Here is a 72,089-nt window from a genome sequence, read left to right as displayed (position 1 = left end):
AGTGAACACACCCAACAATTCCCATCTAGAGGGAGGCAAGGTGTAAGGAGCAAAGGCAGGAACGAAGAACACAACGAAGTGCAAAATCAGATAGCTGCCATGCAGAAGACATTAAATATGCTTGTACACTCCATGACTACTCAGAACATCTCGCCCATGCAGCCAGCCACCCAACTCCAGGTACGTGCCATATGTTCTCATTTAGATCACACTATTGAGACTTGCCCTTTGTATTCATCTGCAGATCAGGAGCAAGCAAATTATGTAGGACAACACAATTATCCTCCCAAGAATAATCCATACTCCAACACCTATAATTTAGGGTGGCACAACCACCCCAATTCATCATGGAGTAACAGTCAGAATATTTTGAACCCTCAAGGACAGCAAGGCACTCCACAACAAGCAGTCCAACCAGCTCAGGAGCCACAGAAGGATGGCCTAGCAAGTTTTGTAAGACAATTTGTGATTGCGCAACAACAAACCAATGCCAAGAATGATCAGTCCACTCAAAGGACGGAGCAACCTATTCAAAGACTGGAAGTGCAAATGGGGCAAATGGCTAAGGAACTGAGTGCAATAAAGCAGGGTGAATTTCAATTCCAAACAATACCCAATTCAGGGGGTCACCAGCAGTTGAAAGCAGTCATAGTTCTCAGGAATAGCAAGGTCATAGGAACTGAAGAGCCACCTCAAGCATCTCCAGATGAAGGATCAACTTCTAAGGTAATCAAAATGGAGAAGATGAATGCACCACCCTTCCCTCAAAGGTTAGTCAAACCAAAGAAAGAAAAGCAACTTATGGATATCTTTGAGACATTGAGGAAAGTAGAAATCAACATTCATTTATTAGATGCAATTAAACAGATTCCTTCATATGCTAAATTTTTAAAGGATTGTTGCACTAACAAAAGGAAGTTTCAGGAGCATGAGACAGTGCCTCTAACAGAAGAGGTAAGTGCAGTTTTGTTGAGACAATTACCACCAAAGCTAACAGATCTGGGTAGTTTTACCATTCATTGCAGGATAGGAGACCATCTTTTTGAGCATGCATTGCTGGATTTGGGAGCAGGGGTCAATTTGCTATCTTACATGGTATATGAAAAGCTGGGTTTGGGGGAGCTTCAACCAACCTCTATCACCTTACAATTGACAGACAGAAGCATCAAAAGACCAAGAGGTATACTTGAGGATGTGTTGGTAAAGGTAGGTACATTTATTTTACCTACTGATTTTATTGTATTGGATGTGGAAGAATCCCCTATGCCATCACCTTTGCCTATTATCTTAGGAAGACCATTTATGAGAACTGCTGATACCACAATAGGTGTGAAAAAGGGTATTGTGAGTATGAAGGTAAATGGTGAGACAATAGAGTTCAAAATATTTGATGCACTGAAATTACCTCATGATGATTTAGACTGTTCTGGTGTTTGTATGATCCAAGGTGTTAGTGAGCCAGTTTTGCAGGACCAACATAAAGATCCATTGGAGGCCACCGTCACCCATAGTTTCACAAGGCAGGACATTGAGCCAGAACCTAAAGATGTTACTGATGACATCATTGGAACCGTGCACTTCCTTGAGGCCTCTTCAAAATATTCAAGTAAGTACACTCCTCCCTTTGAGATTCTTGAGCCTACTAATACCTCTCTTGTCCCTTCTATTGTCTAGGCACCAAAGTTGGAATTGAAGCAATTGCTAGAACACCTAACATATGCCTACCTAGGAGAGAACAAGACACTACCGGTCATAATTGCTGCAAATCTGAGTTGTGAAGAAGAAGAAAAGTTGTTGAGAGTTCTTAGAGAGCATAAAACTGCTTTGGGGTGGACCATCGCCGACATCAAGGGAATAAGTCCAGCCAAGTGCATGCATCAAATCTTCCTTGAAGACGAGGCAAAGCCAACCAGGGATGCACAGAGAAGACTCAACCCACACATGAAGGAGGTAGTGAAGGCAGAGGTATTAAAACTACTGGATGTGGGCATTATTTATCCCATCTCAGACAGTAAATGGGTTAGTCTAGTCCAAGTAGTTTCAAAAAAAAAGTGGGATCACAGTGGTGAAGAATGAAGATGATGAGCTGATACCTACAAGAATAACCATTGGTTGGAGGGTATGCATTGATTACAGAAAGCTGAACAAGGTAACAAGAAAAGACCATTTTCCATTACCCTTCAGTGATCAAATGCTAGAGAGGTTAGCTGGCCATAGCTACTATTGTTTCTTGGATCGGTATAGTGGCTATAATCAGATTGCAATAGCACCAGGGAATCAGGAGAAGACCACCTTCACATGTCCTTTTGGCACATTCGCCTACAAAAGGATGCCATTTGGATTATGCAATGCTCTAGCTACATTCCAAAGATGCATGATGAGCATTTTTTCAGATATGGTGGAGAAATCCATTGAGGTATTTATGGATGACTTTAGTGTTTTTGGATCTAGTTTCGATGAATGCCTCAACCATTTGAATAATGTTCTCAAGAGATGTGAAGAATGCAACCTAGTGCTCAATTGGGAAAATGCCACTTCATGGTTCAACAAGGCATTGTATTGGGTCATGCTATTTCAAGAAAGAGCATTGAGGTGGATAAAGCTAAGATTGACATCACCTCCAAACTTCCCCCACCTCTGACAGTGAAAGGGTAAGGAGTTTTCTTGGACATGCTGGGTTCTATAGAAGGTTCATCAAAGATTTCTCCAAGATCTCTAGACCCCTCTGTGCATTGCTAGGGAAGGAGGCCAAGTTTGAATGGACTGAAGAATGCATGGCTGCCTTCAACACACTGAAAAACTACTCACATCTGCACCAATAATGCGGGTACCTGATTGGAGTCTACCCTTTGAGCTCACGTGTGATGCCAATGACTTTGCTTTGGGAGCGATCTTGGGTCAAAGAATCAATAAGGTACCTCATGCCATATATTATGCTTCAAGAACATTGAATGATGCTCAGCTAAATTATTCTACCACTGAGAAAGAATTATTAGCTATCATATTTGCTTTGGAGAAGTTTAGATCATACCTAATTGGTTCAAAAGTCATTGTATTCACTGATCATGCTACTTTGAGATATTTGTTTGCCAAGAAAGATACAAAACCTAGATTGATCAGATGGGTATTACTACTGCAAGAGTTTGACCTTGAGATTGGAGATAAGAAGGGCAGTGAGAATGTGGTGGCAGATCACTTATCCAGACTACTCCATGAGGAGGAAGGAGACGAGCTTCCATTGAATGAAAACTTCTCAGATGAGTAGTTGTTTGCAGTTCACATCCAACTCTCATGGTATGCAGATATAGTGAATATTATAACTGCCAAAGTGTTTCCTCCAGGTATGTCTAGTTAAAGAAGGAAGAGGTTAATGTCTATATCGAGATCATACCATTGGGATGACCCATATTTGTTCAAATTCTACCTTGATCAAATCATTAGAAGGTGTGTCCCAGAAGAAGAGCACTGGAGTATTTTGCAGCACTATCATCAGTTTGCTTGTGGTGGACACTTTGGGGCCAAAAGAATAGCTCTTAAGGTATTACAATCTGGTTTCTATTGGCCTAATGTGTTTAAAGACGCTTTCTTGTTTTACAGCTCTTGTGATAGATGCCAAAGGTCAGGTGATGAGTGTCAAATATTGCATATTTGGACCCCTTAATTTGTATTTGCTAAGCCTTTAGCTTTATTATTTTCTGATGTTTTGGTTAGTTTTGATATTTTAGTGATTTACAGGCTGTTAAGAGAAAAATGCGGCTTTAAGGTGAAATTTGCAACTCATTCCATTAATTCTAGGGCCTAAGACACTTCATGGAGCATTGGCAGCAAATTGGGATCGAGCGATGATTCGCACTCGACGAGTCCCACTAAAAATACCATATCTAGAGTTGTATAGCTCGGATTGAGGTGATCTTGGTGTCATTGGAAAGCTAACTCAAAGATCTACAAATTAATATTTCACAAGAGTAGGCTAATTCTGGATGGAAGTGCGCTCGTGCGCACTCGCGCCCTGCACAGCAGAAAACATGTTGCCCGAGTGCGATCGAGCGCACCTAGAGTGGGATCGAGCGCACTCGGCCGACCTGACAGTGCTGAAACCCTAAAATTAGCTTATAAATATCATTCTTTTCCATTGTAAATGGACGGAGACGCGCCAGGGGCGCCGTTCTTGGTCGTTTTTCGTGTTTTCTGGGTTTTTCTAGCTTAGAACTCGAATTCTTTTGTAAGTTTTTATTTTTAATGAAGTAATTTAGTTTCTTTATGATTTATTTTGTCATGAGAGGCTAAATCTTCTACTAAGGTTGAAGATGAAGCCTCACCATGGATTAGTTTTATATTTTTATGTTTTGTTCCCACAAATCCGTCATTTAATGTAATGTATGTTCGTTTCAATTCAATTGTGTGACAAAATTATGATTGATTGTTGTTTATAAATCATGAAACCGTTGGATATCCGTTGTGTTTCATCCAGCGGATACATCGAATGATTTGATTGAGACTTATATCCATTGTGATTTACGGATATAGTGGATGATTTGATCTCAATTGGATATTCGTTGTGATTTGTAATAGAGATGGATTCATCGAATGATTCAATTGGTTTATAAAAAACAATAGAACATATATAAGGTTTAATTGTTTGTCGGATGCATGAATGAAAACATGAGAATGTATGCTTTGATTTGGTGAGGTGAATTCTAAAACCTTAGTTGTTTATCTTTTGATTATTTTTATTTTATTTAATTTATGTTTGTTTATTTTCAAAATCAAAATCATTCGGAACTAGGTTAAGATATAATTGATTTAGATAGAAATTAAATTTCACAAACACAATTCCCTGTGGATCGACCTCACACTTGCACACACGCTATATTGCACATGACTCGTACGCTTGCGAGTGCAATTAAATTTGTACAACAAATTTTGGAGCCGTTGCTGGGGAGTTGTTTGTTTTTGTGAAAATTGATTTTATTTTTCTGATAGTTTAGGTAGACTTTTGTTTCACTTTCGTTTTGGAATTGTTGTTTATTTTTATTTGTTTCTGTTTTCTTTCATCTAACCATAAAAAAAAAAAAAAAAAAGAGTTTGGTTTCTGTTTTCATTTTTTTTCTGCAGTTCAACGGAATCTACTCCCTGCCAGTGCGCTCGATCGCACCCCACTCGCGCTCCAGCGCACTCAAGCACAAGGCAGCAGACGAAGCACGCCTGCGCTCGATCCTCCCCAGCTGCGCTCAAGCGTACAACAAACATATGCTCGAGCACACATGCGCATCAGCAGCACACCTGCCGGCCAGCTCACACTTGCGCTCAATCGCTCCTCACCTACGCTCGAGCGCACCTCCGCAGACTGCACAAAAACAAGCTAGCACCTTGAATTTTGCCAAACTTTTGTTTCGTCCGTTTTGTGAGTTTTTGTTTTTAATTTTTGGTATTTTTGTTTATTTTATTTTCAGAAAAAAAAAAAAAAAAAAAAAAAAAAAAAACACAAAAACACAAAAACACAAAAAAAAAAAAACCAACAAAAAAAAAACAAAAAAATTTTGGTTAATGTTTCATGTGGAAGTGTGTTTTGTTTAAAGAGTGAGGATAAGCATAAATTTTCCTTTAGTTAATTTTAATGCTATCCCTAGTTGTAGGATACCCACTCCTACCAACTATCCTCACCATGTTCACCCACATGGACCATGTTCATACTGCTCTAACCCTTATCATAGTTCAGGTAATTGTCCATCATGGGGACAATTTTTCAATTTTTCACATGAGCAGATGAACACCAACTTCTCCAGTCCGGCGTATGGATCAAATTTCAATTGCTACACCCCAGACTGGAGCAACCATTCTAATTTCTCGTGGCATGCTAATGCTACGGGAAATTATGCTCCCCAATTTGATGAATTGCACCATCCTGTATATCCGCAATTCGACAACCAATCCTCTACCTCTTCACCCTGCAATTACCCCCCCCCCCCCCCCCCCCAAGATTTATCATTGGAAAACACCCTCAAATTGTTCATACAGTCTAATGGCCAAACCTTGCAAGAGCTTAAAAATGCCACCATGGTCAACTCCCAAGCCATAAATGAAGTGAAGAATGCAGCCATGGCCAACACTCAAGCAATTGAAAAGTTGGAAGGACAGCTTAGTCATTTAGTTGCTGTACTCACTAGAATAGAGGAAGAAGAGCTTCAAAGTCAGTTGATGGATGAAAGGCACTACATGATTGATGAGGATGATTTCAGCAATCCTTATCATGAGCATGTCCAAGCCACCACTCCAATTGGGAGAGAGAAAATTGTTGAGGAGACTATTGATGAGCCAAGTTTGGAGGATGATGTACAAATTTAATTGTACTCGCAAGCGCACGAGTCGTGTGCAATATAGCGTGTGTGCAAGTGCGAGGTCGATCCACAGGGATTTGTGTTGTGTAAACCAATTTCTATTTAAACCAACTCTATTTTAACCTAGTTCCGAATTTCGTGATTTTTGTCGTGCACAAATAAAACATAAACTAAAGAAAATGACGAAATAAAATGGTAAAGAACACTAAGGTTTTAGAATTTACTTCGCCAAATCTTAACTCTATATTCTCGTATTTGTTCCTACAATCGAAAAACTATTATGCTCAAACTGTTGTTCGATGTTTTACAAATATCAAGTTTAAATCATTCAATAAATCCATCCATTTTTACAAATCACAACAAATATCCGATTCGAAATTAAATCATCCTATGTATCCGTTTGGTTAACGAATCACAACAGATATCCGATTTCAATCGAATGATTTGATGTATCCGAAGGATGAAACACATCAAATATCCAACTCCAACACATAACAGTTCATCACATTCAATTAAAATATATAAATCAAGCAATTGAATGAAAATCTACAACATCCTTATTCGAAGTCAAAATTGTATAAACAAAATACGAGAATACATGAGTTTGTCAATGACAAAGCTTCATCTTCAACCTTAATTGAAAGATTTAGCCTCTCATGATAACAAAAATAATCACCAATTCAATTGACATCATGAGAAAGATAAAACTTACAATGGAAAACGAAACAAACGCCCCAAAAACCTAGAAAACATGAATTTTGACAACGTACGGCGCCCCCGCCTCATCTCCCTCCGTTTACAATGAAAAAGAATGATATTTATAAGCTAATTTTAGGGTTTTAGCACTGCCAGGTATGCCGAGTGCGCTCGATCTCACTCTAGGTGCGCTCGATCGCACTCATGCAACATGTGTTTTGCTGCGCGGGCGCGAGTGCACTCGATCGCACTAAATTTGTAGATTTTCCAGTCAGAATTTGCCAACTCTTGTGAACTATGAATTTGTATATCTTTGAGTTAGCTTTCCAATGACACCAAGATCACCTCAATCCGAGCCATACAACTCAAGATATGGCCTTTTTAGTGGGACTCGTCGAGTACGAATCATCGCTTGATCCCAATTTGCTACCAATGCTCCATGAAGTGTCTTAAGCCCCAGAATGAGTTGCAAATATCACCTTAAAGCCGCATTTTCCTCTTAACGACTTGCAAATCACTAAAACACCAAAACTAACCAAAACATCATAAAATACTAAAGCTAAAGGCTTAGCAAATGCAAATTAAGGGGTCCAAATATGCAATATTTGGCACTCATCAAATACCCCCAAACTTACATTTCGCTAGTCCCTTAGCAAAACAAAATGAAAAGCAAATTGAAAGCAAGAAACATAAGTCCGCTGTCGTGGGAGAGACGATTGGATTTAGCATATGCAACAAGCCTTTTAAACCCCTAGGCGTCCCTAGAGGACGAGTGAAGTCTCGTGAGGGTTTAACAGGAATGATACCCACAAACATTTATGCACTATGTTACTTGACAAACAAGGATTTCCACACAAACACATGGTTTTTAATATCATGAGCAAGTTTATCACAATGAACACCACAATCACATCATCAAGACAACCACAAATCATTCAACTCAAAGATGAAAATTTGAGACAACACATGTTCCAATAAGTGCAATGTGAGACTAACATATAATCATGAGGCTACAATTTATTCTCAAACTTGGGTGTACCTTAGAAGTGATAGGAATTCGCTCAGATGAAACAACCAAGGCTTGATTTTTTTATTTTTTTTTGTAGGCTGTTTAATGCTTAGCTTCCTTAAGCTTTCTAATTGACCTATGTAACGAGTGTTGGGCCAGAGACTCTCAAACCAAATGGTTTTAGGGCACTAGATGTAGAAACATCCCTAAGGGCTTAGTTACTCAAGTCAACTAGGCTACGAAGCCAAACTAGCCATACAACCAACCATGTTAGGTTTCTCATCTCTTTACACGAACACTCAATGCTTTGTGAGGCATGAGGTCCGGTTACTCAATGAGAAGCTCAAACTGATTTTTTTTTTTAATATATATTTTTTTTTTTCTTTTTTTTTTCAAGCCAAGGTTTCATCACACTTCATCCTACCAATCTCGAAATACACCCTAATCAAGTCAAATCTTATACCTCACTGATTCTATGCTAGTGTGCTCGTGGTGATAAATTCAAACATGTGAAATCTCTCTAATCCAACAATGAGTCAAAAGACTCAGATTCCTAATGATATGCTGTGTTCAAAATGCTAAACAGACCAATGACATGCAAACCACAGAATAGGTGTTACCCTTGCTTAATCAATAACATAGCAATTTTTTAAAAAAAAATAAAAAAATAAAAAAAATAAAAAAACAAAACAACACGAATAATCAAGGAAAAAGATAGAGAAATGTCTACCCCACCCCCAAACTAAAATGACACATTGTCCTCAATGGGTCCAGAGATACAATACCATGTGAGCGGCGCAAGTCGGGTGTAACGTAGGAGAATGCTTCCCCAAACTTGAATGGCAGACACTTGCCCTGAAAAACACAACAGAAACAAACAAACAAGATAAAATGGTAAGGGAAAAAATGAGGGTTGTCTCCCACAAGCGCTAAGTTTTAAGTCTTCAGCCAGACTCTCCACAAAAGACAACAATCACTCAGAATAACTCGAATCCTCCAACAATGTCATCTCAATCTCCTTACTCCTCAACTCTAAGAATGGTTTTAATCTCTGTCCATTCACCTTGAAGGTGTTACCATTCTGAGGATTCTCAATCTCAATGGCCCCATGAGGAAAAACTGTCCGAATGATAAATGGGCCTGTCCACCGAGATTTCAACTTGCTTGGGAAAATATGCAGCCGGGAATTGTAAAGAAGGACTTTCTCACCAGGCTCAAAAGATCGTCTCAAAATGCTCTGGTCATGAGCCTTCTTCTTCTGTGCCTTGTACAACTGCGCAGAATCATAAGCATCATTCCTCAGCTCCTCTAATTCATTGAGTTGGAGCTTCCTTTGTGAGCCAGCCTTCAAAAGATTGAAGTTCAGCTGCTTGATGGCCCAATATGCTCTATGCTCCAACTCCGCGGGAAGATGACATGCCTTCCAATACACAAGCCGATAGGGTGACATCCCAATCGGGGTCTTGAAAGTTGTCCTATATGCCCACAGTGCGTCACTCAATTGCATAGACCAATCTTTTCTATTGGGGTTTACCGTCTTTTCCAAAATATGCTTGATCTCGCGATTGGAAACTTCAACCTGTCCACTCGTCTGTGGGTGATACGGGGTGGCAACCTTATGTGTGATGAAATACTTCTTCATCAACTGCTCAAAAATCCGATTGCAAAAATGCTTACCTCCATCACTTATAATTGCTCGAGGCGTACCAAAACGAGCAAAGATAGTGTCTCTCAAAAACTGGACCACAACTCTGTGGTCATTGGTCTTGCATGCAACCGCCTCCACCCATTTGGACACATAGTCCACAGCAACCAAGATGTACAGATAGCCAAAGGAGTTTGGGAAAGGTCTCATGAAATCGATGCCCCATACGTCAAAAATCTCAACAATCAAAATGGGACTGAGAGGCATCATATTCCTCCTAGAGATACTCCCTAGCTTCTGACAACGCTCACAAGATATACAATAAGCGTGGGCATCTCTGAAAAGGGTAGGCCAATAGAATCCACACTGCAAAATCTTAGCAGCGGTCTTCTTAGCACTGAAATGGCCTCCTCAAGCATGATCATGACAAAAGGAGATGACATTGGATTGGTCATGCTCAGGTATACACCTCCTAATGATCTGATCGGGACAATATTTGAACAGGTAAGGATCATCCCAGAAAAAATGTTTCACCATGGACAAAAATCTGGACCTATCTTGTCGCCCCCACTGCTGAGGCAGTTGGTTGGTGACGAGATAGTTCACTATGTCAGCAAACCATGGTGCAGGCTCATGAGCAATGTGCATCAATTGCTCATCAGGGAAAGTCTTTGAAATGGGGCTGGCGTCCTCAATGTAATCCACAGTCAATCTAGACAAATGATCTGCCACCACATTTTTGGAACCCTACTTGTCCCGAATTTCTATGTCGAACTCCTGAAGTAGCAAAATCCATCGGATCAGACGAGATTTAGCATCTTTTTTGGAAAAAAGATACTTCAATGCTGTGTGATCTGAAAAGATGATGACTTTAGATCCTAGTAAATAGGGTCTAAACTTATCTAGCGCAAAAATGACTGCCAACAACTCCTTCTCCGTGGTGGAGTAATTGAGTTGTGCGTCGTTTCCAATCCTGCTTGCATAGTAAATGACGTGGGGGAGTCTATCAACACGCTGCCCCAAAACAGCTCCGACTGCATAATCCGATGCGTCACACATGATCTCAAAAGGTACACCTCAGTTGGGTGGCTGAATAATAGGTGTGGACGTCAGAATTCTCTTTTGATCCCCAAATGCTATCTTGCAGTCCTCATCAAATATAAATGGGGAATCCTTCACCAACAATTTGCACAAGGGCTTGGCGATCTTGCTAAAGTCCTGGATGAATCGCCTATAAAATCCTGCATGGCCCAGAAAAGAGCGAACCTCCTTCACTATACGTGGGGGTGGAAGGTTAGAGATCAGATCCACCTTCGCTTTATCAACCTCAATCCCCCTCTGAGATATGACGTGCCCCAATACAATACCTTGCTTGACCATAAAATGGCACTTCTCCTAATTGAGCACCAGGTTCTTCTCCTTGCATTGTACCAATACCAAAGTCAATCGATGCAAACACTCATCAAAGGATGAACCAAAGATAGAGAAGTCATCCATGAAAATCTCTAAGAAACGCTCTACCATGTCAGAAAAAATACTGATCATGCGCCGCTGAAAAGTAGCTGGTGCGTTGCATAACCCAAAAGGCATGCGACGGTAGGCAAAAGTCCCAAAAGGACAGGTAAACGTCGTCTTCTCCTGATCTTTGGGGTCCACACGGACGTGGTTATATCCAGAATAACCATCCAAGAAACAATAGTACTCATGCCCAGCCAAGCACTCCACCATTTGATCAATAAATGGAAGCGGGAAATGATCCTTTCTGGTGGCAGCATTCAACTTCCGGTAGTCTATGCATACTCTCCATCCTGATTGAATACGAGTTGGGACCAACTCATCATCCTTGTTCTTCACTACCGTCAATCTAGCCCACTTTGGCACAACATGAATTGGGCTTACCCACTTGCTATCCGAGATTGGATAAATGATCCCTGCATCCAACAACTTAATCACTTCAGCCCTCACAACCTCTTGCATAGCTGGGTTTAACCTTCTTTGTGGCTCCCTCGATGGCTTGGCATTCTCCTCTAAATGTATCTTATGCATCACCATCGAGGGACTGATCCCCTTGATATCCTCAATGGTCCAACCGATAGCTTCCTTGTGCTCTCTTAACACCTCTAGCAATTTTTCCTCTTGAGCATCAACCAAATCCGAAGCTATAATCACAGGCAAAGAATCTGCTGGACCTAGGAACTTATACTTAAGGTTATCCGGAAGAGGCTTAAGTTCCTTCTTGGGGGGATCAATTGTTGTTGTCTCCTCCTTCTTACTGCTCACCAGAGGAGCAGTCTCCAAAATTGCATCTGCTTGCTCAAGTAACTTGTCCAAATCCAAATCCTCTCTGAACTGAGCAAAGCATGCCTCCAAGGGGTCTTCTATGCTTGATTCATTCATTGTCTCCTCCATAATCTCCTCAATCAAGCATACATTTCTCACTTCATCATACTCCAATGGTTGTTTGCTGATATCAAAGATATTCAGCTCCACTGTCATATTTCCGAAGGAAATCTTCATCACCCCTATCCTACAATTAATCAGGGCGTTAGCTGTAGCTAAGAATGGTCGCCCTAGAATCACCGGTATTTGAAGTCCAACATTCTTGACCGGTTCTATGTCTAGCACAATGAAGTCCACGGGAAAGTAAAACTTATCCACCTTGATCAAAACATCCTCAATAACTCCCTGTGGTATCTTAACTAACCTGTCAGCTAATTGAAGTGTCATGGACGTGGGCTTCAGTTCTCCTAACCCTAATTGTAGGTAAACTGAATAGGGTAGGAGATTCACACTCGCCCCAAGATCTAAAAGAGCCTTCTCAATTCGACTAACTCCTATCGTGCAAGAGATGGTAGGACACCTAGGGTCCTTATACTTAATGGGCAACTTGCACTGAAGGATAGAGCTAACTTGCTCGGTCAGAAATGCTTTCTTCGGGACATTTGTTCTTCTCTTAACCATGATCAAATCCTTCAAGAACTTCGCATAAGAAGGCACTTGTTGGATGGCGTCCAAAAATGGAATATTGATTTGGACCTGCTTGAACACTTCCAAAATGTCCTCAAACTTCCCTCCTTTCTTGGGTGCTTGCAACCTTTCAGGGTAAGGTGCTTTCGGCACAAATGACCTAGGGGGGTCCTCAATAATGGGCGTGGCTGTAGATGGCTTGGCATCTCTCTTCTCTTTGTTGCCAATCTTTTCCTTTTCTTGCTCCGCAGGATTTTCTTCTTGCTCAACCACCTGATTGTCCACTTGTCTCCCTGACCTCAGTGTGACAATCGCTTGCACATGTTCTTGCCCGTGTGCATGATTTGAGGAATTCCCAACCATATATTGACCTTTTGGGTTGGGCACGGGCTAACTGGGTAACTTCCCCTTTTCTCTCTCACCCAAGTGATTGGCTATCTGTCCAATCTGACTCTCCATCTTTGCAATTGCTTGGGTGTTAACCATGGTGGCATTCTTCACTTCATCTATCGCTTGGGTGTTTGCCATGGTAGAATTCTTGAGCTCTTGTATGGTCTGGCTATTTGATTGTATGAATGCCTTCATTGTCTCTTCCAGCGATGATTGTGATGAAGATGCAGAAGGTTGCGCTGGTTGAGCCGAACGACCATGATTCTGAGCATGTGGGGGAAATCCTTGGTTCATTGGTTGGCTCTGCTTCCAAGAGAAATTAGGGTGGTTTCGCCACCCTGGATTGTATGTCTCCGAGTATGGTCCGCTTACTTGCTTCCTGAAGTCGTTGAAAGCGTTCACTTGTTCCATGGAGCACTCGGCAAAAGCCGGGGAAAATGGACAATTCTGTGCTAAATGCAAAGGATTAGCACAGATTGAACAACCATCAACATTAAATGTGTTGGCAGCATTTATGGATTGACCCACTGCAAGAGCTTCAACCTTCTTGGTCAGGGCATCTATCTTTATCCTCAAGTCAGTGTCCTCCTTAACTTCATAGATGCCACCTTTCTTGGGGATACGGGCAGATTTATCCCAACAACTTGAAAAATCCCAGTGCTGTGAGCTGTCGGACAACTTGTCTAATGCCTTATATGCTGCATCCCCTGTCAAACTTAAGAATGCTCCCTCATTCATTGACTCGATCATACTACGGTTGGATTGGGTCAATCCTTGGTAGAAAAATTGAACGAGTCTCCACTTCTCATATCCATGTGGGGGGCATCTTATCAACAACTCCTTAAACCATTCCCAACACTCTGAAAATTTCTCATCCTCCTCTTGAGTGAAGGAGCTTATTTCCTTTCTGCATTCATTGACCTTTGACATTGGGAAATACTTGTTATAGAACTTGCTTAACAAGCTTTCCCAAGATGTAATGGATCCGGGCGTGTTAGAGTCCAACCATGCCCTGGCTTTGTCTTGCAGAGAGAAAGGAAATAGTCTGAGATGGACAGACTCTTCGGAGAAATTTTGAAATTTGAAAGTGGCGCATATGTCCTTGAATTTCTTTACATGACTGTAAGGATTTTCAAGTTCTAGGCCATGGAACGACAGTAGGAGTTGGATGACATGAGGTTTCAAATCAAAATGAGTAGCATTGGTTGGTGGCAACACTATACACGAATGGGATGTAGTGAAGGCCACAGGTGCAAACAACTCCCTAAGTGATGTAGTGAAGTCCACATTCCAAGCTCTAGCTTGCTTGGGATTTCCAGCTCTAGCATCCTCATGCTCAACCCTAGGTTCCTCTATGTTATCTTGTTGGTCTCCCATTTCACCTCTATCCTCACTCTCAACAGGTGCTCTCCGAGTTCTAAGAGTTCTATCAATGTCGGGATCTAAAGGTGTCAAATCTAAGTTTAGGGATCTCCGACCAAGCATACACCAATCTCGAGTGTTCAAATAAACTGATTAAACAACAATGAATAATCACAGAAAGAACACAAACAACCAAACAAAAAAATAGAACTAACTATTCAACAACAATATACAAAAGAAATTTCAAAACAACAACAAAACAAAATTGTGCTTAGCTGCTTCTGGTGCTGCGCTCGAGCGCAGAAACAATGCGCTTGATCGTAGATGTGCGTTCGCTATGCGCTCGTGCGTACTTGTAGAATGGATCAGGCGCAGGCACGCAAGCTGCTCGCTGAAAAGGCTCGAGTGCGCTCGATCGCAGATGGAGTGCGATCGAGCGTACTGACAGAAACTAAAATTCTCTAAAACTGCAGCAAGAAAAACAGAAACAACAAACCTCCTTTTTTTTTTTCTTTTTCTTTTTTTAAATCAGAATGGCAGAAACAACAACAAATACAAATACAATAAAGTAAAATTTCAAAAATAAAACAACTAGTAGAAAAATAAAACCAATTCAAATAAAAATCAATTTCACAAACAAACAAATCCCCGGCAACGGCGCCAAAATTTGATGTACAAATTTAATTGTACTCGCAAGCGCACGAGTCGTGTGCAATATAGCGTGTGTGCAAGTGCGAGGTCGATCCACAGGGATTTGTGTTGTGTAAACCAATTTCTATTTAAACCAACTCTATTTTAACTTAGTTCCGAATTTCGTGATTTTTGTCGTGCACAAATAAAACATAAACTAATGAAAATGATGAAATAAAATGGTAAAGAACACTAAGGTTTTAGAATTCACTTCGCCAAATCTTAACTCTATATTCTCGTATTTGTTCCTACAATCGAAAAATTATTATGCTCAAACTGTTGTTCGATGTTTTACAAATATCAAGTTTAAATCATTCAATGAATCCACCCATTTTCACAAATCACAACAAATATCCGATTCGAAATTAAATCATCCTATGTATCCGTTTGGTTAACGAATCACAACGGATATCCGATTTCAATCGAATGATTTGATGTATCCAAAGGATGAAACACATCAAATATCCAACTCCAACACATAACAGTTCATCACATTCATTAAAAGATATAAATCAAGCAATTGAATGAAAATCTACAACATCCTTATTCGAAGTCAAAATTGTATAAACAAAATACGAGAATACATGAGTTTGTCAATGACGAAGCTTCATCTTCAACCTTAGTTGAAAGATTTAGCCTCTCATGATAACAAAAATAATCACCAATTCAATTGACATCATGAGAAAGATAAAACTTACAATGGAAAACGAAACAAACGCCCCAAAAACCTAGAAAACATGAATTTTGACAACGTACGGCGCCCCCGGCTCGTCTCCCTCCGTTTACAATGAAAAAGAATGATATTCATAAGCTAATTTTAGGGTTTTAGCGCTGCTAGGTTGGCCGAGTGCGCTCAATCGCACTCTAGGTGCGCTCGATCGCACTCGTGCATCATGTGTTTTGCTGCGCGGGCGCGAGTGCGCTTGATCGCACTAAATGTGCGCTCGAGCGCACTTCCAGTCAGAATTTGCCTACTCTTGTCAAAGATGAATTTGTAGATCTTTGAGTTAGCTTTCCAATGACACCAAGATCACCTCAATCCGAGCTATACAACTCAAGATATGGCTTTTTTAGTGGGACTCATCGAGTTCGAATCATCGCTTGATCCCAATTTGCCAACAATGCTCCATGAAGTGTCTTAAGCCCCAGAATGAGTTGCAAATATCACCTTAAATCCACATTTTCCTCTTAATGACTTGCAAATCACTAAAACACCAAAACTAACCAAAACATCAGAAAATACTAAAGCTAAAGGCTTAGCAAATGCAAATTAAGGGGTCCAAATATGCAATATGTGGCACTCATCAGAGGATCCATTGGGAATGTGCTTTGCTCAATTTGGATGTGACCTAGACCTTGACAAGTTACTTGAGCAAGCTGATGCTTTATTGGGCTCCACTCCCAAGATGCGAACTGAGAATAGGGAAACCACTGAGATATCATTCCCTAACTCACCCTCATTAGCAGTTGAGCCTTTCATTGTGGGTAACCATGAGGAGAAAGAAAAAGAGGAGCAAGTTGAGCAAATTGATCCCCTGCCAACTCCAAGTCTGTCCAATGACAAGGAAGTGAGTACTGAAGCTCATTCCTTCGTCACAATCCCTCTTGAGACACTCCATGAACCCCAAGCTCCACTTATTCAATGTCTCAAAGAGCCATTTTATGCCAAGACTCTCAAGGATCCTTGCAAACAAGCGAGCAAACCTAGGAACTATCGTCCCATGAAGATCCTTTGGAGCAAGCAAGTTGGCTACATAAGATGGGAAAACATCATTCCAGAGGGATATCAAATTCTTAAGAAGAAAGGGTGGAAGGGATTGGTCGGACATCCAAATGATCGGGGAAAGCACTGTAAAATTTCTTCCCCATTTTAATTTCTGCACATTTTCTTTCTTTCTTATTTTTATTTTATTTTGTGTCATTTTCTTTTTGTTTCTATCAGCAATTAATCTTTTGATATTTGTTTCTATGAGGAAATATTGCTGTTAGATTTTGACAGGTGTTTTGGTGTTCAAGTTTGGGGGACGCCCTGGCTTTTGCACACTCGAGTTTCCTCATCCCACAGTATTGTATCTCTTGCCACATTGGGGACAATGTGTCATTTAAGTTTGGGGGTGTGGAAAAACACATGGTCTTTTTTGTTTGTTTGTGTCTTTTTGTTTGTTTTTATAAGTTTTTTTTGTTAAAAAAAAATTTTTTGCTATGTTGTTGATTGGGCATGAGTTACATCATAACTGTGGTTTGCATGTCATTAGTGTGTTTAACTTTTTGAACACCGCATGTCATTAGAAATCTGAGTCATTTGACTCATTTGGTGGATTAAAGAGACTTCACATGTCTGAGTTGAATCACAATCGATTTGTAGGATGAAGTGTTGATGAAACCTTGGCTTGAGGATAGATTAAAAAAAAAAATTTTTAAAAAAAAAAAAAGTGTCACCATCAGTTTGAGCTTTTCATTGAGTAACCGGAACTCATGCCTCACTAAGCATTGAGTGTTCGCGTAAAAAGATGAGAAATTCAATTTGGTTGATTGTATGGCTAGTTTGGCTTCGTAGCCTTTTTGACTTGAGTAATTAAGCCTTAGGGATGTTTTACATCTAGTGCCCTAAAACCATCTGGTTTGGCCGTCATTGGCCCAACACTCGTTACATAGGTCAATTAGAAAGCTTAAGGGAGCCGAACATTGCACAGCCTACACAAAAAAATAAAATATAAATAAAAATAAAATAAAATATATATAAAAAAAAAATGCATTTCTTGATCTAAGCCTTTGGTGTTTTCATCTATGTGAATTCCTATGAATTTTGAAATACACCAAACTTTGAGAAAAATTGAAGTCTCTTAACTTTGTGTTAGTCTCACTTTGCACCTATTGGAGTTTGTGTTGCCTCAAATTTCTACCTTTGAGATGAATGATTTGTGGTTGGCTTGATGATTTGATTGTGGTGTTTACTTTGTTAAACCTGCTCATGATGTGAGAACCATGTGTTTGTGTGGAAATTGTGTTTGTCAATGACATAGTGCTAAAAATGTTTGTCGGTATCATTTCTGTTAAACCCTCACGAGATTTCACTTGTCAACTAGGGATGCCCAGGGGTTTAAAAGGCTTGTTGCATATGCCAAATGCAATCGTCTCTCTCACGATAACAGACTTATGTTTCTTGCTTTCATTTTGTTTTGCTAAGGGACTAGCAAAATGTAAGTTTGGGGGTTTTTCATGAGTGCCAAATATTGCGTATTTGGACCCCTTAATTTGCATTTGCTAAGCCTTTAGCTTTATTATTTTCTGATGTTTTGGTTAGTTTTGGTGTTTTAGCGATTTACAGGCTGTTAAGAGAAAAATGCGGCTTTAAAGTGAAATTTGCAACTCATTCCATTAATTATGGGGCCTAAGACACTTCATGGAGCATTGGTAGCAAATTGGGATAGAGCGATGATTCGCACTCGACGAGTCCCACTAAAAAGGCCATATCTAGAGTTGTATAGCTCGGATTAAGGTGATCTTGGTGTCATTGGAAAGCTAACTCAAAAAAGCTAATTCTGGATAGAAGTGAGCTCGAGTGCACTCGCGCCATGCTCAGCAAAAAGCATGTTGCCCGAGTGCGATCGAGCGCACTCGGCCTACCTGGCAGCGCTGAAACCCTAAAATTAGCTTATAAATATCATTCTTTTCCATTTTAAATGGATGAAGACGCGCTGAGGGCGCCGTTCTTGGTCATTTTTCGTGTTTTCTGGGTTTTTCTAGCTTGGAACTCGAATTCTTTTGTAAGTTTTTAATTTTAATGAAGTAATTTAGTTTCATTTTGATTTATTTTGTCATGAGAGGCTAAATCTTCTACTAAGGTTGAAGATGAAGCCTCACCATTGATTAGTTTTATATTTTTATGTTTTGTTCAAACAAATCCGTTATTTAATGTATTGTATGTTCGTTTCAATTCAATTTTGTGACAAAATTGTTATTGATTGTCATTTATAAATCGTGAAAGTGTTGGATATTCGTTGTGTTTCATCCAGCGGATACATTGAATGATTTGATTGAGACTTATATCCATTGTGATTTACGGATACAGTGGATGATTTGATCTCAATTGGATATTCGTTGTGATTTGTAATAGAGATGGATTCATCGAATGATTCAATTAGTTTATAAAAAACAATAGAACATATATAGGATTTAATTGTTTGTTGGATGCATGAATGAAAACATGAGAATGTATGCTTTGATTTGGTGAGGTGAATTCTAAAACCTTAATCATTTATCTTTTGATTATTTTTATTTTATTTAGTTTATGTTTGTTTATTTTCAAAATCAAAATCGTTTGGAACTAGGTTAAGATATAATTGATTTAGATAGAAATTAAATTTCACAAACACAATTTCCTGTGGATCGACCTCGCACTTGCACACACACTATATTGCACATGATTGTGCGCTTGCGAGTACAATTAAATTTGTACATCATCACGTAACATCTCATCCAGAAATCAAATGCTACTGCAAAATATTCAAGTGGTAGAGCTCTTTGATGTCTGGGGTTTTGACTTCATGGGACCATTTCCTAACTCATTCGATTATTTATATATTCTTGTGGGTGTGGATTATGTGTCTAAATGGGTCGAGGTTGTCCCCTCAAAGACTAATGATCATAAAGTGGTTGTGAAGTTTTTGCAGGAAAACATCTTTGCTAAATTTGGGACACCAAGGGCAATCATTAGTGATGGGGGGAGCCACTTCAACAACTATGCCTTTGCTTCTGTGATAAAGAAGTATGGCATCACTCATAAGGTTAGCACTCCATACCATCCCCAAACCAGTGGTCAAGTGAAGATCAGCAACAGAGAGGTATCCTTGAAAGGACAGTGAATCCCAGTAGGAAGGATTGGTCACTACGCTTGAATGATGCACTATGGGCTTATAGGACTGCTTACAAGACACCTATCGGTATGTCTCCATATCGTTTGGTTTTTGGAAAAGCATGTCATCTACCAGTGGAATTGGAACACAAAGCATACTTGGCCATCAAGAAATTTAATTTTGATATGAAGCAAGCTGGTGACAAAAGGAAGCTCCAACTAAATGAATTGGAGGCATTGAGGTGTGATGCATATGAGAATGCCAAGCTCTACAAGGACAGAACCAAAGCAAACCATGACAAGCAACTGGTCAGGAAGGAGTTTCAAGTAGGACAGAAGGTATTGGTCTATAATTCAAGATTGAAACTCTTCCTTGGGAAGCTTAAGTCAAGATGGTCTGGACCTTGCATTGTTACACAAGTATTCCCTCATAGAGCTTTGGAGGTTCACAACCCACAGACAAATCAGTCATTCAATGTCAATGGACACAGAGTCAAGCCATATCTTGAAGTAAAATTAATACCAAGAGATGAAGATTTGGCACTCCAGTTCGTCCAATATGCAGCACTGCCATCTGGCTCATCTTCTTCAGGACAACATTGAGCAGGGACCACCGTCTGGCTGAAGACGTTAAACTTAGCACTCATGGGAGGCACCCCATAGTTTATCTTTTTATTTTGTTTAAGTTGTTTTCTGTTAATCTTTTTAGTTATCTTTGTTCTTTTTACTTGTCTTTATTTTTCTTATTATGCAGGGACAAGTGTGCTTCAATTCAAGTTTGGGGGTGTGCTATGAGCCATGCTTTCCAAGACGATGTCGTCCATCTCCCGAGTACATTCTTTCCTTAATTTAGACACAATGGGGACAATGTGTCATTTAAGTTTGGGGGTATGGGCACACATGCTGTTTACACACTTTGTCCCAGTTTCATGTTATTTGTTTTGTTTGTTTGTTTGTTTATTTGAAAAAAAAAAAAAAAATTATGCATGTTCATGTTTGCCCAAAAATTTTTAAGTTAATCTAAAAGAATTGTAGCTTGAATTCATTAGTGAGCTTAAAATTTTGATCACATGATCTGATGAGAGGAATTTGTTAGTTTGATTACTTGCTTGGACAGTTGAAAAATCACATGTTTGATCTGATCACACAAGCACATTAGCACATAATTTGTGAAGGTATGACATGAGGTCTGATGTGTGTGTTTCTGTATCTTGGGTGAATTGGATGACTTATTAGATTGACACTTTGGCATATATATATATATATATATGATCATCGATAAGCTTTTCACTGAGTAATTGAACCTCTTGCCTCAAAGCATTGAGTGTTCACGTCAAAAGGTGAAAAACTTTGATTTGATTTATGTTTTGGTTAGTTTGGTTTTGTAGCCTTTTTTACTTGAGTTAGTAAGTCCTTAGGGGTGCCTCTACACCTAATGCCCTAAAACCATCTAGTTTGGGAGTCATTGACTTAACACTTGTTACATGAGTCAATTAGAAAGCTTAAGGGAACCAAACATTGCACAACCTGACTAAAAAAAAAAAAGGAAGAGAGGAAAGAAGAAAAGAAATATGCCAATGTTGTTCATTCTAATAGGGATTTCAGTGAATTTTGAGATATGGAGACATTGCACATTGGAAAGATTTGGAAGCCTCATAATTTTGTGCTAGTTCACCTTACACTGTTTTCAAATTAGTGATGTTTTAGCATGTCCTTTGTAAGTAATTGAACTTTGAGATTCCAATTCATTGTGAAGATGGAGTTCATCTTTTTAAGCTTGCTAATGAATGAAAATCATGATCTTGAAGTGATGCTTTAATTTTTGGAATAACATGAACTATGCATGATGTTTGTGGGTAACTGATAAGTGCCAAATATTGCATATTTGGACCCCTTTATTTACATTAGTTAATCATTTAGCTGTGTCGTTATTTAATATTTTGTGTTAGTTTTGTGTTTTTAGTGTTTTGTAGGTCATTGAAGAAAAACTGCAGCTTTAAAGGGAAAAATGCGAAGTTTGGAAGAAAGCATACTTTGAGAAGACCTAGATGATGTGGTTAAGTCTAACCAAATCCAAGAAAAGGTTAAATCAGATTAAAGTTCAGATTAGATAAGATTTCGGATCGGATTCAATTTCAGATTCTGCACACATCTTAGTATTTTGACCATAACTCTCCGGTAAAATATCGGATTGAAGTGATTCAAACGGCATTAGAAAGCCAGCTCAAAATACTACAATTTGTTGTGAAATAGGATTTTCATAATTCGGACGGTTTCTATGTCAAAATCGCCCCGCAATTAAGAGACACAAATTTCGACGAATCCTATTCCGATTTCAGACTTCTATTTTAACTGGGAGACAGACCTCCGAATTATCTAGGTTTACTTGGGCTTCTAGGACTTTCCTAAGCTTATAAATAGACTTCTTTTCATTCAAGAAAATATACACAATCCCAGAGAGCAAAATTATTTTGTTTAGCTTTTCTTTAGGTTTAGGTTTAGGTTTAGATTTTATTTTTATGTGGAGCTAAATTCCCAACTAAGGTTGGGGATGAAGCCTCACCGATGAAGAACATCAATACTTTTATGTAAGTTTTTATTATTCTGATTTTATTGGGTTTTATATTTCAATTGTTTTACTTCTAATCAATTGTATGGAGTGATTCTTGGATATCTCTTGTTATTCAAGAATACATGTGATGATTTGAGATAGTTTCATATGATTGATTGCTTGGCTTTTAACTCATAAAAATTGGATATCCCTTGTGATTTGGTCAATGAATGGATACATGAGATGGTTTTGATTAATTCTTTGAAGCATAGTAAAACATATCTATGATTTAATTTGTGAGAACTTCGGATTAATATTGATGAACATAAAGTATGTTGTTATGATTTGGTGAGTGTGAATTCCCAAACCTTAGTACCTTTATCCTTAGATTTACTTATTTTATTTAGTTTATGTTTATCCTTTAATTTTCAAAACTCAAAAATCAAAACCCTTTTGGAACTAGATTAGGATTTAATTAGTTTAGATATAAATTGCTCTTTCAAAAATACAATTCTCTGTGGGATCGACCTCGCACTTGCAATCCATTAAACTACAATCGATTCGTGCACTTGCGAGTTAAATAAATTTGCACAACAGTAACATTTCTGGAAAACCCTCACGAGACTTCACTCGTCCTCTAGGTAATTCCTAGAGGTTTAAAAGGCTTGTTGCATACGTTGAATGCAATCGTACATCCCACGAAAGATGGATTTATCTTTTTGTTTTCTGTTTTTCAATTTTGTTTCTAGTTTTGTATTGCTAAGGGACTAGCAATATGTAAGTTTGGGGATGTGTTAAGTGCTAAAATATTCATATTTTTATCCCTTAACTTACATGTTTTAATCCTTTAGTTTTAGTTAATTTATGTCATTTTAGCTGTTTTATGTGTTTCCCTTGCTTTTGTAGGTCATTGGAAGAAAAAGAAGCAATCTCAGAAGTTTTGGACTAAAAAAGAGCTATTTTGGAAATTGGAAGGCTCTGGTAGTGCGATCAATCGCAGGGGAGCTGCAATCGAGCGCACTACAGGCGAGGACCACAATGCACAAGGCATCCGCAATCGAGCGCCAACACAAGAGGATCGATCGCAGATCTGTGATCGATGGCACACGGGCTGCGATCGAGCGCACCAGTGCGTGATGGCCAAGCCAGCCTTAATAAGGAAATTGCAACTTTTAGGGTTTTGTAACTTAGTGCGAACTAGGGCTCAAACCCTACGAGTTTTAGGGTTTCTAGAGTATTCCTAAGGCCTAAAAATAGACCCTTAAGCCTCTAGAATAAAAAATTCCAAGGAGAAGAATTGGATCTCTTCAAGTTCAAGTTTCGGGTTTATTCTTTTCCTTTATTTTCTTGTATTTTATGAAGATGTTTAGCATCAACTTTATGTGTAACTAATTTGTTTAGTAGGGCTAGATTGAAGCCCTAGTTATGTTTAGTTAATATTCAATATTGGCGCCCTTATGATGATCATGTTGTGATATTTAACTTGATTAATGCCTGCTTTTATGAATTCCTCATATGTGTGTGCCTGATCAACATATGCATGTGGTATGGACTAGTTAGTTAAACCAATTTGGATGACCGAGTCCTGGGTTTAATATAAGTAACAAAAGAAATCCACACCAAGTTCTTGGGTTAATCAACATGGGGAACCGAGAGTATACATCCATGCCCTAGGCCTCATGTGTTTGTCGATTTCCACAGATTATATGCTTTCTTAAATAACAACTTAGTATACACCCATGTTAAATCCTTTAAGAAAGAAAAGAGTTAGAATATACACCCATGCCTAACTCGTTGCTTAGGAAAATCTATAACTTAAGGAGTATACACTCATGCCCTTAGGTTTACAAACATTAGATATACATAAGATGATCAAAACATTGGCATATTGATATATTATCTAAATATAATTAATGGTCGATATCAAAGACCTACCTTTTTATTATTATCAAATCAAAACCAATCTTTGTTTTATTTTACTTTTGGAATTTATTTTAGACAAAATTCAGCAATCCTCGTGGGAATGACCGCATACTTGCACTCTATACTACTATGTTGACCTTGTGCACTTGCAAGTAAAACATGCAATTATTTGCCTATTAATTTAGGTAGATATTTGTAAACAACAGATACATGTCCGAAGGGGTTAATTTGGGAGGTCCTTAGACGCTGTCCCCAATTCCCCTCGGGAAACCTCTTCGGTTGTTTTTCGTGAGTTATAGCCTCTTCGACTGTTTTTCTCGAATGAGAATGAGTTATAGTCTCTTCGACTATGTTTCTCAAAAGAGAATGAGTTATAGTCTCTTCGACTATGTTTCTCGAAAAAGAATGATTTATAGTCTTTTCGACTGTGTTTCTCGAAAGAGAATGAGTTATAATCTCTTCGACTTTGTTTGTCGAAGGAGAATGAGTTATTGTCTCTTCGACTATGTTAAGACTTTGAATATCATTGTAACTTCAGAAGATTTTTTATTTAATGAAATGAAACTTATAAAAAAAAAAAAAACAAAAAACAAAAGTAAATCTCCTTTGCGAAACTACAACAACTTAGACAAAATATTTTTTAGGATGCTCGGCATTCCATGGCCTGGGGAGTGGCTTTCCTTCGAGGTCCTCGAGGTAGAATGCTCCCGCTCTTCGGCACTCGATCACCTTGTAAGGTCCTTCCCAATTGGGAGCTAGCTTGCCCTCAGCTGGATCTTTGGTAGCGATGGTAACTTTTCGCAAGACCAGATCTCCAACTTTGAAGCTTCGATGCTTGACCCTCTTGTTGACGTACCGAGCTACTCTTTCTTGGTATACTGACATGGTTTCTTGGGCTTGGTCTTGTTTTTCCTGTAGCGAATCCAGATGTAGCTGGAGGCCTTCATCATTAGTTTCGAGCCGAAAGGTCTCTACTCGGAAACTCCCTAAGCCCACTTCGGCAAGGATGACCGCCTCAATCCCGAAAGCCAAGGTTTAAGGAGTCTCCTTGGTCGGAGTTCTTCTAGTAGTTTGATATGCCCACAAAACTTCTGGAAGATCTTCAGCCCAATCTCCCTTTCGATCACTAAGTTTCTTCTTCAAAAGTTTGAAGATTGTCTTGTTGGTGATTTCGACTTGCTCGTTAGCCTGGGGGTGCTCAGGAGACGAGAAGAACTTTATTATATGGAGTTTAGCGGACCATTCTCTGAATGAATCGCAGTCAAATTGTTTCCATTGTCTGTGATGAATGCATGTTGAATGCCATAGAGGCATATGACATTCTTCCATAGAAACCTCTCTATGCTTTTAGTTGTTATATTCACTAGGGCCTCCACTTCAACCCACTTCATGAAATAATCCACAGCTACAACTGCAAACCGAACATCCCCTTTTCCATGAGGTAATGGTCCCACTAGATCTACCCACCATTGTGAGAAGGGCCATGGTGAGGAGACCGAGCGTAACTCCTTTGGGGTTTCTTGGGTTAACGAAACGTTGGCACTTGCCGCAATTTCTGACCATCTCCATCGAGTCTCGAGTCATGTTAGGCCAATAAAAACTTGCTCGGACTGCCTTATGTGCCAACATTCTTGCGCCTAAATGACTCCCATAGATACCTTCGTGAATCTTACGAAGGATGTAATTACCTTCTTCTTTGGAGACGCACTTCAAAAGGTGTAACATGAAACCTCGTTTGTATAAGGTTTCATTTACCATGGTAAATCTAGCAGCTTTTTTCCTTAGCTGGACAGCCGACTTCTTTTTTGAAGGGAGAGTTCCTATTTCCACATATTCCACCACTTCCTTTTGCCAATCAGGCACTACCTCTACTGCCGAGACCGAGATCACCTCGGTTATGGCAGGTTCGGATAGAATTTGAACTAGTTCTTCAAATTCCCCCATGAGTTCCACTGTCGATGCTATGCAAGCGAGATGGTCCGCCCTTTTATTTTCTTCCCTTGGGATTTTTACAATGCAGAATTTTTTGAAAGAATCCTGCAAATCCTGTACTTTTAATAAGTACAGCTTCATCTTGTCTCCCTTGGCTTTGAACTCCCCTCGGATATGTCCGACAATCACTTGAGAGTCGCTTCGTAGCTGAATAAACTCAGCTCCCATCTCTCGGGCCAAGCCGAGTCCAGTTATTGCTGCCCCGTATTCGGCTTCATTGTTGGTAGTTTTAAATTCCAGCTTCAAGGAACTACGCAACTCTTCACCTTCTGGGGTAATTAGGACCACCCAAGCCCCACCATGCTTTCTTGTTGATGACCCATCCACGTAAACTACCCATGTCTCATCCCTTGGCCATTGCTCTGTGTCTGGCAGATAAGTGAAAGTCTGCCAACGCTTGACCTTTGATAGCATTCCGAGGGAGGAATTCGATGTTAAATTCTCCAAGTTCGATTGCCCAGTTGGCCAATCTGCCGGACAAATCAAGTTTGCGAAGCACCTCCTTTAGTGGGTATTCGGTAAGAACCCTTATTGTGTGAGCTTGGAAGTACAGCTGAAGTTTCCTTGACGCTATAATGAGAGCAAAGGCGAGTTTTTCCAACTGGGGATATCTCTCCTCGGCTCCTCTCAAAGCTCGGTTGATGAAGTATACCGGCTTTTGCACGCCCTCCTCTTCTTGGATAAGAGCTGCACTTATTACCATTGGAGAGATGGCTAAGTACAGATACAATGCTTCTCCCCGGACTGTCCGACTCAGCAGAGGTAGGCTGACCAAATACTTTTTTAGCTCCTCAAAAGCTTCTTCACACTCCTCGGACCATTCAAATGCTTTCCTCAAGATTTTAAAGAATGGGAGGCATTTGTCAATTGACCGAGAAATAAACTAGTTGAGCGCAGCAATCCTACCTGCCAGTTGTTGAAGTTGCTTCATATTCTTCGGGGACTGCATATCCAAGATTGCTCGAATCTTTTCTTGGTTGGCCTCAATCCCTCGGTTTGACACCATATAACTGAGGAACTTCCCAGAGGAAACTCCGAATGCACACTTTGTAGGATTCAGCTTCATCCCATACTTCTTTAACGTTTCGAATGTTTCCTGCAGGTCGGTTGTATGGTTTGGTGGTTACACGCTTTCGACTAACATGTCATCCACGTAAACTTTCATGTTCCGCCCAATCTGCTCTCGGAACATCTTGTTAACCAGTCTCTGATATGTTGCCCCTGCATTTTTCAGACTGAAGGGCATGACCTTATAACAATACAGGCCTCGGTCCATAATAATCATAGTCTTCTCTCTATACTCTAGATGCATGTAGATCTAGTTGTATCCAGAGAAAGCATCTATGAAGCTGAGCAAGCCATACCCAGACGTTGAGTCTACCAACGCATCAATGCGTGGCAAGGGAAAGATGTCTTTTGGACAAGCCTTGTTGAGGTCGATGAAGTCTACACACATCCTCCATTTTCCATTGGAATTCGTGACCAGTACGACATTGGCCAACCAATCGGGATAGTGTACTTCTTCAATGAACCGAGCTCTAAGCAGCTTCTCCACCTCCTTTGCTATAGCCATATTTTGCTTTGGAGCAAATTTCCTTCTCTTTTGCCTCACCGGTTTCATACTCGGATCTACATTGAGTTGGTGGAGTATGTCTTCAGGGCTAATGCTCAACATGTCCTCATGTCTCCATGCAAACACTTCTAGATTCTTCTATAAGAAAGTGACGAAGCTTTCTCAGACCTCCGAAGCGAGTTGAAATCCGATCTTCACTACTTTGCCGTCCACTACAACCACGTCTTCTAGCGGTTCGGCAGGCTCGCCTTTCTGTTCACCCTGCTTTCTGCTACCCACGGTGCTAACCGTTAAAGGTACAGTTTCCGAAGGATTCTTCAAGGAAATGATATAACACCTCCTTGCTACATTCTGATCAACTTTGACTTCTCCAACTCCCTCTTCTGTCGAGAACTTCATCTTTAGGTGGTAGGTTGACATGGCAGCTTTCAATTTATTCAGGGCTAGCCCGCCAATTATTGCGTTGTAGGCAGATGGTCGGTCGACCACCAAGAAATCTACTATAACAGTTGACTACTGATAAGCGCCGAATGTTGCACATTCAAGCCCCTTAATTTGCATATGTTAATTCCTTAGCGTTGTTATTTATTTGATTTTGTTTTGTTTTTGTGTTTTCAGGTTATAAATAAAGATGCAATTAATTCCATTGATTTTGGGCTTAAAAGCACACTTTGAGAAGACCTAGAAGATATGGTTAAACTTAACCAATCATGGTTAAGTTTAAATCAAATAAAGAAAAGGATTAATTCGGAATTTCTCAAATTGGAGTCAAAATCGGATTGGATTCAATTTTGGATTCTGCATACGTCTCGGTATTTTGGCCATAACTTTCAGCTCAAATATCCGATTGAGGTGATTCAAGCGGCACTGGAAAGCTAACTCAAATTTCTACAAATCATTGTGAAATATCATTTTCCTAATTCGGAGTGCCGCATTGCCAAAATTGCCCTGCAAGATAGGAACGCAATTCTGGGCGAATCCTATTCCGATTTGGACTTAGATTTTCTTTATCATAATTGGACTTGGACTTAAATCTCCGAAATTTATAGGATTCCTAGGGCTTCTAGGACTCTCCTAAGCCCTATAAATAGGCCTCTAAGCATTGAGAAAAAAGACACCGCTTCTAGAGCAAAATTCAGTAAAATTGTCTTTGGAGCTTAGGAGATCATGAGCGGCTAAACCCCTTCGTGGGGTATTGATGTAGCCCTTTCCAAGCACAATGGTTTGATTGTATTTAATTTCTAGATTTTCAATTTATGCATGTTGATTGTATAATTATGTGGATTGCTACAATTGATTTATGTTCTTAATTATTAAATGCAATTGCTCTTAAATTCCAAAATCAATATTTGTGAAATTCTTCTCTTGTCTTAGAAAGTATTTTACTTTTATTGATCTCAAATCATTCTTGTTTTCTGTGATTATGAGGATGATGGTTATACAATGGGTTTAATTGACATATGATCAATAGGATTTGATAGGCCATGCCTAGGGAAGACGGATTGTACTACACCCTAGTTTAGTGTAATTTAGGTAGACAGTCCGTGCCAACCGAAGATGGGTTACACTTATTCATTGATTGTATGTATCCTGTTATAGAATTTGATAATTTATACCTAGGGAAGACGGGTCGTACCGCGTCTTAGTGGTTAGGTGGACGATCCGTGCCAACCGAAGATAGATTATGCTTATTCTTTAATAAGGTAGTTTCTTGTTTATTTATAACATGCATAGAATGAATTTATGGGATTAATTATGATTAACCATTGTTGTGCGGATAGAGGTGAAGTCAATACCCTACTCTCTCTGTCTTATTTTAAATCTCTTTTATTTTCATGCACTTTAGTTTTTAAGCAAATCAAATCAAAACCCCTTTTAATTAAGTTAACTTTGATCTTTCAAATTTTGATAATAAAACCCCTGCAGTCCTTGAGGTTCGACACCCTCTCTATAGCCGTATCCTACAAAGATTCGTCCTATTGCGAGTGGTTATTTTTATAATTGATATTTTTGGTCACAAAAACACAACATCAATTTTTGGCGCCGTTGCCGGGGACTGCTTAACGGTTTTATTGTCAAATTTTAGAGATTAACTTTAGCTTAATAAATTATTTTTCTGTTTTAAGTTGCTAAATTTTAATTCTGTTTTGCGTTGATTTTATTCTTTTTCAGAAACTGCAAACAGGTCCGTAAGCTGCCTTCTCTGTGACTGCGATCGAACGCACCCTACCGTGTGATTGAGCGCACTTGCGGCATCCTGCATCCAGACCCTAAGTGCACACTAAGGCCGTTTGTGAGCTTGTTTGCTTTCTGATTTAGCTTAATTTTTTTTATTTTTTTTTCTGTTTTCTTTTAAATTTCTGTTTAGTTTATGCTAGGTCGTCGTTCTTTATCTTTTCCATTAATTTCTTGCGACCTTGAAATTGAACGCACTTTTAGACAAATTAGATCCCAAAAGAACTCTAATTTGCTAGAAGAGCGTTCCACTGAGACCATGGGGGACGGTAACCACGTAGCATTGCAAGATCACTATCTTCCTACCACTTACACTACTCCCACATGTCTCCGGTTGCCGGAAATTACGGCAACCCATTATGAAATTAAGCCTAGCACTATACGCAGTTTACCCTCCTTTTTAGGGCTTAGCACTGAAAATCCTTATGAATTCCTCGGTGATTTCGAATCAATCTGCGAGACCACTAAAATGAATGGATTCACTGAGGATGCCCTAAGGATGCGTCTTTTTCCTTTCTCCCTCAAGGAAAAAGCCAAACATTGGTTCCAGTCCTTAACACCCAATTCTATCACTTCTTGGGCGCAATTGCAACAAGAATTTCTTAAGAAGTACTTTCCCATAGGCATGACCAATGATACTAGGAGAGCCATCACTACATTCTCCCAGTACGAGGGAGAGGATTTCCATGAGACTTGGGATAGGTTGCAGACCTTGCTTAGATCATGTCCACTCCACGCTGTCCCAAAATGGCAGCTAGTGCAGTGTTTTTATGATGGCCTGACCGAGTCCAATAGAAAAATGGTAGATGCATCATGTGGGGGGACATTCATGTTGAAAAGTGAAAATGAAGCATGGTCTATGTTTGAAAACTTAAGTAACAATTCTCTTCAGCAGGTTTCCGCCAGACGAAGGGCACCAGCACCTAAAGCACCCAAGACGGAGAGTTTGTATGAAGCAGGCCATTCCCCAAACATAGCCAACCAAGTAGTTGAGGCTATCACCAAGAAGCTAGATCAAGTTTTGATGACTGCTGGTTTTACTCCTAATACTGCTCACATGCACACACCACATAAATCTTGCTCATTTTGTTCAAGTCCTATGCATCATGAAAATAATTGCCCTCTTGCTGGAAATTATATTGATGTTGCTAATGAGCAGGTTAATGCAGCTTTCTTCAAACCAGGTAATGATCCGTACTCCAATTCCTACAACCCCGGGTGGAGAAATCATCCCAATTTCTCATGGAAGAACTCAAATTCGGGCAACTCAGCCCCAGGGCCATACAATCAAGCTCAATCCAACAGGCAGCCTTACCAACCTCAGTCCACTTACCGGCCTCCACAGCAGCACTACCAGTCTCCATCAGAGTCTAATTTTGAGGATCAGATTCTAAAAGCAGTGAATGAGCTAACCAGCGAGATAAAGCAGTCAATCAAATCTCAAGAGGAAAGAGTAAACTCACATACCCACTCCATTGCCAAACTAGAAGCTCAAGTTGGACAACTTGCCAATACCCTCAACAGGAGGGAAGAAGGAAAGCTTCCAAGTCAGCCAGTGACCAACCCTAGGGGACTATAAGTGGTAGAAGGAAGCACATCTCAGCTGGAGCAAGTTCAAGCCGTCACCACATTGCGAAGCGGAAGACTGGTTGACAATCATGTGGAAGAAAAGAAGGATGAGCAAATCGAGGCCCCACAGAATCTGCATCAGGACAAGGGTAAACAAGTAAGCATCGAGGCATCTTCATCATCTACCCCCACTCCTGAGGTACCATATGAGCCTAAGGCCCCTTTCCCAGAACGTCTCAAGGCACCTTCCCACTTCGGGAAACAAGGAGAGAAGATACAAGACATGATGGAAACCTTCAAGCAGGTTCAAATCAACATCCCACTCCTTGAGGCCATCAAGCAAATTCCAGCCTATGCAAAGTTTCTCAAAGACCTATGCACTCAAAAGAGGAAGAATCAGAAGCACATTCCCAAGAAGGTCATTCTCACCGAGCAAGTAAGCTCTCTGATTCAGCATAACACTCCTCCAAAGTTCAAAGACCCTGGAGCGCCTACAATTTCATGCGTCATCGGAAACACCGAGATTGAGAGAGCTCTCCTCGACTTAGGAGCTGGTGTTCATTTGCTTCCATACTCGGAATATCAAAAACTGGGCCTAGGGGAATTGAAACCGACAAGTACTGTCTTGCAATTGGCTGACCGCTCGATCAAGAAACCCCGCGGGATTGTGGAGGATGTCATTATCAAGGTGGACAAGTTCTACTATCCAGTTGACTTTATAGTTTTGGACACAGAACCGGTCCCAAATCCAGAGAAGCAAATTCCTGTCATCCTTGGGCGACCTTTCCTTGCCACAGCCAATGCATGCATAAATTGCCGAACCGGAGTAATGAAGATCTCCTTTGGAAATATGAAGATCAGATTGAACATCTTCAATGCCTTCCAGAATGTGCCTGATCAAAATGCATGTTACCTCTTGGATGACATTGGAGAAACTGTTGAAGACCCACTTCCTGATCCTCCATCTAGAGCCCCATCAACCCACCGGAGCCAATGCCTCTCACTTCAAGTACTCCACCACCTGATGACAACCCCACAGGGGACATATTTCATTCAAAAGTTGTTGAAGTTGATTTCATTGGGGTGGAAAAATTTTTGGCAAATTCCCTGGCTACCCCAGTTTTTGAGAACTCCCATAGGGACAAGAGGTTGATCATGAAACCAGTTCAGGACAAACACCCTGAACATTGTCATGGGGAGCATCAAGACCTATTCGCTGGGAGAGGCAGTTTCGGGATGTTAAGAAGAATCCTCTTCCTTGTGGAGTGCTACATGATCATAAAGAAGAAGGGATGGAAGAGCTTGATTGGACTTCTGAAGGATCGAGGTAAGATCCTTCGGGACTCGGACTTACATTGAGAAATACCTCATAGGATCAAGTGCAGGCCCTGTGCGCTTGACCCTCCACTCTACCAGGGCATATGATCTCCATCCAGGTTTATTTTCTCCATTGTTGTTTCACTCTTTGTTTATCTTTTTACAACAATGTGTGCACTTGATTGGTATTTGGTTGGAGTATCACTTTATTTTTAGGACATGTGTTTTTGCATTCAAGTTTGGGGGTATGATATGCCCACATCTGCTCATTCAGGTATTTCTGTACTCTTGATCTTATTCTTTAGTTCTATACATACATTGGGGGCAATGTATGATTCAAGTTGGGGGGTATGGAAAAACAAAACACAATCCATTATTATTGTTATGTCATTCTTAAGCATATGGTTGAGCTTTGATTTTGGTTTGAAATTCATTGATAGGCTTAAAGTTATGAACACATGATCATATGACTTAGGGATTTTAAGTCTTGTTACTTACTTTTGGCAACAGGAGATGCTTCTTATTTCAATTTAAATCTATATTGAGCACACTAGCACATGTCTGTGAGGTATGAATTTTGAGACCAATTATGTTTGTTTTCAATATCTTGAATTCTGTTGGGTGACATATTGGGTGAATAACTTTGGCATGCTATAAAAAATAATAATAATAATAATTAAATAAATAAATAAATATAAAAAAAAAAAAAAAAAATCAAGTTTAAATTTTTCGCTGAGTAACCGGACCTCTTGCCTCATTAAGCAGTGAGTGTTTGCGTCAAAAAGTGAAATTTTTGGGTTGATTAATAAAATGGCTAGCTTAGCTTCGTAGCCTTTTTGACTCGAGTTAGTAAGTCCTTAGGGGTGTCTTTACACCTAATGCCCTAAAGCTATTTGGTTTGGGAGATATTGGCCTAACACTCGATACATGAGTCAACTAGAAAGCTTAAGGGAGCTAAGTATTACAAAGCCTTAATAAAAAAAAAAGAAAATAAAATATAAAAAAAAATATGCCTTGGTTGTTTCATTTGATATGAAGTCCAATAAATTCTGAGATGTTGATTCATTCATAGTGGAATTATTTTGAAGCCTCATGATTATGTGTTAGTTCACTTTGCACTAATTGAAACTTGTTGTGTCTCAATCTGCCATTGGTAAGTGATTTGACTTGTGAATTCCTTGAAATTTTGAAGATGAAGTTTATAATTTTAAGCTTGCTAATGAATGAGAACCATTATTTTTGTGATACTTTATCCTTTTGAATGACATAATGATGACAATGTTTGTGGGTATCATTCTTGGAAAACCTTCACGAGACTTCACTCGTCCTCTAGGGAATGCCTAGGGGTTTAAAAGGCTTGTTGCATACGCTAAATGCAACCGTACATCCCACGAAAGATGGACTTATCTTTTTGTTTTTCAGTTTATTTTCCGTTTTGTATTGTTAAGGGACTAGCAATATGTAAGTTTGGGGGTGTGATAAGCGCCGAATGTTGCACATTCAAGCCCCTTAATTTGCATATGTTAATTCCTTAGCGTTGTTATTTGTTTGATTTTGTTTTGTTTTTGTGTTTTCAGGTTATAAATAAAGATGCAATTAATTCCATTGATTTTGGGCTTAAAAGCACACTTTGAGAAGACCTAGAAGATATGGTTAAACTTAACCAATCATGGTTAAGTTTAAATCAAATAAAGAAAAGGATTAATTCGGAATTTCTCAAATTGGAGTCAAAATCGGATTGGATTCAATTTTGGATTCTGCATACGTCTCGGTATTTTGGCCATAACTTTCAGTTCAAATATCCGATTGAGGTGATTCAAGCGGCACTGGAAAGCTAACTCAAATTTCTACAAATCATTGTGAAATAGAATTTTCCTAATTCGGAGCGCCGCATTGCCAAAATTTCCCTGCAAGATAGGAACGCAATTCTGGGCGAATCCTATTCTGATTTGGACTTAGATTTTCTTTATCATAATTGGACTTGGACTTAAATCTCCGAAATTTATAGGATTCCTAGGGCTTCTAGGACTCTCCTAAGCCCTATAAATAGGCCTCTAAGCATTGAGAAAAAAGACACCGCTTCTAGAGCAAAATTCAGTAAAATTGTCTTTGGAGCTTAGGAGATCATGAGCGGCTAAACCCCTTCGTGGGGTATTGATGTAGCCCTTTCCAAGCACAATGGTTTGATTGTATTTAATTTCTAGATTTTCAATTTATGCATGTTGATTGTATAATTATGAGGATTGCTACAATTGATTTATGTTCTTAATTATTAAATGCAATTGCTCTTAAATTCCAAAATCAATATTTGTGAAATTCTTCTATTGTCTTAGAAAGTATTTTACTTTTGTTGATCTCAAATCATTCTTGTTTTCTGTGATTATGAGGATGATGGTTATACAATGGGTTTAATTGACATATGATCAATAGGATTTGATAGGCCATGCCTTGGGAAGACGGATTGTACTACACCCTAGTTTAGTGTAATTTAGGTAGACAGTCCGTGCCAACCGAAGATGGGTTACACTTATTCATTGATTGTATGTATCCTGTTATAGAATTTGATAATTTATACCTAGGGAAGACGGGTCGTACCGCGTCTTAGTGGTTAGGTGGACGATCCGTGCCAACCGAAGATAGATTATGCTTATTCTTTAATAAGGTAGTTTCTTGTTTATTTATAACATGCATAGAATGAATTTATGGGATTAATTATGATTAACCATTGTTGTGCGGATAGAGGTGAAGTCAATACCCTACTCTCTCTGTCTTATTTTAAATCTCTTTTATTTTCATGCACTTTAGTTTTTAAGCAAATCAAATCAAAACCCCTTTTAATTAAGTTAACTTTGATCTTTCAAATTTTGATAATAAAACCCCTGCAGTCCTTGAGGTTCGACACCCTCTCTATAGCCGTATCCTACAAAGATTCGTCCTATTGCGAGTGGTTATTTTTATAATTGATATTTTTGGTCACAAAAACACAACATCAACTGCCTAGGGGCTATTCCTGCTGTCACTGGGAGAGAGATGAGCCCGATGGGTTGGACTTGCTCTCCTGCAAATCCAACTAAAGGGGAACTAAATGGCTTGATCCTAACACGATCAATGCCCATTTGTTTGAAAACTGGCCATTAGAGGATATCAGCCGAGCTTCCATTATCCACCAAATTTTGATGGAGCGCATGGTTAGCCACCATCACTGTCACTACTAGTGCATCATCATGGGGCATCATTACCCCTTTTGTATCTTCTTCAAAGAATGACAGAACCATGGAATCTCGCTTTGGGGCCTTGGAAGGCCTTTCAAGGAAAAGAACCTCTTCCTTCTACACTCTTCTTGCATGAGCCTTCCTAGCAAAGCTAGGCTCTCCTCCACCAACCATCCCGCCAGCGATGGTAAGAATTTCTCCCACCACATCTTGATTCCAAGGTGGGGGATGCGCGTCCCGATCATTCCTCAGTTCGGCTTGTCGATTGTGCATTGGTTCAGCATACCGATCATCTCTCGGACTGTTATCATGCCTTTGCCTTTGGTCTCGGCCTCCGGGAGCTTCTTGGTTTCCCTCAAGTAATATGGGCCACTAAGGATTTCTTCCTCTATTCCTCTCTCTTGCCAGGAATCTCACCAATCTTCCATTCTGGATGAAAGCTTCTATTTCCTGGCGCAGAGATACACATTCCTCCGTCAGGTGGCCTCGGTCGTTGTGGTACTCGCAGAACTTAGTCTAGTCACGTTTCGGCAAGTGACCCTTCAACTTTGTTGGCCATCTAAAGGCAAGATCTCTTCTGATCTCCATTAACACCTCGGTCATACTAGTGTTCAATGGAGTAAACTTGCTGAGTTTTCGCTGAGGGTCGGTCCTCAGTTTAGGAGTCTTCTTGGCTTGCTGCTTTGGGTTTTTCTCCTCCTTTTTTCTAAAGCTTACTGGTACAACCTTTGTGCTACCCCTAGCTTCTTGGGTAACCTTTTCTTGGGACTTCATCAAGGCCCCAACATTTCTTCCTGATTGATATACTCTTCCGCTTTGTTTAGAAACTGACGGAGAGTTACCAATGTAGACTTCTTTGCTAATTCGGCCATCAATGGCCCCTCGGCTCTTAGCCCATGCATTAAAGCATCAAGTATCATTTGCTCACTCGGGCTTTCCACTTTCAACTTCTCCTTGTTGAACCTGAGCATGAAGTTCTTCAAAGACTCATCCTTTCCTTGAACAATAGAAAGCAGGTAAGCTGGGTTTTTCTTCCTCTTTTAGGTGGCTAAGAATTGACTTAGAAAGAGGCACCCCAAGGATTTGAAGTTGTCCACAGATTTGACAGGAAGTCTCGCAAACCATTCTTTGGCTACTCCTGCCAAGGTTAATGGAAACGCCCGGCATGAGATCTCATCTGGGGTTCTATGGAGGATGAAATGCTCCCGAAGACTCTCCATATGCTCCGTAGGGTCTCCATTGCCGTCATATTTATCTATATGAGGCATCTTGAACTTGTCAGGTAAGGGGAAGCTCATAACCCAATCTGTGAAGGGCAAGTTTGTGTTCTCCATGAGCTCTTCGGCCATCAATATGTTATCTCCGTTAGCCATCTTATCAGCTATCTCTACATACTTCCTCTTCAAGTCTCTCAGCTCGGCATTCACATCGGTCTCATTATGCCGTGCATGATGAGATCTATCACGATAAGACCTCTCACGATGAGATCTGTCATTGTGCGATCTTTCACGATGAGACCTCTCGCGGTGAGGCCTTTCATTCTAAACAGTGGTATGACGGCTGCCATGAACTGGACTGGCACTATCCCCCTGATTGTGGTTCCGGTTTTGGTTGGGGTCCTGGACCTGTTTGCCTTGGCGGATAAGCTCACGCCTCTCCCTTTCACGCCTTTCTTCATGTTCCTTCTCGCGCCTCTCTTCACGCTCACGAACCCTTCGGCCATTATGGCCTTCAGCAACCGTGAGCCTAGTGGCAAGGTCTTCGTTCGGCTTCTTTAGTGCATCCATGGAGGCAGTCATTTGCTTCATGAACTCGGCAAGCTTTGGAGGCGTTGCAGTCGCGTCGGGCATCCCGACTTGACCTTCCGGCAAAGGATGTGTTGCACGTGTCTGGACCATATCGGATTATGGATTGTGTATGATAAGAACTGATGGAAATCGTTTCCCACAGACGGCACCAAACTCTTGAAGCCCAGTTTTCCGAGGGGTGACGTGGCACACTTTCCGGGTGTTGTCGCGGTGTCTTAGGATGCGTTGGGCCTTCGCACAAGAGCAAACAATAAGATTAGAGTCTCCGGTGGTGTTCCGGCGGGGATACTACAATGCCTAAGTCAATAATCTGATAGTGTGCAAGCAACAAGAAAGCTAGGGAGCAAGAGTTGCAATTACCTTGGCATTGAAAGTGACTTGCATTTTATAGGCATGAAATGGAGTTTGATTCCCCGTACGTCTTGGATCCCTTATCCCTCAATATCTGTCATGCAGTTATTTGAGAAGGATAGGGTTTGTTAGCCACTTCGTGATCTTAGTAGCCTAAGATCGTGGAATAAGGGATATGGCTTCCGATTGACGTTGGATGAGGATGACCGAGTAGTCCTCGGTCTGACATGTACAGCTTAGGCACCGACAACTAACACGCATCCTGATGAGGGTAGATAACCTTTTGAATTTGAATGATAGCCCATCCCGTTTGTATAGGGATAGTTGATATGTTGATAAGTGGTCTTGGTTGTAGATAGCTTTTTCAAATGTGGGATGGGATCACCTTATTTAAATTGAATATAGATATATCCTTATTCCGAAATGACCGACCTACCCCTTGACTCCTAACTATTTCAGCCCATAAGTTGAGTCTCGAACTGGGCGTCTGAGACCTCATCGGGCTAAGCTGTCCAAGGCCTTCTCGGGTTGGTGAACTTGCTGACATCAGGTTCGGGATCCGTTGGGCCTTATGAAGCTGATCCATGACCCAATAGAATTCATTCTGTTTTTTTTTCATCTTTTAACCATCTCTATAGTGAATATAGATGAATCCACATTGAATTTGTGTATAGTCTACACGAGTCTACAAATCTATTGATTGATCTATTGAATTTAAAAATAAAAAATAAAAAATGATTGAAAGATGGTTGTATATATACATCTATAATAGGAGCCAAATCAATCGACCAGTAATTCTGAAGGAGTTGAAGCTAAATAAGATATTATGAGACAGCTAGAAGTCCACCCTTACAACTCACAGGTCATGGGTTTATAATATATGTTCGTCAGCTCTTTTTCTCTTTTTCCTAATCGTATCTTTTTTTGTCACAGCTAGCTAGTGTTGGTGCTTATATTTAATACCGATCGAATATGCAGCTTTCTAACTATACAATTATCAAGCTACCATTTTCAGCCCCAAGTTTGTATTGGAACAAGTTTATATATTATTGGTGGAGCCGCATGGATCAAATCTATTGAGAAACGCATTCTCTATGCTTCGACAAGATTAGTATGACAATTTATATATATATGGAACAAATTGCAGAAACAAGAGGCTGCTGGTCATGTCTTTTCGTGCATTGCTTGAGTACATATACATATATTCATCATCGGTACGTTCTAAATAAGCAAAATCCGAGTCTACACAATTAAAAACTTGTATATTTTGAAAGAAAAATGCTTCAATCTAATAAAAACTCCACATTTTGCCCATAAAAGTCTACATGGCAAGATGCTACATCATTTTTTTTGTGGAGGAAAAAAGACTAAACAAAAATAAAATAATGTGGCATCTTGCCACATGAACTTTTATGAGCAAAATATAAAATTTTTATTAAATTCTATCATATCTCATTTTGAAAAGGCCATTTGTTCGACATGATTAATGTATTTTCGTGCATTGCTTCACGACTATTATTTAATTACAAAGTGTCGGGGATAACCAGGTTGTTTTCCCATTCGTTGTCTACGTTGAAGCGATCGAGCCTAACGTAGTAGATATATTATATGCTTTATTGGGACCCAAATGCATCATAATTTATACTTTAATACTTCTCTTCAAGTGGGGTTATGATTCTCTCCATATTATTTAAAATTTTTAAAGACCTGCTAACATTGATTTTATATACTCCATTATTATATGCACAAACATTAAATCTTGACATTCAAAATGAAGAGAATCTTTGTATTGTCTCCTCACGTGTACATGTAAAATATTTAATTGAAATTAAATGTGATTGACGAAGACAAGGTTTGAACTCAGACCTTTACTTCGATATACTTAGCGGTGAAAATGTTGGCAGTTAATAACCGCTTGCTAACCGCTAACAGCTTTTGAAGGCATTACCATAGAAACCACATCGTTTCGTTTTTTTTTTTTTAGTTTTTTCTTTTAAAAAGCGGTTAACCGTTATTAGAGTTACTAACCGCTAACCGCCGGTTAACCGTCTAAGCGGTTAGTGGAGGCGGTTAGTGAATTTTACTAACCGCCTAGGCGGTTACGGTTAGTTGTTTTAGTCAATAACCGCTAACCGTAACCACGTTTTAACCCAATACTATGTTAAACTACTACATATCTTAAAAGTTTAAGCCGATAGAAATGAATGAATTTAATCATTTAATTTATATTTTAACGTACAAAAATAATGAAATATACTCAAATTTTGAAAATTTTACTCCAAAGGATGTTGTCATTATCCAACATTTTTTTTTCTAATTAAAAATGCAAGAGGAGGCAACCAAAGTCGCTACTCTACGTACCTTGGTGTTACCATAGTAGCACTTACTCGTTAGGCAGCACTTAAAAAGGGCATAGATGGTGAGAACTGCAAGCATTCCTTCAAAATCGATCTAGCCATAACACTAGCCCTCCCAAAGACGCTAGTGGCACCCAAGCCAATAGACAAGCCAATAACTATAAACGCTTTCTATTGCGGTATTCAAACTTAGAATCTAACCCCACTAAGATAACCCAAGTGCCACTGGACCACACCCTTGGTGGTTCATTTTCATTTTCCAACATCTTGTCTAAACTATCAAACACCTTTTTGGTTGGAAAAAGAAGAAATAAAATAATAATAATAATAATAAAAACAAGCAAGTACATGCCATGGGTTGTAACTGTTCATAAAATATATAGTTCTAAGTGGTTTACTTTTCTTTTTTCTTTTTTTTTGTGAGTTCTAAGTGGTTCCCATAAGAATGTAATTCAAAAAGTAATTTGTGCTGAAAGTAAGGATCCTTCATTCGGCTGCTCCATATAGAGAGATTTTATCGCAGATGATTGAGTCAATCAAACACCTTTCTGGCTGAAACATGTCATATTGTCATGGGTTGTATATATATATAGTAAATAAAAGTGGAAGTCTCATAGCATAAATAATTTTTGGTAGTGGGTTTGAACAGGCTTCATGGGCTGAAAAGTAGAAGCCTCTACCCATTATATATATATATAAGTTGGGCTCTGCCTGGTTCGCACACTGATTGCAACCGATACATTCAGCCTCTATAATAGCATGCCTGAAGCAGGTATCAGGGACTTTTGCTCCCATCACAAGTGAAAACTCTTTTCATTCTCTTTTTTCTGAATTGATAATTGACTTAGGAGCTATTTCCCGCCGGCTTGCTCTGACAAGCTTTTTCACTTAACTTACTCATATCCAAATATTTTAAGAATCATTACATCCCTGCAGTTTCACATCCACTACTTGCCTCAAAATACCAGTTCTTCTAAGGTGGTCACCTTATAACTTATGAGTAATGCTATACATACTCCTACTTCACGACACCCATTTCTCCACACTCAATAAGTAGCTTTCACAAATTCAATAGTAAATTTAAAAGCCACTTATGAGTAATGCTATAGATACTCCTACTTCCCGACACCCATTTCTCCACACCCAATAAAGATCCATCACAAATTCAATAGTAAATTTAAAAACCACTTAAGTGAGAAGAAATTGGTATAAAAAAGTGAGTATGTGTGTAGCGTTAATCAAAACTTCATCTTGCTAATTGTGAAGTCAATGTGGCAGCAAGGGATTGCAAGAAAAACAAACAAACAAACAAACCCAGAAAGAAAAGCCTGACTCTAAAAGCTTCAATATCCATTACATATTTCCATGTAGATTATGAGTTACTTTTTTCTTATATATATATATATATATATATATATATATATATATATATATATTTTAAGTATCGAAGATCTTCAACACGTACAACAAGGAAGGCTACTAACCCACCCAGATTACAGGGCGTGGGGCATACCGTGTCCTCAGGAAAAAACACACCATTTCATTAAATGAGAAGACGATATCCACAATCATTTACTGCCAGAAATATAAACCATCTAAACACATGCATGTACAGAGTACTGAATCCGGACACACAAATTTCGGCAATGAAAACGTTTAATTTCTACAGTGCATCACAGCGCCAAGACGACAGACAGAGCTGGGCAACTAGCAAAAGTACCAAAGATCTCCTTAAGAGCAGCACGATGCACTTGCTACCCTTTCTGCAGGTCTATCCATAAGAACCATTCCTGATGGATTCTGCGCTGGCTGGACTCGTGGTAGTCTTTTTGCTGCACAGCAAAAAAAGCAAACTAATCAGTTCTAATTTCACAAACACAGAAACTACACATGTGCAACCACTCAGGAGAGCAATTAATCCTTCTAGAGAAAGGGGAATTTTGTGTCGTCCGTCCTTATATAAGTTTTCAACAGGTCAGAAATATTTGGACAAACTTTCTTTTAAATAACTTACGGGCCCACATCATCCCGTAAAGTCCTAATACAGAAACAGAAATCACAAAAAAACTAGATATAAAATACAAGACTCATTGATGCCTGAATACAATATAAACTACTTTCTCCGGAACACGGAGCTGACACCCCAACCTAAATGACCAACTTAATAGTTTTACATCATATTTCAGTTTCATACTTGGGTTTTGACACGCAAGGCACCTTTTAAGTAATCCCCCCTAGAAACATACCGATCTCATAGAAGACATCATTGACATTGGCTGCAGTTTTTGCAGAGGTTTCCATGAAGAAAAGGCCATTCTCCTGAGCATATGCTTGTGCTTCCTGGAAGAAAAGTAGCAACCACATAAGCAACACAAAATGCTGAACATAAAACATGTGGACTAAAATTAAAACTAAATTGATATGTTAATCAGAAACAGGTTCCAGGCCGAGATATAGTCTAGAATTACTAAACATAATTCCTTCATTAATGCATAATATCAATCTCCAAGGAGACAAACTATATCATCAATCAGCCCTTAAAAAATGTATGAAATAAGCATAGCACACTCATTTACTTTCATATGTTTACTTCTTCTCTGGGACAAACTACATTACCAAAGCCTTTAAAAATGTATGAAATAGACATAGCATACTCATTTTTCATTCCTTTATAATTTCTTCCTTTTTTGCCCTCACGGAACACGTATAGATCAGCCACTTAACAGGCTTTACCAAGATGTGGGGATAATGTTGGGTCAACACCTATTTTAGTCCTTGAAAATACATGAACTTTCAATTTGATCTTTAAATTTTTTTAAAAAATTTGCAATCACGTCTCTAAATAATATAAAAAGCCACAATTACATCCTTCCATAGTCCAATTGACAGAAATAGATGATCTGTCATGATAATCTTTCATATTGCAGTTGATGTGGCTAACAGAAGCCCACTCAAACATTTGCACACTTATCTAACCTAAGAAAATTGATAATATGTCATATGTCAACAAAGACTTCTACAAATTTTTGTTTTACTTAATTACAAAACAAAATTTTAAATTCAATAAATTTTTTGTAGACCACATGGATAACTGTTCTTGTAGCATATCTCATGTCTGTTAAAATTGCTCCCTCCAGATTCACAGTCACCTCTGACTAATGAAAATACCTAATCCCAAACTTTTAAATTATTTGATGACTTGATTGCAATCTAAACTTTAGATATCAAATTAGAACTTCCCGTATTTTTCTATGACTAAATAAGTGTCTGTCCAGCAAGGTTTACACATAACCATTCAACAAAAGATGACATTTTAATTGCATTAACTGCAATCTTACTGGAATTAAAATGTATATTCAGATTTGAAAATTGTCCCCATGTGAGGAAGAAGACAGATAACAGACAGTTTTGGCATGTGATACTGTCAAACGAGGCTGATTCAACATTAAAATTTGGAAACCAAACCCTAAATAAGGCGCCCCCCGCACCCCCCCCCCAAAAAAAAAAAAAAGGCACACACAAGGCAAAAAAGAAACTAAAACCTATATGTGTTATCAGCATTATAATATTACAAGATAGTGGAACATCAACAACCCTGTTCTTTGGTTATAAGCTCCATCTTGACCGCTTTTTCTTATGCTAGAGTCGCATCTCTTACTTTTGTATTTTCCATCTGATCCATTTTTTTTTCTTGTTTCCATTACATTTTTTATTTTTCTAACGAGAGAAAAAACTAGAAAAGAATTTGTTCAACAAGCATGTCAATTGCCAAAACCCACTGCCCCCGCCACCTCACAGAATCATGAAGCAAATGATGAGTCATATATTCTAAAAAAATAACTCTCAAAATCACCAAATACTCTAACCTCTAGGCATACATTTTAAACTTTATAAAAGTGATTCACTCTTAAATAACTGAAGTTTATGATCTTCACAAGCTGCTATAGCTTTCACACATTGACTGATTTACCACAAGGGAAATAAAGACTAATTAACAATTAAGAAGCACATTAATCAAAGAACAAATAATGTACTTGCCTCTGCTGCCACCTTCCTCGTGTCTGGTAAATCTGCTTTGTTGCCAGCCAGTGCCATGACCATATTTGGATTGCCTTTTGGCAACAAGAAGGAAAATAAAATTACTAAAGAAATTTTGGAAGAAATAAAGTAGCAATAAACCAGTTAGCAATAATGCGAGTTTTCTTCAACTGCAGTCAATACAAAGTATGTTCAATTAATGGTGTAACAAAATCACAAGTGGGACCATGAAATGTCAACTGTAGACAATTTTGCAATAGCTAATAATGAGAGAGGTATATTCACATAAAAGCATGTTTGTCTACAGACAACATAGAATGTAAAATGCTACCTTGTGCTTGAAGTTCTTGGACCCATTTTTTTGCCCGCTCAAATGAGGCCTAAAAGAAAAGAAAAGAAAAGAAACTGAAACATTGCTTGAATTGAATTATAATAATGAAACTTTCATAGTAGGCATTATTAACGTAATTCTCCACTTTCAATAACCATCGAAGCATCTCAAAATTTCAGCTGTAAATACAAGAAATCAATACCTTCATATAGTATACAAGGAGAGATACACATTAAGGTCTCCAACTAGGCAAGCCTAGACCATTTCCTTTAGCCAAATAATCTAATGTTAATGCTTTAAACTTAACTTTCAAATTCTATTAGAATAAAAGAAGTGTCCTGCTCTTTACAAAGTAGCACCTCCCCCCCCCCGGGGTTCTCGTTCTGTGCATGTGTGTAACCATATGTAAACGCCAGCATATCTAAAGTATGCCGTCATTTCGTTTGTTGCCCTTTTCAGTTCAGGGCTGGGGCAATCTTCCTGCAAACATATATTCTGATCCAAAGCAATGCATGTATCTAACACGTTCTTTACTGTCTTCTATGCCAAGCACTTTTTAAAAAAAAAAAAAAAAAATTCCCAAGTGAAATATATCCATAAATATCAGTGTCATAAGCTCAAACTTCATTCTGACGCTGCAGCTTCCCAAAATTCCATCCAACAGAGAGAAAAAGAAAATCTCCTTCAATCCATATGTAATAATATGAGAGAACATCAAGAACATACTTGAAACAATCTTTTGAAAACATTTCAGGAATAACCCTTGAGGTCTAAATTAAAGCATCTATTGAAGAATTGGAGGACTGGAAGGGACTGTTCTGAAAAAGCAAGATTATGTCCAAGTTTTCTAAGAAGTTGTTGGGCTTATGGTTTTGAGAGTGGATGGATTTGATTGCCCAACAAACATATGATTAAACACGATGTAGTATAATAGAATGCTGATAAAATTGAAAATGATGATGTGGTGGACGTCAATATGTTTGCAACTATAAATGAGTTGCCTAAGCTGATGATGAAAAGCCCATTGACAACCCTTGTGTTGAAGGTTGCAAATGCTATTGTATTAAAAGACTAAGTAGATAAATACAAATACAAACCCATTTTCCACCAACTCATCTAGCAATGTGCTAACAAGGGAAACCATTTCTTATTTCATTCTTTTCTCTTTATTAAAATATTGTCAAGGGACAAGTTATGGCTCATACAACATGAAATAATAGGTAATAATGCATGTGAATGGATGACTTCCCAAGAGGATAACCTTCATTAATGACAACATTCATCTGCATAATGATTTTCAACATTTGAATGGGATTATATATGTTGGCATCTATATAAATACATATTTCAGTGTACATTCAAAAAACAGTACTTCATATATTTGCAATAAAGAGAGTATAAATTAAGTAACCATATCACCATTTTGAAATGAAGACATTGCTTGCCCCCAGGTTTCCACTCTCAGGCTATGTACCTTAAGGCCTAGTAGCAATCTCAGATGGAAAGGTACAAAATAAAATAGAGACTCTCACACACACAAGGGAAAGAAAAAAAATTAGGAAAAAGGAATATAGCTTCAGACCAGGGACAGGGTATTTGTTTTTTTTTGGGGGGTACCATGAATAAAATGACGACAAAATCCCTAAAATTTTAATTCTTTTTGCAAATTTTTGGGGACAATAAAAAAATAAAACCTAAAGTTTTTGTTTTATTCCAATTTTTAGTGGCCTCTGGCCCCCTCCATGTTCGTCCATGCTTCAGACATCAAAACCTTCTAGGAGTCTAAATTGTGAACTTATACACGAGTCAACTCCTATTTATTCACATTTCAAGGTTTATAATGTCAAGATTTTTTGTAGACTTTAAAGGGATTCTAGGCTTTTTAGAAACATACATTCTAATTTTTCTTTTCAGGTACTCTCTCTGCTCATAATAGATGTATACTTTGCAAAAATGTATAACTATTACGAGTAGGAATTAATTCTATAAACGCTTTTTGTCATTTCATAGGCTTTGTTATCATTTTATTAATGGTAGGCTTTAAAAAAATCCCAGTCCAGCCCAACACCCCTAGACCAAACTCCTGCCATCATCCCTGATTATGGGAAATCTAAAAGGGAGAAACTATTTATTATGTACATTTCACAGTTTATAAATACAATCCAAAGCTATAAAAAATTGATCATTATTATCCAATTTTAAGCTTCATGATCGTTGCATAACATATAGAACTGTATTGAATCAAAAATAGGTCTACTAAATTTCTTGTCTTTCTATACCTACCCACTTCCCATATTAAAGTTGAATTTTTAACATAAACTTGAACACATAACACAACTGCTCTGTCATTATTAGTCCATTACTGATGTAGGTCAAGGGACCTAAAGGAAGGTTTCTGAAAGTCATGTCTGGACATGGGTCCAGCCTGTCCGGACACACCATCGATGAAGCAGTTTCTGGAAATTGGCATCCGGACAGGGCCTCTAGCTGTCCGGACAGGGGTGCGATCTTGGGGTTTCTGGAAACCCCGTCCGGACAGGCTATCTAGCCGTCCAGACACCCTTATGTTATTTTGCTTTCCGTTCGTTTTTATTTACCTGTCCGGATAGGGTGTATGTCCCATCCGGACACACTTCATAGGTTTTTAATAAGGACTCTACTTTGTAGTTTTATTAGGTCTAGGAGTCTTGGAGCTATAAATACATGCTTATAGCCTCCAGAAATGGAGATTTGGATTATTATTGAGTTTGTTTAATAAAAATTACTCAGAGTTGAGTTTTTTCTTTGTTTTCCTTCAAAACCTAGAGAGTATCTAGCTTTTCAAAAAGATTTCTTAGATCATTTGTTAGTCTCATGATCTAAAAGTATTTATCTGCTGCTTAATGTTGTTATTCGCTGCAATCCACTAAGTCACGCTACATCAATTACAAAGCCATAACATTAATTGCAACAATGTACAATCAGAGGTAGTACAATATTTTACATCCAATTGCAGATAGCTAGATTTCATTTTCTCATAATTCACTTACTTGGTTTGTAATATCATACACGATTATTGCAGCAGCAGCTCCTCTGTAGTACATAGGTGCCAAGCTATGGTATCTCTCTTGACCTGCTGTATCCCAAATCTCAAATTTTACAGTTGCATCATTTACAGCCAATGTTTGTGAGAAAAAGGCAGCACCTATAGTTGATTCCTACAATCATTATAAATAAAATAAAAAAAGGTCAACCTCCAGTATCAAAGAGGCAAAGCCACAGTTGAAAATGTAATAGATCCAAAAATCTTTATAGCCTCCAACCTGAAATTCAATAAATTGCCCTTTAACAAAGCGCAACACTAAACTAGACTTCCCAGCTCCAACATCACCAAGAAGCACCTGAAGCAAAACATCAAACATTACCATTACGCAACTCAGGATCAACCCAGAGCAATTGCAAAAGAAAAAAGGAAATTAGAAAGGAAAAATAAAAACAGATAACACGAACAACTATATTTATTGCTTAAATCCTCACTTCACGGTATGATTAACCTATTCATAAATGAAAAATTAAACAAACCAGCTCTACACCAGAACAAGCTTCTTCAACTTAAAGATTCTAAATATTCTTATGTTCTAGTGTACTGATTCACCTAAATACCCTATGATAGTTGCCCCAATCATAATATTCCATACTTAATCAGAAATCACCCACCAATTGATAAAAACATCAAAGCAAACATCAGCATTGGCATGGAGAAAGAGACAAGCATCACAAGATCATCCGGACCGAAATCAAAATTTGTTTGAAGACAGAAATGCTACACGCGCATCTGGCTTTGCATAAAAGCACCAGTCCTAGGGAAAAATAACAATACCAAATACTAAGTATAATAGTTACCCATAACAGAGCGGGGATAAAAAAAATATACAAATACAAATGCACAATCGAAAAAAAGAAAAATAAGGATTGAGCTTTATCTACGCCAGAAATTGCATCAAAATCATACACAACACAAAAAATAAAAATTCCTTGAGAACTTAGTTAGAACAACATCAGAATTTGAGTCAAGTTATCAGAATTAAGCCCCACCGACATCAGAATTTGAATAAAAGCATGCACAACCCGAAGAAAATTTGAAAATCGAAGCAAACCAAAATCAGAAATCGCATCAAAATTATGAGCTATCCACACAAAATTCTTGAGTATTACGCCAAACCCGTATTAGAATTTACTTCAAAATTATCCAAAACCAAACAAAATTCTTGATAATTAAGCTAAACCCACATCATAAATTGCATCAAAATTATCCACAGAAGAACTAAAATTCTTCAGAATCAAAGCAAGCCGACATCGAATTCGCATGAAAACACGCACATACTAACAAAAAAAAATTTAAGAAAAAATAAATAAATAAAGAGGCATTAAGTGCTAAAGTTCCTACCAATTTAGCATTGATGTTCTTGTTCCCAGTTGTAGCCATGACAGTAATCGATCAAGGATCAGAATAATTGATAAGAATTAAAAGCGAAATTCAGATAGGCGTTGACGAGAAGGAGGAGTTGATGCAAGCAAAGGCAAAGGCACAAGGAAGGATCCTCAGCCAACCCCCCTCTCTTTTCTCTCTTTCTACGAAAGACTCAAAGGTACGTGAAAGCGATGTTTTTCTCACCTTTGGCTGTTTGGCATTTCTTTACTTTCTTTGTTTGATTTTTCGTCATTTGTATATTCCGACATGTTGCACGTGGCATTTACAGGCCAATGGGCTTCCGTCCGTTTGTTTATTATATAATTTCTCAAAGAAATTAATATTGTGTTTGTTAATATCATCTTATTTTTAGTTTTTTTTTTTTTTTTAAATGTTTTGAGGTGTTGTAGAAATGAATATTTTTTTAAAAAATTTTATGTTGAAATATTTTCAATATATATATTAGGGTTAAATACTTCAAATCCCTCTAGGATTTCACAACTTTATTTTTTCTCCCATCGGGTTTCATTTTTATCACAGGAGGTCCCTATGGTTTTGATAATAGACCAAGTTAGTCCTCCGTCAGTTGACCGTTAGTTGACTTAACAGAATTCCACGTGGACCAATCAAATGTTAACACGTGGCACCTACTTATATATATTTTTTTTAAAATTAAAAAAAAAAAAGTATTTTCAAAAAAAAAAAAAAAAAACAAACAAAAACAATTGGGGGTGGCTCTTGGCTCCAAGGAGGTGACCGAGCCACCCATAGTGGGTACTGGGGGTGGCCGAAACCACCCCCAATGGTGGTTGGGGGTGGTTTCGGCCACCCCCTTGGCTCCAAGGGGGTGGCTCCCTTGGTACCAAGGGGGTGGCCGAAACCACCGCCAGTGGGTACTGGTCGGCCACCCGGCCCACCCCCATAGAGCCTAGGGGGTGGCCGAAACCACCCCCAATAAAGAAAAAAACAAAAAAAAAAATTGGAGGTGGCCGAGCCACCCCCTTGGTCATTTGAGGGTAGCCAATTTTTTTTGTTCTTTTTTTTTCGAAAATACTTTTTTTTTAATTTAAAAAAAAATTAAGTAGGTGCCACATGTCAACATTTGATTGGTCCATGTAAAATTTCGTTAAGTCAACTAACGGTCAACTGACGGAGGACTAACTTGGTCTATTATCAAAACCACAGGGACTTCCTATGATAAAAATGAAACCCCAAGAAAAAAAATAAAGTTGTAAAACCTCATGGAGGTTTGAAGTATTTAACCCTATAGATTATTTTGTGTCCTATGAATGTTTTAAATAGAAGGCTTTAAAGAGCATTAAATGAAGATTTTGTTAGCATTTATAAGGCCTAACAAACTCAAGCTATTAAATGAGCTATGATATGGTACACCCTAGTACATGTTATAGTACCGCGCGTGGCGTGGGCTGTAGGGCGCTAGTGATGCCTTGATGGCGCACTTAGCACTTAGCATCGGAGCGATCTGATCATGATCATCTATTTTTAGATGATCAAGATCATTCAATCTAGTGGTTTGATCTAAATGATAGGATGCTTCTTAGGTAAATCCAGTGGTTAGGTCTACTAGACTGTGGATCTAACAATTGACATTAAATAATTATCTATTATTTAGTCTGATGGTCAGATTAAATGTAGTTGAATTCAAAAACAGCAGTTTAATTTCAAAATTTGAAATTATCTAATTTGTTTTAAGAGATAATTGATTAATCTCTAATAATACAATTCTCTTTATATCCTTATTTGATTTTTGAAATTTGAATATATAATTTCTTTTTGTCTCTGATTGGAATAGAAAATATGAGGGTATTTTCGAGTTTTAATTTCGTTTGTGCAAAACCCAGTTAAAACACAGAAGTTTCTGGGCTTTATTGTATCCTGGAGAAAAATTTGTTGTAATCCTGTTACATACCAATTTTGGTGGGGACAAATATTTTCTTAAGGAAAGCGACTTTATAACACACCTTAGGAGCATTTTCGTCTTCTGTATTTTCCCCTATTTATATAATGTTTTACTTGCTCTCAAACTATCACCAAATTGATAATATTCTCTTCAAACTTTCAATTACAACAACTAATAATTGATAAGGTCCCCTCATAGCAACAAATAGATAAAAATAACCATAAATTTTTTTAATAAGACAAAAATACTTTAATAAATTTGGAAAAACTAAAAAAAAAAAAAATTCTTAAGAAAAACGAAATTTTTCTAAATTTTCACACCCTGGTTTTTTTTTTTTTTTAAATTGTTTTCATTTTTTTATTATTTTATTAAGGGTATTTTCATCATTGGGGCAATTGAATATTTGGAGGGAATATTTTTAATTGGGTAGTAGTTTGAACTAGACTTTCCCCTTATTTTTATGTTTTTATGATTTTTTATGTTTTGAGTTGTTTGTTAATGTATTTGTCTTTAAAAAAAAATATATACAAAATACTTTAACAAACATAACTAAGTGACTTAGAAAAAAGATGTGTTTGGTGTAAATTTTCTTCACTTTTTTTACATCTTTTAAAAAAAAAAATTATTATTGAATCTGGATGACTCGTATATAGATCTCACAAATTCAATAGTGAATTTGCCAATCTCTTATACGGATTCAATTCAATAAATTTAAAAGAAGATATTGTTAAATAAATTTATTCAAAAGTGAATTTAAGGGTTCACATGAGTTTGCGATTTAAAAATAAAATTTTTAAAATGTGATTTTTAAAATGCAATTAAGTGTTTGACAACCTCGTGGCCTTTAAAACTTAAACAACAGTTTATCCATTAAAATTGCGAGATTAAAAAAAAAAAAAAATTCTTATCTGCAATTTTCTGCGTTCTCAAATCACAATTTTAAACACGAGTATTGATTTAAAATTACAAAATCGCAACAACAAAACCACACTAAATGCACTTTTAAGAAATAAAGCTTTTGTTCCTAATGGGTAGTTTAGTCGGTTGGAGACAACGCCTTATGAAGTAGAGGTCACTAGTTTGAATCCCCCTCCCTCCTCTTGTACGGACAAGTCAAAAAAAATAAAAAAAATAAATAGAGCTTTTAAGTCAAAAAGTACTTTTTGGATTTAAGCTTTTGCCAAAATTGTGTGGCCATTTTTATGTTTTTTAGGTCCTTAAAAGTGCTTTTAATTTTTTTTTTTTTTTACTAAAATGGTTTTTTTTTTATTATTCAAACAGACTTTTTGAGTATTAAACACACTTTTAAACCTGTCAAACGCATTCCCAAACATACCCTAAAACTGTTACATTTTCAAACACCAAAGCATTACTCTTTTAAAAGCATGTTTTATAGCAAACCTGCTGAGATGCTTTAACAACGGTTCATGCCTTGATGGCCTTGATGGGAATTTTGTAACACACTTGTTATTGATTTGGGAATTTCTGTATGGATTAAGGATGGATGATTGAATGATTTGTAAAACAATGGATTGAAAATGGAATTGAACGAAACGAATTACAGATAAGGATCAATTCGAGTTTGATCGGACTCCTATTACAAGACTAAGGCTAAACTATCAAGAACTACAACTACAGGTTCCACAATACAAGATATTCCATAATAGACTTCTACTGACTTTTGGTTTATATACCATTTGTCAAGCCCAAGTTGTTAAGCCCACTTGATTCCAGCTGGCAAGCCCAACTGACTAACAACTGTCCAGCCCAACTTATAATCTAGCTCACCATACCTGTTACAGTACTCACCCCTTTAAGAGCACCTTGCCCACAAGGTGCAGCTGAAAAAGATAGAGATGCAAAAAAAAACATATCTCATTAATGATGCCTACACAATCAACTCCTTCATCTTTTTTCTTTAATGTTGATTGCTCTGCAATTGCCAAAAATGCCTATTGTTAATGGCTTTAAACAACACGATGCCCAAGTTTGGAAAAAACAAACTGCCCTTCCACTTTCGGAATTGATGAATTCAAGAGAAATTTCAAAGGAAAACAAATCAACCCACAATGTCAATAAAGTTGTAACTTAGGCTTGCCATCAACTCTCCCCTCAAGGTGAAAATTTGAACAAGCCTACAGCTTTTCAATTGCAACTCATGTGCATCTGCCACGCACATAGGCCACTGCCAAATGCACAGCTTTTCAATTTCTCAGTCTTTTTTTTTTTAAAAAAAAAAAAAAAATTAAATTTTTTTTATTATTCTTTTGAACCCTTTCTCTCCCATGCATCATCTACATTTTTCCAATGTACCATGTTTTCTAAGTCTAACCACAATTTTAGCCATATTTCCACACACACAGACTTGCACCATTCTTCCTTCTTTCTTTTCTTCCAGTGCCATCTATGTTTGAAGAGAACAAAAAATTTTAGACCACAAAGCTACTTCTCCACATCATTACAGTCGCAAAAAATGAGCCAACCCACCACTTCCTCTATTTTCCGCCTTGTCTTAAAGACCCACCAATCATATTTCCAAAATATGTCCTTCCTTAGCCCCAATTTTTGGTCCCACATTTTATCATTACGTTCTCTTCATTTTGATAAAGCTCAACACTATCATGAAAATTCTTCAAAGATTTGGTGTTAAAGACGCAGAATTCCTTCTAGAAACAATTTGAATTTGGAGTTAACAAGCGAATTACCTTTACTACCACAGATTTTGAGATGCTCAACTTCATTTGGCTTGGTTGAGGAATTTCATCGAACGAATGGTGGGTATCTTCAACCAGATCTGTTTCTTGAATCATCTTGTTTTCTTCTTCTTCTTCTTCTTGCTCCAAGTTGTATGTGTTCTCGATTTCTTGACACTCCTCTTGTAATACCCCACCTCAATGACACACAATATTGTCCGCTTTTGGCTCCACCAAATCAGATTTCTCAGGAGGTCACCCATCCTGGTATTACTCTAGCAAAAGCATGTTTAACTGCGAAGTTCTGATGGGATCATGATCATCATGGCTTTAAAACGCGTTGTTGTCATTAAGGGTGTAGTATATATTTAAGCACATCCTCATCTCCATACCTAGGCGATGTGGGAAGCCACACCTCTGCTCCATTCTTGAATTCTTCTTGGGTATCCACCTTCTCAACAACTGGAAGTATCTTCTCAAACTCCATGGATTTGATCTTCATAGGGACTAACTCGGACTCTTCAACCCTTTCTTTCTCATTTAAAGGCAAATTTATTACTTCGGGACTTTTCTGAGAAATTTTCTCCAACCTCTCTCGATTTTCTTGACAAATCTCTCGACTTTCTTGACAAATTTTCTAGATTTTTGCTATGGTTTTAGTTATCTGCAATAGCCTGACATTTTCTTGTTGTTGCCACTCTTGAGAGAATCTTGCCTGAAGAGCGTTCAAGAATTCTTCCCAACCACCACTAGATTGACCCACATTCTTGAACTAGAGTAATGCCTCCCCTTTCATATGAAATAAGGCTAGGTACACTCTTGCATACGTTGGTGATCGGTGATAGTTGAAGACCTAGTTTGCTTTGCGTATCCAGGCGGAAACCATGTATCCATCAAAATCAAGAAGCTCTTGATGCAACCTATGATCTGCTTCATGTAACCTTTGATCCGCTTCTTGTTCTTCTTGCAATTCCTTTCGAAACCGGTACATCAACTCTCTAACAAACGACTCCCAATCATAAAATAATCCACTATGAACTGTATTGTAAAACCAATATTGTGCTTCCCCCTTCATATGAAATTCAGCAACGTGGATTCGGTCTTGAATTGGAATTTGGTGATATTCGAAGAACTTGTGTCCCATAAAAAGCTAGGTATTAGGATTTTTACCTGTAAAGCTTGGAAATCTCATTCTGCTAATACTCATTGCTTTCTTTTCTTGCTGTCTTGCTTCTTGTTTTCTGTTTCTGATATGCAATGTTGTCAAGAAATTGTTGTTCCTTCTGCCATGGCAACTTCAGGAAGCTCTCCAAGAGAGTGCTTTGATACCACTTTGTAACACACCTGTTATTGATTTGGGAATTTCTGTATGAATTAAGGATGGATGATTGAATGATTTGTAGAATAATGGATTGGAAATGGAATTGATTGGAACGAATTACGGATAAGGATCAATTAGAGTTTGATCGGACTTCTCTTACAAGACTAAGGTTAAACTATCAAGAACTACTAACTATCAAGAATTACAACTACAGGTTCCACAATACAAGATATTCTAAATATTATCTATTAATTTAGGTAGTATTTGGCACAACACAAAGCTTAGATGAAGAAGGCCCATGACCAAAACATTTTGAGAAGATCTTTTGAAGTTGGTCAGAAAGTCCTCCTATACAATTCACGTCTACATCTGTTTCCAGGCAAGCTCAAATCTCGATGGACTAGACCATTCTTAGTTCATACAATCTCTACCCATGGAGCCATTGAGATAGAGGATCCCAAGAATGGAAACACTTTCAAGGTAAATGGTCAACGGTAGAAATCGTTCCTGGAATTGAAGATCCCAGAGATTGAAGAAATGCCCTTGGAGGACCTACTTATCCAAACTGATGATCTGCTGTGAAGAGTCTAGCTAAAGACAGTAAACTTAGCGCTTGTGGGAGGCAACCCCTCTTTCCTTTTATTTCTTGTCATTTGATTTTGTTTTGTTTTTTTTTTTTTTTTTTTTTGTGTTGTTGTGATTTTCAGGACAAGTGTTTTTACGAGTAAGTTTGGGGGACGTTTTCCCTCTACACACTCTGGTTTTCTTCACATTTCGGTATTGTATTTCTACCCACATTGAGGACAATGTGTGATTCAAGTTTAAGGATATAGAAAAATACCGTTGTCCATTTTTTTGTAATCTTTTAATTGTTTGTTTCATTTTCTTGCTTGAAAAAAAAATTAAAAAAATATGTACTATGTTGTTGTTAAGTATGAGTTAAGCCGTAACTGTGATTTGCATTTCATTGGTTTGCTTAAAGTGTTGAACACATGATCATTTCATTAGAAATCTGAGTCCTTTGACTTATTTTTGGGCAAAAGAGACTTGCTTTGTTTTGAGTTAAATTATCATGAGCACATTAGCATATATTCTGTGAGGTATGTTATTTGAGCTTAATCATGTTCATTTTGAGATTTGTTGGATGTCCTATTGATGAATAACCTTGGCTTGCAAGAAAGAAAGAAAAAAAAAAGAAAAAAAAGATCATTTTGAGTTTTTCACTGAGTAACTAGACCTCTTGCCTCATTAAGCATTGAGTGTTCGCGTAAAAATGTGTGAAGTTCAGATTGGTTAATGGTATGGCTAGCTTGGCTTTATAGCTATTTTTGACTTGAGTTAATAAGCCCTTAGGGATGTTTTACATCTAGTGCCCTAAAACCATTTGGTTTGGGAGTCACTGGCCTAACACTCGCTACATGGGTCAATTAGAAAGCTTAGGGGAGCTAAGCATTGCACAACCTACACTGAGACAGAGAGAGAGAGAGAGAAAGAGAAAAAGAAGAAAGATGCTTATCTTGCCTTTATTGTTTCATCTGATAGGGATTCCTACGAATTTTGAGGTACTTGTCTAGAGATTAAATTGAAGCCTCATAATTTTATGCTAATCTCACTTTTCACCTATCGGAACATATGATGTCTCAATTGTACATTTATGAGTGATTTGATTTTGGATGCCCTAATGATTGTGATGATGATGTTTATCTTTTTAAGGTTGCTTATGAATAAGAACCATTGTTTGTCTTCATTCTTTTCAACAACAAAGTGCTACAATGTTTGGGGTATCATTTCTGTTAAACCCTTGTTGTGACAATTACCCACCTAAATTAATAGGTGAATAATTGCTACGTTTTACTCGCAAGTGCACAAGATCAAAATGATAGTATAGTAGGCAAGTATGAGATCAATCCCACGAGGATTGTGTAAATTATGCGTATAAGTAATTTCCTAATTTAATTAATTGATTTCAGCAAGATATCAAAAGGTTGAGTTGAAATAATAAGAACGAGGGTTAGAGTTTTGACATCCACCACAAATCATACTCAATTAAGATAAACAATATGCCAATGCTAATGATTATATCGATATACTTAATGTTTGCCAACCTAAGGGCATGGTGTCTACTCCTTAAGCTATTGATCTCCCTAAGTAATGAATTAGGCATGGTATCTACTCTAATTCTTTTATCTCTCAAAGGATTTAGCATGATACTAAGTTGTTTTTCAAGAAAGCATAAATCTATGGAAGCTCCAGCTTTTTTTCTGAAATTATCTTTTAAGTGTGTAACTTGACAAAAACACTTGCTTTTCTTCAAAATCCTAAAAACTGCAAGAAAACACAAAAACAACACAAAACATCAAACTATAACAAAACTAAGAGATTAACATATGTTAATTAAAGGGCTAAAATGTGTAACATGCAGCACTTATCAACCATCACGAGACTTCACTCGTCCACTAGGGATGCCTAGGGGTTTAAAAGGCTTGTTGCATATGCTAAATGCAATCGTCTCTCCTATGAAAGAGGATTTATGATTATTGTTTTCATTTTATTTTTAGTTTTGTATTGCTAAGGGACAAGCAATATGTAAGTTTGGAGGTGTTTGATGAGTTCTAAATATTGCATATTCGAGCTCCAAATTTACATTTGTTAATCTTTTAGCTGTGTTATAATCTGATGTCTTGTGCTAGTTCTATTGTTTTAGTGTTTTGCAGGCTGCTAAACGAAAACTATTAGTTTAAAGTGAAAAATGCTAACTTTGGGAAAAAGCTACAAACGGAAGTGGGATCGAGTGCACAACCCAACACTCGAGAGCATCTGAGCTCAAGCGTAGCAAGATCAAGCTCGAACGCACTCCCGCCTATGCCCAAGCAAGCAGTGCCCAAGTGCTGCACCGTAGGAGAAGAATTGCATGCTCGAGTGCGATCGAGCGCACCCTAGCTTTTGGTGTTCTCAACTTTGGAATTTTCAATTTGTAAGCTTCTCAATTCTCCATGGATTCAATTACTCTTGTTTTATCTTTCAATTCCATGAGAGGCTAAACCCTCAACTAAGGTTGAGGATGAAGCTTCACTTATGATTAGCAACACTATTTTCATGTGATGTAATATTTTTTAATTTAATGAGTTTGATTTTCCAATTGTTTTACTTCAACTCAATTTGTAGAATGATTCTTGAATATCTTTTGTGATTCAAGGATACATTTGATGATTTGAGATAATTTCACATGGTTTTCTTGGTCAAAAAAATTGGATATCCCCTGTGATTTATTCTACGAATACAATTGATGTTTAGATTTAAATTGGATATCTTTTGTGATTTATGGATACACTTGATGATTTAATTTAAATTGGATTTCTTTTGTGATTTTTGCATGAATAGATACATGGGATGATTTTGATTAATTCTTTGAAGCAAAAGTAAAACATACCTAAGATTTTTGTTGTGAGAACTTTGGAAATATTATTGATCACGAGAATATGTTGCTATGACTTTGTGAGTGCGGATTCTGAAACCTTAGTGCTTCGTTAATTGATTAATTTCACTTATTTTGTTTATGCTTTTGATCTTTTTATTCACAAAAACAATCTCTCAACTTTTGGAACTAAGTTAGGATTTGATTGATTTAGACATAATTGCTTTTCAAAAACACAATTCCCTGTGGGATTGACTTCGCACTTGCAACCCTTTATTGCAAATGATTCATGCAGTTGCGAGTATTAAAATTTTCACAACAGTGTGTGGTGGCAACATTCTATTTTAGAGGATCTTGAGTAAAAATGTTGGCTCTGATGTGAGTTCTTAAACTATGATATACATTTTAATTTATTAAAAGAAAAAATCAAGTGATGAAGGTGCTCCTTGATTGAATTAAAGTTGGTGAAATTTTATAATTACATGAATATTGTATCTAATAAGTTGTGACCCTTTGTTGATTAGCACTTTATGTTATCCATGGCATGCTAGATTAGCATGAATACTTAAAAAGTATTTTCTAATTTTTCATCTAAATTATTTAGCTTTCTATTTTTCATGACATGCTGATTAGAAATAAAATATATGTGATTATTGATGCTCATTTGATATCTGAAAAATTTATCATATCATAACAATGGCGTATTTAAGAAAATGAGCCTATACTAGTTGATTACTATATAGTTGAGCTTGATACATTGCATAATTACTGGCGATAAGCGCCGAATGTTGCACATTCAAGCCCCTTAATTTACTTATGTTAATTCCTTAGCCTTATTATTTATTTGATTTTGTTTTGTTTTTGTGTTTTAGGTCTTATTTGACAAACCATTGGAAATTAGGCTTAAAAGGGCAAAAAGCTGGGCATTCTAGATCTAGGATCGAGCGCACCTGCGCTCGAGCGTCTGCGGCCAAGGATCGAACGCATACCTGCGCTCGTGTGCATATCAGCTAGGCTCGAGCGCATCAAATCTTGGATCGAGAGCACACGAGCGTACAGTGCACGGCAAGACTCCTTTTCCAGCTTGGGCTTGGTTTTCAGTCTCCCAATTGGAATGGGAGACTGACTTCCGATTTTCTAAGGATTTCTAGGGTTTTAGGGTTTTCCAAATCCCTATAAATAGGGCTCTAAACATTGTAAACAGGGACACCGCTTTCTAGAGCAAAATTCAGTAAATTGTCTTTGGAACTTAGAAGATCATGAGCGGCTAAACCCCTTCGTGGGGTGTTGATATAACCCTATCCAAGCACAATGGTTTGATTGTATTTAATTTCTAGATTTTCAATTTATGCATGTTGATTGTATAACTATGAGAATTGCTCCCTTTTGATTTTGTTCTTAATTATTAAATGCAATTGTTCTTAAATTCCAAAATCAATATTTGTGAAATTCTTCTCTTCTCTTAGAAAGTATTTTACTTTTGTTGATCTCAAATCATTCTTGTTTTCTGTGATTATGAGGATGATGGTTATACAATGGGTTTAATTGACATATGATCAATAGGATTTGATAGGCCATGCCCTAGGGAAGACAGATTGTACTACACCCTAGTTTAGTGTAATTTAGGTAGACAGTCCGTGCCAACCGAAGATGGGTTACACTTATTCATTGATTGTATGTATCCTGTTAAAGAATTTGATAATTTATACCTAGGGAAGACGGGTCGTACCGTATCTTAGTGGCTAAGTGGACGATCCGTGCCAACCAAAGATAGATTATGCTTATTCTTTAATAAGGTAATTTCTTGTTTATTTATAACATGTATAGAATGAATTTCTGGGATTAATTATGATTAGCCATTGTTGTGCGGATAGAGGTAAAGTCAATACCCTACACTCTCTCTTATTTTAAATCTCTTTTATTTTCATGCACTTTAGTTTTAAAGAAAATCAAATCAAATATCATTTTAATTAAGATAATTTTAATCTTTCGAATTTTGATAATAAAACCCCTGCAGTCCTTGAGGTTCGACACCCTCAATATAGCCCTATCCTACGGGATTCGTTCTATTGCGAGTGGTAATTTTTATAATTGATATTTTTGGTCACAAAAATACCACATCAATTTTTGGCGCCGTTGCCGGGGACTACTTAATGGTTTTATTGTCAAATTTTAGATATGGGTTATATGTGCTACCCTTTTATTATATTATCTTGACTTTCTAACTTGCATATAAATTTATGGCTGGCAATTTTGACACGACCCGCAAACCCAACACGAGCACAACATGAAGTTACAGGGTTTGGGTCATAATCGGGTCAACCCATTTATTTTCGTTTCTTGCGGGTCAACCCGCTTCACCCTCGAGTGACCCGCCTAACCCATTTAAAAAATTTTAAAATTTTTTTAAAAAAAAATTAAAAGAAAACCCTAAACTAAAGCCTAACTTATTTACCATGTAAACTTTATACTTTGAAATTTGCTATTTAATATGATGGAGTTGAAAATTGCTAATATTTGTGAATGGTTTTATTGAATGCCAATTTGTTAACAATTAAACCTATTATGGTTTTTATCATATTGTAATTTGTGAATTCTATTGAATCTCAATGGTATTATTTCTTATATGATTTTTTTCCTTCAAACCTGTCAGGTCGGGTCGTGTTAGGTCGTATCGCTACGCCTTGTAAGTAAACGGGTCGTGTCAACCCAACACAACCCGTTATTTTAAATGGGTCATGTCGGGTTACTCGGTTATTTTTTCGTATCCTATCTGTGTTTTAGAATTCAACCCATTTATCTAAACAGGTCGTGTCCGAGTTTAGGCTCATCGGGTGGCGGGTAACCCAAGTCATATTAACGTTGACCTGCCAACCCATTTTGCCACCCCTTGATATAATATGGATTGTATGCATTTTGAAATTGTTAGAATATATGGAAAATGTATAATAATTTCTGTATATTCCATAATTACGTTGATATCAAATATTCTCTATTTTATAGGCTGATTGTAATCAAATATTAGGATTGGAATCAAATCAATGGAATTTGATTACTGTACTTGTATTGTAATCACTACCCTATAAATAGAGACCTTTGTATTGTAGACAAATTAAGTTAATGAGCACAATGTAGCTCTAAGGGGTATTCCGAGTAGTCGACGTAGGTGTCTAACACTGAACCACCCGTAAAGTTCCTTGTGTTATTTTCTACATTACTTTCGCTATTATTTCCACATCATCATTATTTCAACATGGTATCAGAACCACTTTCTTGTTGCCTTCAATGTCATTGACGTTTCATCACGTTCTGTCCAACGATCTCAGTGATCAAGTCCACCACCACTCTCCGCCCAAAGCTTCTACCGATTCTGCCACACGCTACCACATACCACCAATCACTCTAGTTGCCACGCCATCCACCATAACTTTCACCACTAGTTCCCAATCCGCCAGAATCATCCCAAGACGATCGCTAATGCGTCCTCACATGCCTCCCACCACTTTCTACTCGTTCAACCACGCACTGCCAACGTCCTCCGATCACTTTGGTGGATACACTAGTGGACAGATCGGCGCCTACCGTTCCAGATACGTCGAGAACTCCACCATCAGTGTCATAACGCGCTTCCAGAATGGTGTGCCGGTCTTCCATGCGCCACTCCTCTCCTACACGTTTGTTCCACACGCCAGAGCTCACTTGCATAGCTATTCTGCACCACACCGAATTCGAACTCGTTGTTGCACCTTGCACGCGTGCCACACTAGATCGCTGCCCTGCAGTTCCACCAGCTTAGGTCGCACCAAATCGTAACCCGTGATCCCACTTGCACGCGTGCCACACCAGATCATAGCTCACGGGTGTACTTGTATATGCTACACGAGATTGCACCCCCTGAGGTCCTACATCCATTTTGCTGCGTGAATCACACCAGATCACTCCCCTTTAAACCAAGTTCACTAGCCTTATGGTGTTCCCACTCACAATAGATCCAAATCCCCAAGAAAAAGAAAAAGAAAAAAAAAAAAAGAAAAAAAAAAAGAGCAGTCCAAGATAGACCACATCACGCGCGAGTCAATTTCGGTGCACCAACCTAATCACCGCCCAAGTGGGCTTATTCTTTTTGGTTACGGGCCCAAGTCGGCCCCCTTTTTGAAGTTTGGCCCGTTGTCAGCCCCTTTTTTGATTTTTGTCTACTGTCAACCCTTTTTTGGATTTTTGGCCCAAGTCAACCTCTTTTGAATTTTTGGCTCATTGTCAGCCCTTGCCCATTGTCGGCCCATTTTGGATTTTGGCCCGTCATCGGCCCCTTTTGAAGTTTGGCTCATTGTCAGCCCTGGCCCGTTGTCTGCCCCTTTTTAATGTTGGCCCGTCGTCGGCCCCTTTTGAAGTTTGGCTCATGTCAGCCCTAGCCCATTCCGACCCCTTTTGGAGTTTGGCCCATTGTCGGCCCCTTTTCAATTTTGGCCCATTGTCGGCCCTTCTGCATTTACCAACTGCTAGCCACTACCGTCTACAACCTGTTCCCGTCCTCCACCACCACCATCGTCATCATAGTTTCTTATTTCAAACTCAAGGTTCCAGAATCTTACACCTTGAGTTTGAGGGTGGGTGTTAGAATATATGGAAAATATATAATATTTTCCGTATATTCTATAATTACCTTGATATCAAATATTCTCTATTTATGGGCTAATTGTAATTAAATATTGGGATTTGAATCAAATCAAGTGGATTTGATTACTATACTTGTATTTAGACACTACCTTAATGAGCACCATGTATCCCTAAGGGGTATTTCGAGTGGTGGATGTATGCATCTAACACCGAACCACCCGTAAAATTCTTTGTGTTATTTTCTATATTGCTTCCACTATTATTTTCGCATCATCATTATTTCAATATGTTCATGTACTGTTGTGTGAGATACATATAATATAGGTTATATGTTCTTCTCTTTGATTTTGTGACTTGCATATAATATGAGTTATATGTGTTGTTACAAATATGTATTATTTGCCTATTATAACTCTATATAATATGAGTTATAATAGGCAAATAATTGTATGTTTTACCCGCAAGTGCACAAGGTCAACATAATAGTATATGGTGCAAGTACGGGGTCATTCCCATGAAAATTGCCAAATTTTGTCTAAAATAAATTCCAAAAGTAAAACAAAACAAAAATTGGATTTGAGTTGATAATAATAAGAAGGTAGGGCTTTGATATCCACCACTAATTATATTTAGATAATATATCAATATGTCAATGTTTTGATCATGTTATGTATATCTAATGTTTGTCAACTTAAAGGCATGGGTGTATACTCCTTAAGCTATTGATTTCCCTAAGCAACGAATTAGGCATGGGTGTATACTCTAACTCTTTTTTTTCTTAAAGGATTTAGCATGGGTGTATACTAAGTTGTTCTTTAAGAAAGCATATATTCTGTGAAAATCGACAAACACATGAGGCCTAGGGCATGGGTATATACTCTCGGCTCCCCATGTTGGTTAACCCAAGAACCTGGTGTGGATTTCTTTTATTACTTTTATTAAACCCAAGACTCAGTCATCCAAATTGATTTAACTAACTAGTCTATATCACATGTATATGTTGATCAGGCACACACATATGAGGAATTCATGAAAACAGGAATTAATCAAGTTAAATACCACAACATGATCATCACAAAGGCACCAATATTGAATATTAACTAAACATAACTAGGGCTTCAATCTAGCCCTACTAAATAAATTAGTTACACATACTAAAAGAAAAAGGGAAAGGTAAAGAAAGAACCAAAAGTTAGCCTCCAATTCCTCTCCCAAAGTTGTGTCTTTTCCCGCTTGATTATTCGCAAGGTTTAAAAGTCTATTTACAGGGTTTTAGAAGTCCTTGTTACACTAGTAAACCTAAAAAATTCGTAGGGTTTTAGTCTTATTACAAGTGGGAGTTAGAAAACCCTAATATGGAAATACTAACAGTCTAGCCGCCTCTTGATGTGTTACCTGCGCACGGGTGCGGTCGATCGCAACCCATGTGCGCTTAGGGGTGTCAAGGCGGTTATAGTTAGCGGTTATTGGCAATAACTGCTAACCGTAACCGCCTTAGCGGTTAGTAGATTTCACTAACCGCAACCGTTAACCACCTAGCGGTTAACGGTTAGCGGTTAGTGAAATAGATAACTGCCCGCTAACCGCTTTTTCAAAATTGGGTTTTTTTTTGGCTTTTTGGGCTTTCTTTAGGGCTTTTTGGGCTTTTTCTTAGCCTTTTTTTTTTTTTTTTTTTTTAGTGTAATAATGCTTTAATTAAATTGTAGTTATAAGTAATATATTGTTTAATTCAATTGAATCAATTGTGATTATCATTCTACATGAATCATATGATTAACTTGTAGACTTATGACTTATGAGTTATGTTATATTATATATGTATTATTTATTATTATATAATCATATGATTTAATGATCAATTCATCATGTGATATAATCATATCAATTATAGTGATAATATATAAATTACTAAAATTATAATGATAATACATTAATACTTATTGTGTTTATAAGTAACACATTGGTTATTGTTTAATCCAATGTCACTTACTTAGGCCCCGTTTGGTTTGCGGATTAGACCTTTGGATTGGACTAGCTAACACTAGGTATAGCTAATCCTTTGTTTGGTAACACTCTATTCCTGAGAATAGTCTATTCCCATGGGATTACTAATCCTATACACACAGGGTTAGCTAAGCCACTCAAAAACGAGTGGCTTAGCTAATCATTTTCTGTGAGATTAAAATTATCGTGTAAATTGCCCACAAAAACCCCACCCTACTAGCACCCACGTCTCTCAAAGAGACTTTGCAAATGATCTCCATCTCTCAAAGAGCAACGATCTCTCTTCTCTGCGCAAGGTATCTCTCTCCCCTTCTCTTCTCTTCGATTTATCTTCTTTGTTTCTTGGTTATTTCATTCTCTCTTTGTTTCTTGGATTTTTTTTTTTCTCTGCAATGTTTCTCAGTTTTTTTTTTCTTCTGGTTTTTTTTTTTTTCTTTTGATTCTCTGTATCGTTTCTCTTTGATTCTGTTAAGGGTTTTTTTATTATTATTATTCTGTTTCTCCATCTCTCTTTCTCTATTCTCAGTTTAATTTTTAATTCTCAGTTTGATTTTTAATTCAGTTTTATATATATATATACCCAAAACAGGGATGAATGTACACAGGTATGAACGTTCAAGCGTGTATATATATATATATACACGCTTGAACACAAGTTATAAATACCTGTTTTGAGGTTTTTTAGTGTGATTCCCTTGTTGATTATTGGTGTGTGTATTAATCTTTATATTGCTATCACTACAATTTGTGCGCGCGTGTGGTTTTTTTGTGTCTTTTTGTAATTATAAATGATTGTGGTTTGGAGTTTTTGAATTGCTCTTATTTGGTTATTTCATTCTCTCTTTGTTTCTTGGATTTTTTTTTTCTGTAATGTTTCTCAGTTTTTTTTTTCTTCAGTTTTTTTATTCTATGTATCGTTTTTCTTTGACTTTGTTTAGGGTTTATTTTTTTTTATTTTTTTTTCTCCATCTCTCTTTTTCTATACTTTCTCAGTTTAATTTTTAATTCAATTATATATATATATATATATATATATATATATATATATATATATTCGCTTGAACACAGGTTATAAATATCTGTTTTGAGGTTTTTTAGTGTGATTCCCTTGTAGATTATTGGTGTGTATTAATCTTTATGTTGCTATCACTACAATTTGTGCGCGCATGTGGTTTTTTTGTGTCTTTTTGTAATTATAAATGATTGTGGTTTGGAGTTTTTGAATTGCCCTTATTTTTGAACGTGATGACCCTATCTTTAAATTTGACGTGTGTTATTTACAGTTATGGCACAATTAAATTTAGCTGCAAGGAACATGATAAAGAAGAGAAAGAATTTGGTGTTGATGTTTTGGATAGAGATGTTCTCGGTTGTTGTTGCTTTCTTTGATTTGTTATGTGTTTTGGTAGAAGATCATATTCGACAGAAATCATTGAGAGCTACATACTTTATTGATTTTTATTCAAGGCAAGGAGATCATTACCGTTTAATATATGAGGATGATGAAACTTGCCATAACCATTTTAGAATGGATAGAAATGCATTCAGCAATTTATGTAATATGCTTGAAGCAAGAGGTGGATTAAAAGCCACAAAACACATGCTAGTAGATGAGCAAGTTGCAATGTTTTTATACATCTTAGCTCATCACGTAAAGAATAGAATTATAAAACGTCAATTTAGGCGCTCAGGAGAGACAATTAGTAGGCATTTCAAAAGCGTATTACATGCAGTTATACGGTTACACGCAGAGTTTCTTAAGAAACTGGAGCAGTTCCCGAAAACTCTACAGATGAGAGATGGAAATGGTTTAAGGTATATTATAATGCACTTTTTGCTAAGTTTATTTTCATCCAACTATGATATATATATATATAAAGAATTGTTTAGGTGCATTAGATGGAACACATATTAGGGTGAGGGTACCTTTAGACGATAAACCTAGATACCGCAACAGAAAGGGAGAGATCACCACAAATGTACTAGGCGTATGCTTACAAGACATGCATTTTATCTACATTTTAGCTGGTTGGGAAGGCTCTGCTGCAGACGGTAGTGTAACATCCCCAGCCCGTTAGGGTTAGGTTTGTTAATGATTTTCTTACTCGCAAAGATCCATAAGGTTTATCAACTAAACAATACTAGTATAACAATGAATGCATGAAAGTCTAGAATATCATGTCTAAAAATAATAACTAAACTGAAATATTCTTGTTTAACAGAAATATGTCTCACAACGAGATAGATATCCTTATTAAAATAAATCTATCAATTTCTGAAAGAAAACTGTGCCAACGCACTTATTAACTTGACTAATATGAAATCATAAGAAATCCTAAATACGCCCGTCCCCATTCCGGCATCCTAGTGCAGCCTGGTCACCACCTGAAACAAGAAATAAAAACTGATGAGCCCAAAGGGGGCCCAGTAAGTGAAATCCATAACCATGAGCAGTTTTACTCCTTGTCCCGTTTTGAAAAATGGAACTCATAACTACATATGTTCCCAGTATATTTTTAAAGAAAATAGAAAGCAATTAAAATATATTTTCATCAATAAAATTTATGAGTTTTTATCTCATACTAGGGCCCATGTATACTGTTACCCCCATATACTAGGGTTGCGCGGTCCTTGCGACCTGAGATGAGATACTGTGGCCGCAGCCCCGTCCCCTGGCCAGCCGATTAACTCTGGGTGCACTCAGCATGGCAAAAATAAAACTATGATGGAACCACCTTCTGGCAGAGCCTCCTTCAGCGGTTGCGCCTCCATCCTTAGCATCGGTACCGAGCTTTTCTCTTGTTTCTCTTGGGCCAAAAATACACTCCTCCCTACATGTGCCCTCATTTTATAACACTCTTTTCTCATTTCTTGTACTTCTCTTGGGCAACATGTAAGAGGGTTTATGATCATTGTCTCAAAATTCTCTTTATAAACATCACTATTTTCACAATATTTCTTTTTCTCAAACTTGTCATGCATGTAGCAAAATTCCATAATATAAACAAAATAATCATTTGCAATTGAAAACAAAATTGCATAAATATCACGACATGATAATTTTTATGAAAGGGATAATAAATTCGCTTACCTCTTGACTGCAGTAAAATTTTCCTCTGACTGCTAACTAATCTCCTGAAGGAAATACAGACACATTACTACCCTCATACGCGTCACAACAAAACGTTCTACTACTATTATGAGTTGGCTTGCTAATCAATTGAGAATGAACTTACTTAGGTATTTAGGTATATTTTCTCATAAAATTTTCAGAATTTATTTTATTTAGTAATACTCCTTTATATATATATACTTTAAGTTCTTCCATACTATATATATATATATATATATATACACACACTGCTCACTACCCCATCTATATGTATAGATGAACAACTTGAATACCATATATATATATACACGTCCGTCAGCATGCTATGTGTATATATATATATATAACTTTACCATGCGTGTATATAATATACCTCTGTCAGAGCTATATATATGAACAACTTGAATATATATATGTATTGATATATTTTAAAGTACTACTATATATATATATATATATATATATATATATATATATATATATATATTGAATCATTATAAATATATTGAACCATCAGATGTACATATTGATATATTTTAAAGTACTACTATATATATATATATATATATATATATATATATATATATATATTTCATACATAACCATGGCTGTCAGTGAGAGTCTACGGCTAGAGTGGAAAAGAAGAAAAATATTAATTGGAGAACTTGTTAAAACAACAATTAAGAGGGCTGGTTTTTAAAACTGTGAGTTTGGCATATTGTCATAACTTTGATTTCTCTAAGGACAAGTAGGTGTGAGATATGCAATGGAATCACGTATAGAGAAAAAAATCAACCCCCCCTGCCCCACTACAAGTCAACACGGTAACCAAGGCTACAATGAACAATGACTTTCACTCCACTTGCTTTTGAATGAGTATATGTAATACTAAGAAAAGTTGTGAGTCCAAGGTTATACCTGCAGAGCTGACACTCACGTTGAGGAGGAAATTGCACCTAGACTTGGTGTGCGTGGATTACTGAGAGAGAGAGAGAGAGAGAGAGACGTAGTACTAGGGTATAAATAAGGTTGGCAAGGAGGAAAAGTTAGGCGGCGCTTAGACTTTAGGGTTTTCAAAATTTTTTTTTTTTTTTTTTTGTTGACGCCTAGGGCTCCACATATATATTATTACTATTATTTATATTTTACTCTTTTATTTTATTTACTTATTATTATTCTCATTATTATTATTATTATTAATATTATTATATATTTTTTATTTGTCCATTCTCATTGTTAACCTAAACCAACCCTTTTTTTTAAAAAAATATCTACGAGTCAACTAAAAATACTCTAAAGGGACTTAGGATTGTCACAGGTAGAGTGCTTCGAGATGCAATAAATAGGAGAAATGGATTGATTGTACCTCATGGTAAGGAAAATACCTTTGTCAATTTCATTATTTTAATAATCCTTTGTTGTACTAAAGCCATTTAAAAAAAAAGAAAGAAAAACATATATAGGTTACTACTATCTTGTTGATGCTGGCTACACAAATTGCAAGGGTTTTCTTGCACCATATAGAGGGCAGCGATACCACCTAAATGACTGGAGAGTTGGACATCAACCAACTACAGCTGAAGAATTCTTTAACATGAAACATTCGTCGGCTAGGAATACTATTGAGAGATGTTTCGGGTTGCTTAAATTACGTTGGGCTATTTTAAGGAGTCCATCGTTTTATCCAATTAAGATACATAATCAGATTATTACGGCATGTTGTCTTCTGCATAACTAGATACGAAGGATGATGCCTATGGATCCATTAGAGGAAGAATTGGACCAACAAGAGCACTCACATACTGGAAATAATAATGATCCAATAACACATATCGAGGCTTCAGATGAATGGAGTGCATTGAGAACAACTATGGCAAATGAAATGTTTAATGCGTGGAGGGGAATTAGGCGAGGCAATTGATATGTAACAATTATTTAAATATGTTATGTGTGGATGGCACTTGACCATGTTAAGATGTACTATATTATGGGTCAATTTTTTTTTAATATATTGAAACCTTTCTTTGCATGTTGGCAATTGGTCTTTATTGTTGATGTTAGCCATATTGGTATGCATATTTTCCTTTATAATTATAGTTTTATTACTTTATGTATCATTGTTCTTCATTTTTTTTAGATATGAATTCATCCACATTGGATTCTCAAGATTCTGTTAGAAGGAAATGGGCTCCTGAAGAAGATATCAAACTTGTTCAGGCTTTGGTTGAGCACTACAATGAAGGAAACGATAGACAATAGACTAGGCTTCAACTAGGTTATCTTAGAATCTTGGAGGTAAAGCTCTCAAAGACATTACGAAATGCTGGAATCAAAGCAAAACCACATATAGAATCAAGACTGAAAACTTTGAAAAGGGAATTTCAAATAGTCCATGCAATGTTGTGTGGTCCTGATGCAAGTGGATTTGGATGTGACAATGTTAGAAAATGTGTGGTTGCTGAAGATGCTGTGTGGCAAGCGTATGTGCAGGTAAATTTGTATCATGTTGCAATTGATATATTTATAATCTTATTATGTGCATAATATATTAATTGGACATTATCATATTTGATGGTTTTGTAGAGTCATAAAGGGGCAGCTGCTTTTAAAAATAAATCTTTTCCCTTATATAAAGATCTTTGCATTGTCTATGCAAAAGACCATGCTACTAGCAGAGATGCTCAAACACCAATTGACATTTGTGAAGATTTACAAAATGAAAAATCTGATGAAAACAATATGGGCCAAAACGAGAAAGATGGGTTCGAAGAGTTTAATGAAGACGTGTCGTGCACACAGTTGCCCACCAATGGCAATGGAGGAGAAGGACTTTTGGGTCGAAAAAGAAAAAAGCCTAATAAGAGTGCCGAAGATAACATCGCCAAAAAATTTCTTGAAATTGGTAACCAGGTTGCGATGAATTTAATTACTGCATCAGAGAATCTTAGCAAGGCAGTTACAGGTTCAGTAGAACGAGAGAGTAGATTAAAAGTTAATGAGGAGCTATCAAAAATAATTGGTCTTAGCAGTAAGGATCGTCTCAAAGCAGCAAGATTGATTGTTTGTCAACCTGAGATAATGGATCTATTCTTCAGCGTTCCAGATTATGACAAAGAAGAATTGGTGCGTGGAATTATTAATGACACTTGAGGAGTTGCAGAAAATCGACTATTTTTAGTTTGCATGCATGTTTACATTTTTTTAATTAAGATCGATTGCTATACCATTTTTTGATGGTTAAGATGTTTAGTGATATATATATATTTTTAAGGAAGAACGATTGCTATTCCATTTTAATTGAGTTCTTACCAAAATGATATCAAGATGGTTAATGTGCTTTTTGTAGT

At 37.6% G+C, this 72,089-nt stretch overlaps 2 protein-coding genes and 1 pseudogene across 2 annotated transcripts; 1 reads left to right on the top strand and 2 right to left on the bottom strand.

Annotated features, from left to right (window-relative positions):
• Positions 1-25,050: 25,050 nt before the first annotated feature.
• Positions 25,051-27,484, bottom strand: LOC132169637 (uncharacterized). The gene is made up of 4 exons (XM_059580639.1): positions 27,325-27,484; positions 26,918-27,105; positions 25,846-26,820; positions 25,051-25,338 (listed from the first exon to the last, which is right to left on the bottom strand). The coding sequence occupies exons 1-4, from the start codon at positions 27,482-27,484 to the stop codon at positions 25,051-25,053; spliced, it is 1,611 nt and encodes a 536-aa protein (XP_059436622.1).
• A 14,876-nt stretch (positions 27,485-42,360) lies between these two features.
• Positions 42,361-49,870, bottom strand: RHA1 (Ras small GTP-binding family protein). Its single transcript, XM_059582974.1, has 7 exons — positions 49,636-49,870; positions 48,512-48,589; positions 48,239-48,406; positions 45,210-45,258; positions 44,879-44,952; positions 43,087-43,180; positions 42,361-42,672 (listed from the first exon to the last, which is right to left on the bottom strand). The coding sequence occupies exons 1-7, from the start codon at positions 49,672-49,674 to the stop codon at positions 42,572-42,574; spliced, it is 603 nt and encodes a 200-aa protein (XP_059438957.1). The 5' UTR covers positions 49,675-49,870; the 3' UTR covers positions 42,361-42,571.
• Positions 49,871-70,881: 21,011 nt separating this feature from the next.
• Positions 70,882-71,892, top strand: LOC148589736 (uncharacterized; annotated as a pseudogene).
• Positions 71,893-72,089: the final 197 nt, after the last annotated feature.

This window comes from Corylus avellana, chromosome 1 (assembly GCF_965113065.1).
Source record: "Corylus avellana chromosome 1, dhCorAvel1.hap1.2, whole genome shotgun sequence".
NCBI classification, from domain to species: domain Eukaryota; kingdom Viridiplantae; phylum Streptophyta; class Magnoliopsida; order Fagales; family Betulaceae; genus Corylus; species Corylus avellana.
The sequence above is the reverse complement of the archived record's forward strand: the minus strand, read 5'-3'. Positions and strand labels throughout refer to the sequence as shown.

Coding starts and splice junctions, on each gene's coding strand:
- RHA1 (XM_059582974.1), bottom strand. CDS start 49,674: ATGGCTACAACTGGGAACAAGAACATCAATGCTAAATTG. Junction 48,590..49,635: donor AGAACATCAATGCTAAATTG/GTAGGAACTTTA, acceptor GTTTTGCTTCAG/GTGCTTCTTGGTGATGTTGG. Junction 44,953..45,209: donor CCAAGAACTTCAAGCACAAG/GTAGCATTTTAC, acceptor TGTTGCCAAAAG/GCAATCCAAATATGGTCATG.
- LOC132169637 (XM_059580639.1), bottom strand. CDS start 27,484: ATGAAGCTGAATCCTACAAAGTGTGCATTCGGAGTTTCCTCTGGGAAG. Junction 27,106..27,324: donor GCAACTTCAACAACTGGCAG/GTAGGATTGCTG, acceptor TAATAAGTGCAG/CTCTTATCCAAGAAGAGGAG. Junction 26,821..26,917: donor CCGAATACCCACTAAAGGAG/GTGCTTCGCAAA, acceptor ATGCTATCAAAG/GTCAAGCGTTGGCAGACTTT.